Source organism: Barbus barbus (genome assembly GCF_936440315.1).
Source record: "Barbus barbus genome assembly, chromosome: 47".
In the NCBI taxonomy this organism is placed as follows: domain Eukaryota; kingdom Metazoa; phylum Chordata; class Actinopteri; order Cypriniformes; family Cyprinidae; genus Barbus; species Barbus barbus.
Window position 1 is genome coordinate 20076431 of NC_136725.1, and position 51317 is coordinate 20127747.

A 51317-nucleotide genomic window follows, 5' to 3' on the forward strand; every position below is an offset into this window, starting at 1 on the left:
TGTGCGCAATGCATTCATAATAAAGTTAGTAAGAGAAACAGCTCATTTTTTATTACTTATAACCCAACCTACACGTTCAAGCTAGCTGATCAGTGATTCAAGATCCAGTTTGCACCAACTCGAAGAGCGCAGAACATCCCCTTTCCTCTTCAGCAGGATGGATCAGATTCATTTTGGGTGGGCACTTTCTGCCCCTCCTCTGGAAACTGACGAAATCATGGGTGGACATGGAATTTGAACTTGCTGCCGGCGCATGTCTCCAGTCTTTTCGTGGGCACCAGGGAAAGAAAGAGCACTGAGGTCTACAGCTCACTATTGGGGCATCAGAGATATTTGCACTTTTTTTTGTGAAGGATTGCATTTGGAGAATCAGGAATAGCCAAGACTGCCTACAGGAAAAAGTAAGTTCTATTCTATTCTATAAAACAATGATGTCCTAATTGATAAGTGATGAATATTACTATTATTTCACATGAATAAGTCATTTGCTGCGGTTAATGTCCATTGCATCTAATCTGACCATGTTCTGCTCTCCGTCTTTTGATATTAGAGCAGATTTACATTGTTTCTCATTTGATTGTGTTGTCAGACCTGAAGCTTTGTTTGCGTTTGGCATCTTCTCAGTGGAGATCCACTGATCATTGTCTCATCACTATCACTGAAACAGCAGCTCTGCTTTAATGCTGATCACTGAGAATGCGAGCTTTGGGTTGATTTCAGATGTTTGATCTGTGTCCATTAGCGCTGGAGATTTTCACGGTGATGTTAATTGTTGCGTGAAGGTGCTTTATATATCACTCTCTAGTGTTTGATAGTGTGTACTATATAGGGCGTGTGTGACTGTCACCACAGCTGTCGCAAAATGATCTTTGTGTTTCCGAGGAATGAGTAAAGTAGGACTGTCCAGTATATTAAGATGGAACATATGCATCCTTTTTTAACCGCTAATTATGAATGAAGCTTTCATAAACACGTTCTGTATCTGATGGCAAAGCCATATATTGCATTGATAAAGGGAGACAGGAAAGCAAACAGACAGTGGGTGTCTAAAGACCCAGTTGGATCTGGAACAAAGACATAGACGGACATTAAACACCCGCAGTTTGACAACCAACCCACGTTTAGGAGTAAACTGGAGCTGCCAATGCAAAACGAACTAAACTCATGACTGGCTTTTACCAAATGAAAAGCTTTTATTGATTTATTTACAGAACTGAGATGTTATTGGACGTTAAGCACATCCTCTGGTTGGTCTGTGCCTGCAGCGCTGCTGTAACCAAAGATGGTGAGTTTTGGAGTGTTTTAAGGCGTTTTTTTATTCTTTATTCTCATTAAAGTGATAATCTTCTTTCTTTTAAAAAATTTTGCCTGTCCAAACCTAGGTAAACGCTATAGGGATGCAGTCATGTTAATATTCTGGCTGATAAGCCAGTTATCATTTTCATTTGATGGACGATGTTATCACCGATAATCACTTGTATGTCATGACTCGTGGCCGATAACAGTTAAATGGCAGATATTAAAAATTGATACTATTTTTCATTTATATGATAAAAGTGAATTTAGGCATCACAGCATTGTCTATGATATGAAAAATATTAATATTGTTTACATTTATGCATTTAATGCTGTTATCTAAAAGCAGAGGAACAAATATGCAACAATTTGTAAAAGAATCAACAATTGATTAAATATATAAATATAGTGTATTGAGTACTAAAAAAAAATCATATAATCAATATTTTTTATAATAGTTGTAAATATTATAATTAAATATGTTCTAATATTAGCCTAAATATTTTTAATTTGTTAAAGCTTAGATTTATTGGTGTTATTAAAATGTTTAGTGTTTTTACAGATTGACTGAGTAAGTGCTGCATGATGAGAAAAGTAACTGAACTTAAATTGAAGAGAAATGAGCATGTACATTTTGTCAAATCAACTAATGCAATTATATATTTTTTAAAATTATATGAAACTGATGGAGGTACTGTATGAAAGATGAACTGCAATGTTTTTGGTTTATGAAACTGTTTGGTTAAAATTTTGTTAAAATATTCAGTCTCAATGGAAGCAGAATATTTGAGTGTTGTTTCAAAGCTTCCAGCAGATGATATTCAGACGTTCCTCTCCTCCATCTGTTTCTTGTTTGCAGACGCCGCTCGTAGGATGAGGGTGGAGAGGAGTTCTCCGGTGAGGGGCTCGCTGGCGGAGCAGGTGGTCCTGCCCTGCTATTTCTCCATCCTCCCTCCTCCTACCGGCAGCTCCAGCTCCAGCACCTCCACCACTGCAGCCACAGCCACAGTCTCCAGCGCCCACCAGGACCATCTCCGCATCAAGTGGACTAAACTTGTGGGCGATGAGGAAATCACAGTGATCGTGACCCAGAATGGGTTCCTCAAGATCGGGCCGGAGTTTAAAGGCAGGGTATCGGTTCCTAAACACTCTGAGGATGTGGGCGACGCGTCTCTGACCATAGAGAGGCTCAGGGCCAGTGATGCAGGCGCTTACCGCTGCGAGGTCATGCACGGCATTGAAGACACTCAAAAGTCCGTCTCCCTGGACGTCAGCGGTCAGTCATTCTCTATGCAAATTATGAAAACAATACATCTTCCTGGTCGAACTGTATTCATATGATTCTCCAACCGACAGTCCATTTTGTTACAGAACAGCTACTTTTCAGGAGTTTCAGGAGCTAAAATTGGTTTAAAAAGTTCATTATTTGTTAAATGTATAAATACAGTGTACTGAGTATAAAAATTATCACAATTAATATATAATATTAAAATAATGTTTAAAATTATTAATATAAAATATTAATTTTGAGATTTGCTAAAGATTTGATTTATTTTATATACTTATAATTACTATATATTTTTAGAATTATAGATGTTATTAAATTATTAGTGTTATAAAAAAAACCTAATAAAGGTAATCTAAATGTAAAAATAGCAAAAATAAATTTATAAATAATAATAAAATTGCATGTTAAATTAAATATTTGAATTATAATATTATAATTAAATATTCATTAATACCTATCACATATTATAATGAAATATTCCCTATTTTTTAATATTATTTTAATGTTTTATTTGTTAAGTGATCTCACTTTTTATGATCCAGTTAAGTCTGGCCTTACATTTGTCTCACATTTCATCCGGAAATATAATATATAGCTGTTTTAGACAAAGGGAGTTTATATTTAAAAATCTAATGAGCATGCAAAATTTATTTTTTTTGACTATAATAATATTATAATTATATATTAATTAATACTTATTAAATACGTTAATTAAATGTTAATTAATAATAATATTATTTTAAGATAATAACTTTAAGTGGGGCCAGTTTCGATAGTATGATCCAGTTAAATTCTGGCCTAGATTTTTCATATTATTAAAGTAAAATGGGTTGCGAATTGATATGTGAATATGATATGAAAATATGAATACTATTTAAGTGAAATTGCTCTTATTATTGCTTAAATAATATATTAATTTATATTTTTCGTTTAAATTTTTATTTTAATTGATATTTGCAAAATATTAGATTGATAATTTTAGACACAGAAAATTACGTTTTTAGATTTATCAGTGTTATTAAATTATTATTGTTTTTAAAGATAAGACTACAGTGGTGATCTAAACTTAAAAATAGGGGAAATAAGCATGCAAAAGATATTTTTTCTCTTTACAATAATATATATTTTCTCATGTTTCATGCGGAAATATGTCACGTTGCAAAGTAAAATGGTGTTTCTTTAACTTCCTTCAGCAGGATTCCCATTGGCAAAGTTGTTCAGCAATGGCTCTCAGATGTGCTGCACTTTTTTACTCTCGTAAGCACATGTGATGATGTAATTAGTCATCGCTAGCCAAAATGGAACAGCGTTCCTGTCAGGAGACAACGATTATTTTGCTTTAGAGTCTGGAAAAATTACTTTCAGAGTTTGGATTTCCCTCAAATCTTGACAAGGCCCTATTGTGTTTCTAAGTAATAGAAAGGCAGGGTGAATGATTTTGTGTTTTAATCAATACAAGAAAATGTTAAAGCTTTTTGTTTGTTTGTTTCCTTGAATGACTGCATTATGTCTGAAAAATCATTCAAGAAACAGTTTTCTTGCAAGCCAGTGCCATGCAAAGATTGAAAGTATACAGAGTATTCAAATACACACTTGGGTATGTTTATACACAACACGCAAACATTATACATGCAAGAAATGAACTTGTATTAAACCTGAAACATCATCCAACAGAAAACGTGAAAGAAACGGTGACAAACAGCAGTGTATTTGTTTACGGCGTTGTGTTGTGCAGTTGTGCACATCTGGCTCAGGTGAGACGGTGCTGTTGGAGTGTTTGTAGGCCCGTAGAGAGCCATGTGCATTCCTGCCAAATATACTCAATGCCCTCTTTTAAGCCCCGGGCAGCGCTGATTGCCACTCAAGGGTAGCGCCTACCCAAACACACTGCCATCCCTCTGAGGAAAGAGCATTCAGAACCTGGCCCGTCAGCCAGCAGCTCTGCTAATGTACCCAAAAAAGACTAGAAAAGCCCATAAAAGGGCAAAAAACAGAGGCAGACTACATGACTTGTTCTGAGCCTTATTAGTAGTGTTTGCTAAAGCAACGATCACTGTACTGTTACTCATTTGTGCTACAGTATTAAATTCAACATGTAACTATAATTTCAACAGCAGCTATGAAACTCAACTTATGTTGTTTGTCTGAGTGAAAAACAGTGAACAGATACCTGTGATTTGGGAACCTGCAGAAGTGGGTGTTTGTTTTAGTTTTTTTGCTGTTGTTAAACTTATTTCTGACTTTTGTTTTGCCCCATACAGCTGCAGTCTGTAAGTTTTGCCTCTTTGTCGCCATCTCTGTTTGAAATCCTGAAATTGCAGCTGTGTGTGTAATTATCTTGTTCGCATGGGTTGTGCTCCGGCACGGCTCCAGCGCGGATTAATCTAATGTTTTGAGGTGAATGTGTGGCAATCAGTCACCGCACCGGTGAGGATATTGTACTTAGAAATCACAGATTCTAGCCTATGCCTTGGAATATATGACCCAAGTAAGAATTTTCACCATATATTGCCATCTGAACAAGCAACAAGTCTGCCACGTTTGTTCTGACCAACTGAGGAAAAAAGCATTACAATAAATCATGCTACCAATGGTGATTAAATCTAAAGATCGGTTAGCTCATATCACATCAAACCGTGCAAAGTATTATTATTGTTGTACTTTATTCTCAAATTATTAATGTTAATAAATGATCAAATTATTAATCAGCATTGCGTGGGTATAGTGTGTATTGGCGTGTAGATTTCAATTTCTGTACAGTCTAATATCTAATTGTCATACCATTCGAATTTCATATTAAAAAATGTTTTTACCCAAACAGCAAACTATGCTCACTTCAAACTGTTTTTTTTTTTTAAACACAAATCTTGTGTAATCCCAGGCTATCTGTAATCAGAAGCACATTTAAAACTGGAATATAATTTAATTTCATTCACATGTGTTTCACATCATTTTTAACCAAAACAAAGTTACATACTGCAGCTTTAATTTTACCTTCTTTTAAAAGCTGTATGCATAAATTCATCCAATTTCTTTAGTAATTAGTAGGGTAGTCAGTTTAACATGTTAAATAAAAAAAAAACGCGATTAAAATATTTTAACGCCGTTACTGCGCTGGCCCCGCCCCCAGACCTGTACATCATCTTACATTTCATACAGTTGACTGTTGACAAATATAATGCAGGGTAACCACTCCTTAAATGCAGTTATGACCTAAAATTCAATATAGTGGTGCAAAAATGTCCCTGTATGAGGTTTTGTCTCGTATTTATATCATATGATAAGCTATATCACATGAGCAGCGAGAGCAGTATTACACGAGTGCTGTTTTTGTCACACAGAGTGCAAATGTGACTTTATACAATAGTTCAGTAAATAAGATGTTATTATTGTGCTATATTTTAAACACAATATTGTGTTTTTGTTCAATTTTGCAAATGAAAATTTTACCTAAAAAGTCACAGCATAATTCTTGTGCGTCTCCGAGAAACACATCGGTGTTTAGTTTCTGAATGAATGCTCATTTTGAAATTAATTAGATTAAACATTGTAATTGACTGACAGCCCTAGTAATTAGTAATTAATTATTTTTTGTAATTTTGTTACAGTATATACACTGAACAAAATTCTAAATGCAACACTTTTGTTTTTGCCCACATTTTTCATGAGCTGAACTCAAAGATCTAAGACTTTTTCTATGTACACAAAAGGCCTATTTCTCTCAAATATTGTTCACAAATCTGTCTAAATCTGTGTTAGTGAGCACTTCTCCTTTGCCGAGATAATTCATCCACCTCACAGGTGTAGCATACCAAGATGCTGATTAGATAGCGTGATTATTGCACAGGTGTGCCTTAGGCTGGCCACAATAAAAGGCCACTCTAAAATGTGCAGTTTTACTGTATTTGGGGGGTCTGAAAACCAGTCACTATCTGGTGTGACCACCATTTTCCTCACGCAGTGCAACACATCTCCTTCACATAGAGTTGATCAAGTTGTCCACTCCTCTTCAATGGATGTGCGAAGTTGCTGGATATTGGCAGGAACTGGAACACCAGAGCATCCCAAACATGCTCAATGGGTGACATGTCCGGAGAGTATGCTGGCCATGCAAGAACTGGGATGTTTTCAGCTTCCAGGAATTGTGTACAGAATAGATCCTTGCAACATGGGGCCATGCATTATCATGCTGCTACATGAGGTGATGGTCGTGGATGAATGGCACAACAATGGGCCTCAGGATCTCGTCACGGTATCTCTGTGCATTCAAAATGCCATCAATAAAATGCACCTGTGTTCGTTGTCCATAACATACGCCTGCCCATACCATAACCCCACCGCCACCATGGGCCATTCGATCCACAACGTTGACATCAGCAAACCGCTCACCCACACGACGCCATACACGCTGTCTGCCATCTGCCCTGTACAGAGAAAACCGGGATTCATCCGTGAAGAAAACACATCTCCAAAGAGCCAGAATGTAAGCATTTGCCCACTCAAGTCGGGTACGATGATGAACTGCAGTCAGGTCGAGACCCCGATGAGGACGACGAGCATGCAGATGAGCTTCCCTGAGACTGTTTCTGACAGTTTGTGCAGAAATATGGTTATGCAAACCGATTGTTGCAGAAGCTGTCTGGGTGGCTGGTCTCAGACGATCTTGGAGGTGAAGATGCTGGATGTGGAGGTCCGGGGCTGGTGTGCTTACACGTGGTCTTCGGTTGTGAGGCCGGTTGGATGTACTGCCAATGCCTTTGGAGACGGTATGGTAGAGAAATGAACATTCAATTCACGGGCAACAGCTCTGGTGGACATTCCTGCAGTCAGCATGCCAATTGCACACTCCCTCAATACTTGCGACATCTGTAGCATTGTGCTGTGTGATAAAACTGCACATTTTAGAGTGGCCTTTTATTGTGGCCAGCCTAAGGCACACCTGTGCAATAATCATGCGGTCTAATCAGCATCTTGATATGCCACACCTGTGAGGTGGATGGATTATCTCGGCAAAGGAGAAGTGCTCACTAACACAGATTTAGACAGATTTGTGAACAATATTTGAGAGAAATAGGCCTTTTGTGTACATAGAAAAAGTCTTAGATCTTTGAGTTCAGCTCATGAAAAATGTGGGCAAAAACAAAAGTGTTGCGTTTAGAATTTTGTTCAGTGTATATATAATTACAAAAACTAAATTAACAATAAATATTATATTTTCTTTTTTGTTATTTTATTTTGTTTCATGATTTATCTGTTAGACAGTTAGCACAGTAAAATTCTCTTAGAATATGTATTTTTCATATTCATTTTATTTTCCATTTTAATTAATTAATTTATTTTATTTTATTAATTTGCATGCTTTATCCTTCTTGAAGATGTGCATCTGTAAATTAATTCTTTTTAATTCATACACATGCAGATGGATATCTTTGGCCATTGCACTGCATCATGCACCATTTTTTCCCTTTCTTTATTTTCGAGCAGTCTGCCATAATTATCTTGTTTTCAAGATATTTAATCTAGTTCAAAATATTTCAGCTTTTAAAATCTTGTGTTAAGATCTGTCTGCCTGTTTTTGAGCACTAACAGATAATATAAAAACCTATTTTGAAGACTGTTATGTCAGATAATTGCCTTGTGTAAGTTCAGAGCACCATTTAGGGATACTGTACAGGAAAATAGTTCAAATAAGTGTATAAAGAGTGGAGTGATAAAGCCAGTTTTGCTATTTTGATGCTGTGTAATGCTGTGAGAGCGATTACTATTCAGATCACGTTCAGGATTTGACACGGCAGGTTCCTAAATAGCTGAACAATACAATGATTCTTCATTTTTGCCAGACAACAGCTTCTTGTTGTGGCTGAAACTTTCAGTGTTCAGCACAAACCCTCTTGCCCATTTGATCCCATTTGTTGTTAGATGAAGTTAAATATGCATATCATGTGATCACATTACCACCTGACTGGAGGAAAAATCTAATTGTTGAATAAATACATTACCACTCAAAAGTTTGCAGTCGGGAGGACTTTTTAAATGTTTTTGAAAGATGCCTCTTAAGCTCACCAAGGCTGCGCTTATTTATCAAAAAATACAGTAAAAACAGTTTATTACAGTATTATTACAATTTAAAATAACTGTTTCCCATTTAAATGTATTTTAAATTATAATTTATTCCTGTGATCCAAATTTTCAGCATCATTACTCCAGATCCTTCAGTAATCATTGTAATATATGACCCTGGAGCACAAAAGCAGTCTTAAGTCGCTGGGGTATATTTGTAGCAATAGCCAAAAATACATTGTATGGGTCAAAATGATTGAGTTTTCTTTTATGCCAAAAATTATTAGGATATTAAGTGAAGATCATGTTCCATGAAGATATTTTGTAAATTTCCTACCGTAAATATATCAAAACTTAATTTTTGATTAGTAATATGCATTGCTAAGAACTTCATTTGAACAACTTTAAAGGTGATTTTCTCAATATTTTAGATTTTTTTGCACCCTCAGATTCCAGATTTTCAAATAGTTGTATCTCAGCCTAATATTGTCCTATCATAACAAACCATACATCAATGGAAAGATTATTAATTCAGCTTTCAGATGGTGTAAATCTGAAAATTGACCCTTATGACTGGTTTTGTGGTTAATGGTCACCAATGTTGATTTGCTGCTTAAGAAGCATTTATTATTATCAGCATTGAAAAAAAAAGTTGTGCTGCTTCATATTTTCATGAAAACAGTGATACATTTTTTTCAGGATTCTTTGGGAAACAGAACAGAAGAACAGTGTTTATTTGAAATCGAAAGCTTTTGGCATGAATATCTTTAGTGTCACTTTAGATCAATTAAATACATCCTTACTGAATAAAAGTATTAATTTCTCTCTAAAACCCCACATTTTTGAACTGTAGATGGTGGTCTTGTCAGGTATACAAAAATATTAGTGTGTCACGAACAAAAACATCAGGATTGCTGTGTAAGATTCGATCAAATGAGTTTACTTTGGTTCATGAGCTTGATTTCTGTTTCATCACAGGTGTCGTGTTTCATTACCGCTCCAGCACCAGTCGCTACACGCTAGATTTTGAGCGTGCCAAGCAGGCCTGCATTGATGTGGACGCCACCATTGCCACCGCCGAGCAGCTTTATTCAGCCTACGAGGACGGATTTGACCAGTGCGACGCCGGATGGCTGGCCGACCAAACCGTCAGGTGATTTCTCCAGCTCCAGACTCAAAGCTATGAAATCTTGCTATCTAGATTTGAATATGACTGATATGAGAAGCGCATCTGGGGTTGTTCTCCACAGATACCCCATAACGAGGCCACGTGAAGGCTGTCATGGCGATATGACTCTGAAGCCCGGAGTCAGGTCATACGGACTCAGAAATGCCTCTGAAATGTATGATGTGTACTGCTATGTAGGAAAACTGCAGGGTAAGTTTAGAAATCAGCGGGTTTCTCCTCACTTGAAACACACGAGAGACTCACGCTGTGTTCACATTGTGTCAGAATTACTGTAATTACGAGATGATATTTTGGAAAGTCTGCTCTGAGCTGTTCACGTCCTCATGCAGAAATCACTTGTTTCTATGGCAACATTGAAATGTTTTTTTTTTTTTTATTGCAGTAATGAGAATTTGAAGGGAAAAATGTCTCTGTGTGAAAAATCTTAATGGTGCACATATAGTACATTTATTAATTATTGATTTATTTTTTATTTATTTTTCAATCAATCAATCCATGTTTGGCTTTTTTGTGAGTGGTAATTTACTATATTCTCTTGAAATATTTAATCACATTTTTCACTATAAAAAAATATCTAAATTTTTCATTACAGTAATGAGAATTCGGAAGGGAAATTTGACATGAAAACAAAAATCATAAATGTCCACAAATATTTATTTATTAAATTTTTTAAAGAATTTTTAAAGAAATAAATAGAAATAGATCCATGTGTTGCTTTATTGGTGATTATAGAAATCTAATTTAATCACATCGGTAATTCACTTCTATATTGTTTTGCAAAATGTCTTGATCAAGCTATTCCTAAAATGTACTGGGTCACCCCAACATTGAAAAAAAAAAAAAATATTACCAAAATGTATGCATGTACACATATATATATATATATATATATATATATATATATATATATATATATATATTACGTTATATTACCGATATATATGTCATTTTAAAAAATAATAAAATGTATTTTTATTTCAATTTATTATTTATTTTAATGAATAAATAATAATTGCTTATATTTAAAGTTTGCAGAAGTGCATTCTGGGGTTGCCTTATTTGTCATGAATGTGCACTGGACTAAAGGTGATGTGTTATTGTGTGTGATCTCAGGTGAGGTGTTTTTCACTGCTGCTCAGATGACTCTAGCTGAGGCCAGGGAGGAGTGCAAGAGCCAGGATGCAGTTTTAGCGTCTCCAGGTCACCTGCATGCGGCCTGGAGGGCCGGCATGGACCGCTGTGACTTCGCCTGGCTCTCTGACGGCAGCGCCCGCTACCCCATCTCTATACCCAGACAGCAGTGCGGCAAAGGACAGCTGGGCGTGAGGACTATGTACCGCTTCCTCAACCAGACCGGATTTCCCTTACCGAGCGAGAAGCTGGGAGCTTTCTGTTTCAAAGGTATGTCTTCAAGAAACACTCATGACTAAAAACAAAAACAAATCCTTAAAACTTACTCGGTGAATCTCACAGAAACTTCACAATCCAAAGAAGAAAAGAAGAAATTATTCATTCACATTATTACTATAGCACATTTTACAAAAAACTCATATTGACTGATGTGTTTTCAAATATATATTAGAAAGATTTTTAAAATAAGCTAATTTTTATAAAGTAAAGTAAACCAGTTTCAAGGTGCATTAGGCAAGAAATGTTACCAATACATTTATTATATGTGTGTGTGTGTATATGTGTGTGTGTGTGTGTGTATATGTGTGTGTGTGTGTGTGTGTGTGTGCGTATATGTGTGTGTGTATATGTGTGTGTGTGTGTGTATATGTGTGTGTGTATATGTATATGTGTGTGTGTATGTGTATATATATATATATATATATATATACTGTATATATATTTATCTATATACCCACAATATTATTTATTAATTTATCATTGAATTAAGGAGCATTTGGAGGGAAAATCTTAAATCTAGCCCTAAAAATAATACATTTATAAATCTTTAAATGAATAAATAAATCAATAATCTTTTATGGAAGTATCTTTCAATTTTGAGATGAAATATAACAGACATGTCCTTTGACATGTTTTATGAGATTCACACAGCTCTGTTAGTTATGTTCCTCATGATATTGTTTTGTAGATTGGGAGGTGTCTGTTTTGCTGTGATATCATAACAGCTGTGACTCCGAGCGGACCTTTCCTCTCTCTCTGCTAGCTGGGTGGAAGCAGAATAATTCGTTCTCTCCAGGGTGTCCTCAAATTTCATCTGTTAAACCTCTGTCCTACGTCTAGCTCAAATATGTGCCTTAAAACGGCAAACTAACTGACCTGTTTTCAGGTCAATTCCTCTGCCCAGAACGACTACGACCTTTGAACCCCATAACTGTCCTGCTGGGGGTTGTTTAAACTCTCCGTCTGTGCAACCTCAGTCGTCACTCGAGAGGGAAAATGGAAACAGGCCACACAAAAGCAGCGCTTAACATGCATTTAATCCGATTTTACATCGGGTATCTCCTTTTCGCCCCCTACCTCCAGGGATTTTGTGGCTTTCCTGTTAGCCGCGGCTTGTTTCATGTAACCGGTCTTGAAGCACTTCTCTTAAATGGGCTTCTACCGCAGAGTACCGCAAAACAAACAAAAGCACTCTGTGTAGGCCAAAAAAGAGCACGGAGGGCAAGAGCGCCCCACTATAATATATAAACAAGCGCTAGTGGGGGGACGTGGCTTCCTCTTGTGCTGTTTCAAGATCACTGGGGTTTTATAAGGGAAAAGATGCCTGATGTTTTACATCAGAGGCCCTGCATAGAAAAGAGGACACATCCCTAACGTCTAACAGCTGGCCTTGTGTGTCCACACACTGAGCCAGAGACAAAAAGCACTGACATACCCTTGTCATTAGCAAAAGTGGGAGGCATTTGTCATCATTCAATCATTTATTCACCCTTATGTTTATTTTCTTGAATCCTGATTATGTTGTTTTGTCACAGTATTCGGGTATTTTATATTCTCCTAGCCTGGTCATGACGTGTGCAGGCTTACACACTGTACAAAAAAAAAAGTTTAGCGAACTTAAAAGTTTAAGGCAACCAGCTTCAGCAGCATTTTGTTGGAGATTTTGAGATGACGACAGATCTACAGATGAAGAGACTGAAGGAAGCAGAAATGGGTGTGGGCTTTTGTCTGCTCACAACACTCTGCATAACTTTAGCATTATGCATCTGAAATGCTGCTGATGTAAAAACGGATTCAAAAGAACATAAATTATGAAATGCAGTAAATGCCAAAAGAACAACAATTGGTGGTTAGTACTGAACGCAAGCGTCTTGTCACATAAGTCAGACAAAACTGTCAGTGAAATGCTTCTAAGAGCATGCAATAGATAGAAATCAGTTTTTTTTTCTTTTTAATAGGTTGTACATTCAACAAATTTAACAGACATTGTTTAAAAGTTTGACGATTTTGTAAGGTTTTTGGAAAAAGTCTCTTGTGCTAACCAAGGCTGCATTTAATTTAAAAATATTATAAATGTTTTAAAATATTATTACCATTTCAAATTACTTTTTTCTATTTAAATATATTTTTAAATGTAATTTATTTCTGTCATGACAAAGCTGAATTTTCAGCACCATTACTCCAGTTTTCAGTGTCACTTGATCCTTTAGAAATCATTCTAATATGCAGATTTGCTGAAACAATTCTTATTATTATCAATCCTGCTTACTTTTTTTTTTTTGCAGAAACCATGATGCATATTTTTCAGGATTCTCTGAATAGAAAGTTCCAAAGAACTGAATTTATTTAAAGTAGAATCTTTTGTCACTTTTCTTGCTGAATAGAAGTATCAATTTATTTAAAAATACAAAATGCTAACCCCATAGTTTTGAACAGTAGTGTACAGTATCTCTCCCAGCCTCTTTTTTTATTTATGAAAAAATAAATATTGCATCTAGCCTGGTCTTATAAGGTCTATAAGGACCTCATGTGACGTTGTGTCACTGTCAATAAAGGAAAAGAAGACATACCACATGCTAAGACATTTTGAAGTCCATGTATATTTGTAAATTCAGACAAAAAATAGAGGCCTTTTCACTTGTTCTTTCAGACTTTTGGACCCCCACTCTATTCCCCTGCATGCAGCCAGATAATCATGAATGGTTTTACTGTGGTGTTGAAACGTCTTGCTAAGCATGAAACTCTTACCGTCTGAGTCAAACCTTTGGAAGCCTGCCAACACGTCATAAGCACAGCAGCTATATGTGTACGAACAGACAAGAGTGAACATTATAGTGTCGTTAACTTGGCCATTTCGAGTTTTTATATAGGTCCATGAAAGTGTGTCAGAGCTAGCATGCATGTAGACAGCAGTGTAGGGTTTGATTTATTGATTGTGAGAATGAGATGACGTTGGCACTTACATTATGAAACATTCCAAGTGCACTTATTCAAGACTATTTACCTACTGGTCGGGGTCAAAATATGTGGTTAGGCAAAATGCAACCTAGCCAAAAATGTTCTGGAAAGGAAGCTAAAGTTTCAAAATAAATTTAAACTGTCAGGTTCTACCCAATTATAGTGCGTCATTTCCCCAGAATAACTAGTTACCAGCCCAAAAATCCCTAAATACTTAGACGATTCTGTTGTTATTGGCATTTTGTAGAAATATCTTGACTTTGTTGCCAGCAATTGCACTTACTTGGTCAATATTAATAAACTGAGGGCTGTGTCTTATTTGGGATAAAACGGCAAACGTATTCTACAGTGCTCACCTTAATAACACCTCATAAAAGTGACCGTTTCATCTATCACAATTTAGTGCATAGCGACATATGGGTTGACAATGTGGCACTTTCAGAATTTCAATTTCTCTGTTTGTTTGGGCAGTCTGACTTGTCAGCTCTTGTCAGTAAATTGTATAAATATGACTCAGACAAACTGAACAATTGAAGCTATTCACAATTGAAAACCATAATTTTGTAATTCAATCTGATACCTTGAAAAGTATTTGCAAAATGCTTGGTCAAAATTACATTTTTCCTTTTCTCTCTGTTCTCAGGATGGGATCCCACAGCTGGACCCACAACAACTCAAGTTCTCTTTGACAGCCATCTAATCTCTTCCCTTAAAGCAGTCTCCTCTATGCCAGCCCATGGCACCACAGACGACCCACCATCCATGTTCACAACATTTAGTGACTATGAAGAAACAGACAGCTCCTTGGTGCAAGGGGTACCCCATGGTGTAGATAATTACTTTCCTGTCCAGCTACCCTCAGCTACCCCTACCACTCCTGAAATGCCACATTATTCAGTTTCAGTCTCCTCTATGCCAGCCCATGGAACCAGAGAAGAGCCACCATCCATGTTCTCTGCAAGCATGGCTCCACGCGACAGAGGCGCTCCTGAAGTGAATCCCTCTGCTGAAGCCATTGCTGTTGTACCAACTAAAGCTGAGACAGTTTCAGATATGGAAACCACAACCACATTTACTGACTCTGACAGCTCCTTGGACAAAGGCAAAGACAGCTCCTTGGTGCAAGGGGTACCCCATGGTGTAGATAATTCCTTTCCTCCCCAGCGACCCTCAGTCCCTACCACACCTGAAATGGCCAATAATGCAGATTCCTTCTCTATCCAGCTTCCCCACCAGCCCACCACAGGTATCATGCATCCTGGGTTGGAAACTCCGCATGGGGGAGACAGTGATGAGGAGAGTAGCAGCAGTGGTGACATGGATACTCAAGACAGTGTGATTCCTACTTCACCTGAGTTTACTACATACTTGCAAGGAGATCCAGACAAGCCAAAAATTGTTTACAAAGAGAATGAAACCACAGCAAATGTGACTGAAGGAAGTCTGGACTTGGCTGAGTCAACTTTGCTAACCCCAGATTTAAGTAAAGTGAATTTGCACAGCCAACAGATTGATGCCAAGAAGGACAATGACTTTCCAATGGGCATCAACGTGTTCTTTTACAACATTACGCAGAGAAATCAATCAGGTAGGTCAGATGAAGGTTCAGAAAATTTGGTCTATGCAACAAAAAAAAAGTTAATATAGAAGCTAATTTTACCAGAGCAAGACAGTATACAAGTATACAATGCATTGACTTCTTGAACCAGTTTTGCTTGTCCTTTCGTATTTTAGTGTGGCAGTGTTTTTCTGATTGTTGCATATCCAAAGCAGCATGTTTTAAATGAGTGACTTGGTTTAGGAAACACTGAGATGCAAAATGAATGTAGATCTTGACTAAAGAGAGGCCACATTTGGCTCTATTGATACGCCTATTGCTGTCTTGCAAACAAAAGGTTTGGACTTGGTCCTTTGATTTCATGCAATTACTTTAATATTTGGTTTGGTGCCAAATCTTTACCTCATCCAGAAGTATAGCTAAACTAGAGGTGCTGCCTATATGCATAAAGAAGAGAAACAGATCTTCCATGCCTTCCCATGACCTTAATTGACTTCCCGTGTTGCTGGAAAGAGTGTTGACTGAGGTTGATAAACATTTGTAAATAGACTGCAGCCAGTGTTCCTGTCTTTTAGGTCCTGTGGGTCAACATTAATCAGCTGACCCATTTTCTGTGATCCTGTTAAAGGGACAACTACTCTAATAAATTATCAGGGAGAGACAGGGGTTTTGGTTGTGAGAAAGAGTTGCTCTCAAAGCAACAGACAAATGCCTCCCGGGTCAAATGGCAAAGCCTTTTAAAACAATCAGCGAGGTAATCACTGCAGGCTAATTACTTTTCCTTACCTCGTCCAGTCTACAGACCATGTTACCATGTGTGGCTGCTAGTGAATCCACCAAATAAAAAATAATATTTTGTTATGTATTTTATTAAGGACTTGAGGAAGTAGTAACATTTCTGGCTATATTTTACACATTTTAACGGCTTAATGTAACAGTAGCTGGAATGACTTTGTTTAATTTTGAGCTATGTAAAAATGAAAAGGGTCTTGTAATTTTGCAGTATAGTGACTTTAGGGTCTCACAGGGACATATCACCGAATAGAATTAATAATAAGCTTTTCTCTGTGTATAAGTAGGGCCATTACTTATGTGGAAAAAATCAGTAATATCTTGACTGCCAAAATCATAACTGACATGAGCGTTTTATTTGCGTCAAGTGAGACTCTAGCCATTAAGTGGAATATATATGCAGTGCTAGTGTCTAAGATGTCTATAAAGTAATTTGAAAAATTTACAACATGAGGTCGTAACTGAATATGGAAGCAGGATTTACAGTAGATTATCTTTGATAAGCTTTTGGCTTACTCAATATAAACTAACTCACTTAGGTGTGTGTAATGTCTTTTCATTTTTTGTTTGCAGTTAATACTGAAGCAGTTGAAGCTATTCTAAAATTCCTTGGAGAACCAGGGCTTTTTACTCCACTTATAACGGCTGATGAAAGTGTGCCACCTTTAGGTAGTGGAGACCTTATAGGTGAAACATCAGCTTCTGTCACCATCACCCCAAAAGTGAGTTTCATTAACGGAAAGCACGAGTTGACTCTGAAACCAGACACTGACCAAACTCAGGAGGCTAGAGGAGACCAGTTTGACACTGCTATCCCATCAACAGAAAAAACCATCCCCGATGATGAGATACTTGCTATGTATGAAATAATTACAGCGGATGCTGAAGGCACCATATCTTCCCCTGAAACAGACGAATCTGGATCAACGGCCAGAAGCCTAACCACGACAGAGCTGCCCACATTTTCAACCATATCTCCAAGCCAGGAAATGACCTCACAAGCCATATCATTTAGCATGCACAAAGAAGGTTCGGGGATGCGCACAACAGATGATGAAGAGGAACTGACCACCTTGGAAGGTTCTGCGGATGACACACTGGCAACAAGTAATGACCCATATGTGGTGACTACCGACGAGACTGAAATAGCTGAAACAGAGAAGACTATACCGGCATTTGGAGTGGACTGCAATACCAAAGGACCAATTGTTACAACTGCAGAATCCAATACTGTAGAAATAAAGAGAACAGAAAACAAAGAAATGAAACCAGAAACAGAAGATTTTGAGGGCTCAACCTCCACTGAAGACGAGGGCTCGGGAAAAGATATATATGCAGCAGAAGAATCAAAACACACAACTTTATCTCCATCTTTCAATGTTTCATCTCATAGCTTTACAAGTTCCTTAACAAGTACTCATGCCAAAGAGCCAAAGCAAACTGTTAGTTTGTCTTTTCCCAGTACAGAGCCTATGATTCAGGTAGTTTCAACATTTCAAACAGAGGCAATACCCGAAGAAAGCACTCTTTATATTACACACTCTGAGAAAGACCAAGACACAAGTACAACTAAGAGTCCTTTATTGGTGCCTGAGATTGAAAGAGATGTAAGTACAATCTTCACCATCTCTGAGGATATAAGCTCTGGTGATCAGCCAACTGAGGCATTCTCAAAACAACCTTTCTCTGCAACTACTGTTCCATCCCTTCTCATTCAACAAACTGAAGAAATGAGCGTTGGTGCATATGATGAAGCAACTAAAATATTTGAAGGTTCTGCAGAAGATACAGCACCATTGATATTCACTAGTGTCCAAACCCAAACAAAATTCACAACCCAAAGTTCAGAAACCACCATTCTGCCCACAGATAGTCTTAGAGCAGTAATGTCTTCCTCCCAAGAAACTGTTCTAATCCAAAAAACACCTTCAGAAGAGACAACCACCTCAGTCCAGTCATCAGGGACTTCTGGCTCCCAAGAAACTGCTCTAATCCAAGGATCACCTTCAGAAGAGACAACCACCTCAGTCCAGTCATCAGGGACTTCAGGCTCCCAAGAAACTGCTCTAATCCAAGGATCACCTTCAGAAGAGACAACCACCTCAGTCCAGTCATCAGGGACTTCAGGCTCCCAAGAAACTGATCTAATCCAAGGATCACCTTCAGAAGAGACAACCATCTCAGTCCAGTCATCAGGGACTTCAGGCTCCCAAGAAACTGATCTAATTCAAAAATCACATTCAGAAGAGACAACCACCTCAGTCCAGTCATCAGGGACTTCTGGCTCCCAAGAAACTGCTCTAATCCAAGGATCACCTTCAGAAGAGACAACCATCTCAGTCCAGTCATCAGGGACTTCAGGCTCCCAAGAAACTGATCTAATTCAAAAATCACCTTCAGAAGAGACAGCCACCTCAGTGCAATCATCAGAGACTTCAGAAGAGATAACACAAGAAATATCACTTTCTACATTTGGATTCCCAACGGAGAAGCCTCTCACTTCATTTACCCAAGTTTCCAGTTCTCCCACCACCAGTGTCGCTACAGACTTAAATGCGAAAGAGCCAGTTCAGGTCTTGGATAGGGCAACTACTTCTGCTACAGAAGACGTTTTCACCACATCCAAAGACACAAGTACTGTGGCATTTGAAGATAATGCTGTAGATTATGAAGATGTGGCGGGTCCCTCAATTGTTGAAGGACAACCACCATCCAGGGAAGAGTTCACCACAAGAAAGCCAGAAGTCTGGACAGATTCCAGCTACACTGTTGAGACCCATATGGTGGATTTGCAAGGTACAGTTCCACATAATATTTTTGTAACTCACATTGTATATTGCTTATCTACTGCAGTGCTGTATTGGTAATTTCGATAGTTTCATTCTTGAGGTTTACAAAATAATTGAATTACTCTGCTTTGTAGTCCACTTATCCATAATGGACTTGCCCATCCACTAATGGATGTTACTTTTCTATTTTAGGTCTCACGCTTTGCTCTGTCAGTGTGTGTGAAAATGGTGGAACTTGCTATTCTAATGGAAAAGGAAACATATGTGTCTGCATGCCTGGATACAGTGGGGAACATTGTGAAAATGGTTTGAAGCCTTTAATATTTGCAGTTTTATTCACTTTTGATTAACGAGTTTCTAAGTAAAGTAAGACATTTTCATATTGTAATTCCTCTAGACATTGACGAATGCCAGTCAAACCCTTGTCGCAATGGAGGAACATGCATTGATGGGTTAAACACTTTCAGTTGTGTCTGTCTGCCCAGCTATTCAGGACCCCTCTGTGAGCAAGGTATGAAATCAACACTAACATGATGCTATACAGTTGCTTTAATTGGGTTTACATATTAAATTCTTGAAGGAATGTTTTTTGGGGGGCAACTAATTGTGGAGTGTTGCATGATAGCAAGTTGCTAAACGATTTTATCACGTCACTTTCATGCCAAGGCATAATGTCTATTGTATCTTCTGAAATTTTGCAATGATTGCATATTTTAAACATTTATCTGCCTGATTGCCTGATAGAGTTCCATTGAAGTGGAAGAAAATATAACTCTTAAATTATTGGTAGGAGCTGTTGGTTGGAATATGTTTCTAAATAGGGAGCTATGGCTGTTTAATAAATCCACTGAAGCAAATTTTATACATTATAGCGGTCAGTCCAAACTGTTAGAATGGGCAAACCAAACCACAATGTTCACCACATCTGGCAGGCTTCACCCTCCAGAGGGTGTGCGGTATGGTGTCCAGAGGAATGAAAGCAAGTTTGTGCCAACAATAGGGTTCAGAGAAAAGGTCATGGAGTCAGTGACAGTACTGCCTCTTCCCTTACACCCACCACACTTCTCACAAATGCTGAGCAATTCGATGAGCCGTTGCAGAGCCAACTGACTTACTTGGCATGTTCCCAGGAACATTAGTGTGAGTACGTAAACGATGAGTACATTTTCCTTTAGTCGTCTCGTCATATTTATCCAGGCATGACTTGAGTACGTCCCACATTTAGGATGTGACTTTTAGAAGGCTTCGGAAACTAATTAAAGCCAGCTTGAAATGACATTTGCAAAACACTGAACTTCTGTAATGTGCGTATTTTAGTGGAATATTCAGCAGAAAATAATTTGATTGGGCTTGCTATGATATTATTAACAGTGCTTGCTAGGGCAATAGCAATAGACCGGCTTAGATCTACATCTAAGCTGCATACATAGACTATTATATTAAAGGTTTAGTTCACCCAAAATTGAAAATTCTGTCATTAACTCACCCTCATGTCGTTCCAAACCCACAAGACCTTCATTCATCTTCAGAACACAAATTTAGATATTTTTGATGAAATCTGAGAGCTTTCTGGCCCTCCATAGAGAGCAATGTAACTGAAATGTTCCCAGACCCAGAAACATAGTCAAGAACATCATTCAAATTATCCATGTGACATGTTCGTGTGTATTTTTTGGTTTCTTTGCACGCATAAAAGTATTTTTGTAGCGTCATAAAAATTACAGTTGAACCACTGATGTCTCATGGACTATTTTCACAATGTTCTTAGTATGTTTCTGGGTCTGGGAACTTTTCAGTTACATTGCTGGCTATGGAGAAAGCTCTTGGATTTCAGCAAAAATATCTTAATTAGTGTTCCGAAGATGAACAAAGGTTTTATGGGTTTGGAACGACATGAGGGTGCGTTATTAATGACAGATAGCTCTGGGTGAACTATCCATTTAATAGTAATGTAAAAAATTATTTTTTATTAAGTCAGTTACATAACAGGCAGATTCGTATAATTTAAATCCCAACAGTAAGACTGATTACCATTTGGTTAACTGCTAGATGTTCAGACTAGTGGTTCTTGAAAGATAGTCTTAACATAGTGGCTATGTTTATGCAACTGGAATATCTTAAAGACATGGGAGTGGATCTAATAAGTAACCGCTTATAATACCCTAGCAACCACCTAAAATACCCGAGCAACCACAGAGCAATGTGCTTAAACACCACTCTGAAGACATTAGCAATCATATAGCAACTGAACTGTGTACAGTAAAACCAAGGACATCATTTTTGGTTGGTTTGTTGGATATCATGATCTAACAATAAACTATTTTTAACAACGTTTAATAATCCAGCGTGATATTAATTTGTTAAATATGTATTAGTACACTGTATGCAGAAGGTAAGCTTAAAAGATGCTTTAAAAGTGTCCTTCGTTGTTCTTTTGTGTTAGCTGTTGATGTACATAACTAATGTTAGCGTATAGAACCTTATTAAAATATGATACCAGGTCTTCATATTTTCTTTAAACTATTACATGAGGCTTGAATGGGGAACAAAGTAGGTGCCATTGCCATTGTTCTATGTAGGCTTTGATATGCATGAAATGGAAATACAAATTATAATGTGAGGGTTCAAATCACATTTACATACAGAGAGTGTCTTCTTGGCATTCAGGTTGAGCCTTGTTTCACACTTAGTTTTCATTACTCATCAAAATGCTCAGTGAAGCCCCTTAGGATTCTGGGAAGGCGACTGGAATTGGCACATGGGTCTTTACAACGAAAGCAGCTGGAATCAATTAATGCATCACAATTTGTCCAAGAGGCTCGTGGAGACTCCTCTAAGTCACACAGTATAGAAACTCCCAAACACCTGACTCCATCTCACGTAGGACTTTCCCCGCTATGAAAATAATCAGTTGACATATGAATGAGTGCCACATTTTAACTTTGAAGAGAGCTATTAACCCTCTCAGGACTTGACATTTACGTGCACTCACACAGGCTTGACGGTCGTGTTGGGCGTTGGTCCCCCAATGGATTGGTTCCAGATTCATACAAAATATTGCTGCCATTATTTAGCAGAGCTAATCCTCTCCATGCATAAACATCACCTCTGAGGACATCTGTTTTCTCAGGCTTTTTAGCCAAAGATCAGGGGAAAACCATAAAAAATTGAACTCGCGGTCCACGCAATGTAAAAAAAAGAACCTTATTTCACATTTAACAGTTGTGTTTAATCAGTGAAGCTGAATTTGGACCTTTGGTGACAGTTGAAAACGTTGCATTCAAAGCTGCTGCATTAAACTTTGTGATACTGTGAAAAATACAATATTTTAGTCAAACCAGAATCTTGTCAAGATGCCTAGCAGGGAAAAAAAGTACAAAAATGTTCGATTTATTTCCAACAAAGAGCCACAGTTGCATGCAACACGCAGTTGCTAGACACTGACTAGTGGTTAAAGTACTTTTCTTGATTTGATCCATTGTCTATATTGCTTCTAGGTCTTTCAAAATAAGTAGGCAATTTAAAAACCACCGAAGTCATGGATATGTTGTTAATATTTGCTCTGACCACAATTTGACTACCATTTTTTTGTACTAAATTGCGCTATGCATCTTGACATATTTCACTTGGTCAATTCAGTTGAACTATTTCTTGTGATTTAACATTACTTTTAAAAAAATATGCAACTTAAGACAACTGAAATTGGTGGGACAATTTACATTTTCAAGTAGATTGAAGATTTGGATATTATTGTAGCAATTATAATAGATTTTCAGTGGCGCTTGCTAATGTACGTGCACTATGCTTCGAAAGCAGTCCTGATAATCTACTGGACATTCAGGGCAAAGGATGAAGCGAGCACATAATAGTACGTAATCAGTTAAAGAAAACAGCACTATGGGCCGTGTGTCTGAGATGATTTACTTGGCCTCATTTACTGGTGTTTTCTTTCCAGCCTCATTAGATGTCATTGTTTGCATTTAGCTTTCACACTGAGCGCTGCGGTCATTGGTGGGTTTCACTCCAAGCTAAATGTTGATGATCCTCATTGTATGGCATGGAATAAAAAGTGCTTTGCACTAGGTTAACCCAGTTAACTCGAACTCAAAACAGACGCGGTTCTGTGTGTCTGTTCTGCACCATAACCGATTATACTTGATCTGAAAGACAGGCTTGTTTATGATTAATTCTGAAGAAAATGGCTACAGATTCAATCATGAGACGTCTTTTCTTTGATAAACTATGGACACTGTGATGCTGCCTGTAGCTGCATCATGAATTACAAAAGCATCTGTCATTTGAATTTGGATGCACTGATATGGCTAACATTATGGATGCTATCCAGTGTTTTGCCTGTTTTCCTCATTTGTAGGCTTCTAATCTTTCAGATACGGAGGTTTGTGACTTTGGCTGGCACAAGTTTCAGAGCCACTGCTATAAGTACTTCACACAACGGCGGACATGGGAAGCAGCGGAAAGAGAGTGTCGTCTGCAGGGCGGTCACCTCACCAGCGTCCTATCCCATGAAGAGCAGCTCTTTGTTAATCGTGAGTTTATGATTTTATAGAGTTTATGAATGGTATTGCCAAAGCAGACATCAGTCATTTTATTGCTCACTCTTGATAGGGCCTGAACAAACCATTAAGTCTTTTACTTCGTAATTCTTTCAGTATTGTCTAGAGTGCTGTAGATGACGTATTTTTGTAGGCCAAACCAGAAGTGAAAATCACCTTGGATCTCTCTCAAAAAAAACAAAAAAACTCTCGGACACCAACAAACGTTTTAAATTGTTCTGCATGATAATCTTCACAATTGAACGCAACATTTATGAATTCTAAAGCCTAAATGCCATTGGTAGAAGTACAAAGCTAAACGTAGGCAATATAAACAAGCTACACGTTTGCAAGACTTTAACGTCACCATATTAAGCTTCTGACAACTCTCACAGTCTTTAAACATTTCCCCTGTCAATCTGACTTAGAATAGTTTGCAAAAGCACAATTAGCAACACAATGAGACTATAAAAGCGCCAAGTTCAGCGTGATGTTTAATGTCCTGACCCATTTAGACACTTGTTAGAAACTGCCATTTTCAAGGCAAGCTTTAAAAGCTAGCATTACTGATGTATTTTATGTCATAGAATAAAACATGAAAATATTCTCCGTTATTATTTGGTTATTTCAGATGTTTAACCAAAAAACCCATAAAACAAAAGCCCATTGATGTCAGGACGATGGTTCAAAAGTGCTAAAATGCTAGCTTGCCAGCATTTCGTAGCACTTTATTGCAATGCTCTAAAAACTGCATAGCAATGCTTTTGACAAATGCCCACATGTGTGGTGTTGAGTTTTGCACAGGCACATTTCAATTAAATCTAGTTTCAAATAAGGCAAAAAACAGATACTCAGGCCTAACTGAATTCTAGCACTGAATAAACAAAGCATAAGTCAAATTAAAAGTGCTGTTGACTCTAAACTAAACACATGTCTTATTGGCTCTTTGGGGCACAGGAACGATTTGTTCTACATTTGTTTGTGTCATGTGATGTGTGGTTTGGTTTAACTGATTTCCTGCTATTTCTACTTTGGCCAGGAGTCTATTAAAGATGTCAAAGAAGTTTGCAAAGGTCCTCACGCCAAAAAGATTAATTAATTTCTTCCATTTCTTTAGACTTCCATATAGACTTATCTATAAAAAAAAGCACATCCACTAGCTTAAAGCTGTCATTTTCTGTGTTATAAAATGCTTTCTCTTTCCCAGTTTAATATACAGAGACAACTACATTTAGATTGATTATCCCAAAGAGTATAAATAACGTGGTGCTATCAAAACATTCCTCTGTTTGTTTGAGTTTCCCGACCAGTCTGACACAGCAGTTTGAGTTTGGAGAGGGAACTTTCCATTTTTCCCACCAATAAGCAGATATAAATAGTAGAAGTTAGTCAACCACACAACTTGTCCACTTCATCCCAAGTCATATGACTAGTTTGGCAGAGATATAGACTGAAATCTGTGTAATTGTCTTGTAGGTTTGGGACATGACTATCAGTGGATCGGACTGAACGATAAAATGTTTGACAATGATTTCCGATGGACTGATGGACACCCTATGGTAAGATGGGATTCATTATTTTGATCCTAAAATGTCTGTTTATTAGATGAACATCTGTGTTCCAGGTGACCATGAATTCAGATATTAACATTCAGATATGAGTCATTCTTGGAGTGTTGTTTTTTCTCCGCCCTGAATAAATGAGGTTGTTTGATCCTAAAATTAGTGCGAAGCAATTGTGCACACAGTTATTAAAATCACAATATAAAAATGTGTTACTCTGCCATAAACCATAAGCTTAGATGATGCTAATCCTAATGGAAAAGTCCTCACTTTAACATTTTTATAATTCTGTGTGGTATCACATAGAAGCACATCACATCAACTTTATTTATTTATTTGCTTTTTTAAATTTAGTTATTAGCTGTTTTATGTATTTATTTAACTGTTTTAATTTAATTTCTGATCATTTGTTTATTTAGCTGTTTGAGTCATGGTTTATTTATTTATTTGATTGATTTTATTCATGCATTTTTATGTATGCACGCATTTATTTATTTCCTAAAATAGCTTAAATCAGAATGCAAAACTGCTAATTTTGCAAACATTAAATTTTTGCAAAAACATTCAATTGATTTTGACGATCTTGCATCATCATGCATATTTGATATTTATTTGATTTGTTTTATGCCTTTCTACATATGAAATGGGGCTTTTGTGTTTGTGTTCAACCCATGCAAATTGCGTGCAGCAGTACATTTTATTAGAATAACGTATCATCGCTTTTCCCCCATTTTATCAAGGAAAGTCCCATGTAACCCTGCCAGATGTGTATATAGAGCACAGTCTGCTATGATTCTTGCATGGGATCTTTGCGCCCTCATGTGGGCACATGCAGTGGTGCACAAGCAGTTGGACTAACCTTCTAACCCCCCCTGTGTACTTTTGCACTAGCAATTTGAGAACTGGAGAGTGGGTCAGCCGGACAGCTTCTTCTCCACAGGCGAGGACTGCGTGGTGATGATCTGGCATGAAAGCGGCCAGTGGAACGACGTGCCGTGCAATTACCACCTGACCTTCACCTGCAAGAAGGGCACAGGTGAGACCTCCTCTTCCCCCTCATCTAATCTACAGTGTCGCTCACTGTCAGCTCACTGTCTTTGTCCTTCTTTTGTCTCAGTGTCCTGCGGTCAGCCTCCTGTCATAAAAGACGCCCATATCTATGGCAGCATGAAGGCGCGCTATGAGATCAACTCTCTGGTCAGGTACCACTGCAAGGATGGCTTCATCCAAAGACACGTTCCTACTATCAGATGCCGAGAAGACGGCCATTGGGACAAGCCCAAAATCACATGCTTGAATTGTAAGTCTCTGAATAAATTGATGTTTAGTGAAATCCAGTCATGAAATGCACTAATGTTATTTTAGTATTAATTATAATAACATTTTGAATTAGTCTTTATTTATATATTTAGATTTTGTTATGCTTTTGTCATTTTTATAATTTTTTTAAATATATCTATACATTTATTTCTATATCTGTTTTACTGTAAGCAATTTTAGTAACTTATTTCAGTTAGTTGCCAGACTAATGTCTTACTCAAGACATACTGAAATACATTTTCTTTTAAGTTCCACTTTAAGGAGTAGTTCACTTCCCGAAAAAAAATTTCCTGATAATTTACTTAAACCCATGTCCTCCAAGATATTCATGTCTTTCTTTCTTCAGTCGAAAGAAATGAATGTTTTTAAGGAATTCAATCCAGTATTTTTCTCCATGACTTCAATGGCGGCCAACGGGCTGAAGGTCCGAACTGCAGTTTCAATTTATTTTATTTATTTGTTTAGTTAACAGGGACATTGTACATTAATAAAACATTTCTGTAAATGTACCAGAATTAGCCAAAGGCTATTTTTCATCTGTAGTCCCTGGACAGATGTTACAAGTCACCCTAAAAAGATGTGATTAGAATACATAACAATTGAGGGGGCCCGAGTAAATATGCTGTTCAGGGTGCCCACAAACCATAGCGGCTCCCCTGACCATGTGTGACCTTTCCAATGTGATTACGTAATGCGTGAAGTCATTGCAGAGCTAGTGCAAGATGAGCATTTGTGGTTAAAAAGTATACATATTTTTATTTTAGAAAATGAACAATCATTTCAGTAGATAAGACCCTTATTCCTCGGCTGGGATCGTGTAGAGCCCTTTGAAGCTGCATTAAAACTCATTTGGGCCTTCAACCCATTGGCCGCCATTGAAGTCCACTATATGGAGAAAAATACTGGAATGCTTTCCTCAAAAAACTTAATTTCTTTGTGACTGAAGAAAGACAGACACAAACATCTTGGATGACATGGGGGTAAGTAAATTATCAGGAAGTTTTTATTCTGGAAGTGAACTAATCCAAGAAAGAATGTCATTTGGTTTTGGAAGTAAGGACGAGTAAATAATGACAGAATTTTAATTTTGGGGTAAACTGTCCTTTTAAATTAACATCTCTTTTCCTTTTATTCTGCAGCATCTACCTACCAGAAGATGTATGCACAGAAATATCAAAACAATAACTATTACAACAACAGTAAGAGACGCTATAGCGAGTCGACGCAGTACCGCCATGTCTGGTCAAAAACAGCAGATGATTCCAGACACTGATCTCCATCCAGAGCTACAGATGCTTTACATCAGAGAAAGTCTAACGGGGCGAAACCAAACCATGTGCCTGATGAATGTTTTAGAGCCGAGAAGTGAATTACCCTGAGGGACTGCAAAAAAAAACACCATCACCCACCCACTGAGAGTGTACTTTGACTATGCAACAGTCAACATTGCATATTGTAATAATGTCTTAATGTTTTAACATGGGGAGGGGGGTTTCTGGTTAGAATGTATATAGTAGAGATAATGAACAAGTAAAACAGCTGTGAATGGTGATTGTTATTTTGTTTAATTCATCCGTAACTTTTGCTTACGAAGAACTGGATTTCCTGTTCTCTCCAGCACAATAAGAGAGCACTATGGTACGAGTATAAACAGAACAATTACAGTACGCAAGAGTAAAAGAACAATAGGCCTTATATTGTTTCACATTGTGGTGAGGGGGGTTCAAAAGAGATGTCACGGGGCTGGAGGACAAACAATGCTGAAAGGACTGCAAATCATGACTGGAAAACAATCATCTTCCCCAGCAGCATCCTCAAACCATTGTACACTCTCATAATCATATTCTCATATGGCATCAAAATATATTTCCGGTGTTTGTTTTTTTTATATGTGGGTTTGTAATATAACCATTTTTACTTTTTTTAAATGAATGTCATGGTAAAATATGAAAATATGAATACTGTATGTGTGGTTGAAAGAACTAGCATTTTTGTCAAACATTATTACAAATGTTACATGAAGCCATAGAAGTTTAATTTATTGCTGAAGATACATATAATGATGTGTATTTTGAATAATAAAGCGCTATTAGAATATTGTGAACACGTTTAAACCGTGTGTGTTCTTGTTTGTTGCATTTCACAAAAATCCCGCGCTAATTCTTCAGACAGAAACCGCCGCTACCTTGGTGCTGTGGATCAATGTTCATTTCAAGATTACGTCTTTTAACTCTGGCCAGCTTCTGGTGTGTTTTCAGAGAGTTTTGGCAAACAAAATATCATTTAGACCAGAGGAGGCTACGATTGTTACATTTTACCTGACCTCAATAACTTGTACAGTGGCCATGGCCATCTCAACACTCATGAAATTGTAGTTTTGTGGCATTAGTCCATGTCTGTGGGCTAACTTTCTGCTAGTCAGCTTGTGTATTACTAAAACTGACCAAACTTTTAGTTGCTCCATTTCATCCAAGAAAACGGACCAAAGGGATTAGTGACTCTTCTAGGTTGATTATTTTTGCACGTTAGATTTTGTCCAATAAAATGGTCATTAGAAATATGTCTCCCCCTAATACCATGGAGTATCTTTGGAGAAAACTATATGCTAGATTTTGAGAGACAGTGAATGAGAAAAATCATAACGATTAATATGAACGCTGTTTAAAAGGTCCAATTGCCTGTTTATTTACAGTAAACACACAGTTGAATAAGGTGGACAAGCTTTTCTGTTAAGGGGTTGCAGTGAAAGAAGCAATGATTGTGATACCATCATTGAAAGATATTAAAACGTCTCGGGTTACTTACGTAACCCATGTTCTCTGACGCTGCGTAGCTTACGCAATGGGAACACCCCCAGGTGTGACGATTGTCTGAAGCCCTTATAGAATCACGCCAATTCATTGGCTGATGGCGCGAGATGCCGCCCCTACGTCATACGTGATTGACATAGACCCGCGATCACGCCATCTTACTCCTCAGATTTTCCTGTCGTAGAAGCAGGTCGACAGCAAGAGGAGCTTGGCAGCAGACGCAACGTCTCGTTCCCTACTCAGAGAACATGGGTTACGTAAGTAACCCGAGACGTTCTCTTTCATAGGTTCACTCAACGCTGCGTAGCTTACGCAATGGGAACGATATACCACACACGCCAAGCTAACGCGCTGCCAGACCTGGCCCATTACAGACCAGAACACTACAAACCTAGCTGGCTCAAACAGAGAGAACCTGGGAACCAGGAGCTGTATTCGCATCAAGGTTGTAGAACCTCACAAAAGTATGCGGAGAGGACCAACCTGCCGCCATACAAATGTCCTCCAGGGGAACCCCTCTAAACAAAGCTTGGGAGGAGGCCACCCCTCTGGTGGAATGAGCTCTGATGTCCAGAGGTGAAGGCAGACTGCGCACCTCATAGGCCAACGAAATAGCATCCCTAGCCTAGTGGGATATTGTGTGTTTAGACGCGGCTAGCCCTTTGCGGCCTGCACCAAAACACACCAACAGTTGTAGGGACTTACGCCACTGGCTGGAACGGTCCACATACATCTTCAGGGCTCTAACAGGGCAGAGCAGATGAAGCCTATCATCGCCCTCACTCGAGGAGGAGGGAGAGAAAGCCTGCCGCACTACCACCTGTGAACGAAAAGACGTAGAGAGAACTTTGGGGACATAACCAGGCCTAGGTCTCAGAAATGCCTTGACCAGACCAGGAGCAAACTCAGTGCAGGACTCGCTGACCGACAGAGCCTGCAGATCTCCCACACGCTTAAACGAGGCCAACGCCAACAAAAGAGTAACCTTTAATGTCAGAATCCTCACGGGAGCTGACTCTAGAGGTTCAAAAGGAGACTCTATCAACCCCTTCAGGACAACAGAAAGGTCCCAAGAAGGGAAACTAGGAGGACGAACCGGCCTCAAGCGCTTAACCCCACGCATAAAGGAGGATACTAGACGATGTCTACCCAGCGGGACATCGTCTGAGTCCCTTCGAGCAGCAATAGCCGCAACGTAGACCCTCAAGGTGGTAGCGGCCGCTCCAGCCGAAAACTTATCCTGCAGGAACTCCAGCACTGAACCAACCGGGCAGTTAACTGGGTCTACAACATGAGCCAAGCACCAGGATTCAAAAACCCTCCATTTGGAGGAGTAGAGCTTCCTAGTGGAAAGGGCCCTGGCACTATTAATGGTCTCACGGACTCCATCTGAGAGACCAAAAGCTAAGGGCGACCTATGATCGGCCATACCCACAACTTTCAGATCTCCGGATGTGGGTGCCAAATTCTGCCCTGAAGCTGACACAGCAGGTCTTTCCTGACTGGAATTTCCCACGGCTCGCCCTCCAGAAGGGAGACCAACTCCGAGAACCATGTCTGGGAAGGCCAGAACGGGGCTACTAGGAGAAGACGGACTCCGTATGTCCTCACCCTGCACAATACTGCCGGGATGAGCTTGACCGGAGGGAAAGCATACAGACTCATGTCTGGCCAGGGGTGCGCTAGCGCATCTATCCCCAGAGAGGCAGGATGAGAGAGGGAGAACCAAAGGGGGCATTGGGTCGACTCCTGAGACGCAAAAAGGTACACCTCTGCTGCGCCGAAACGTTCCCAAATCTGATCCACCATCCGGTGGTTCAGCATCCAAAAATGTGGTCTGTTGGGTTGGAGTGAGCACGCTCTTCTGGCCATTCAGCCGGAGGCCAAGCGCACGAAGGTGGAGAAGGAGACAATCCCTGTGACGAATCACCTGCTCCCTGGAACTGGCTAGAACGAGCCAGTCGTCCAGGTAGTTGAGGATGCGGATGCCCTGGAGCCTCAGCGGGGCTAGAGCCGCATCCATACACTTGGTGAACGTCCTTGGGGCCAGAGCTAGCCCAAAGGGAAGAACCCTGTGTTGGTAAGCCTTTCCCCCGAAGGCGAACCTGAGGAACTTCCTGTGTCTCTGAACCACCTGGATGTGGAAGTAGGCATCCTTCAAGTCGACAGTGACGAACCAGTCCCCCTCTCGGACTTGGGAAAGAATGCTCTTGAGCGTCAGCATCCTGAATTTCCCTCTGTAGAGAGAGTAATTCAGCCTGCGCAGATCTAGTATAGGACGCAAACCCCCATCCTTCTTCGGGACTAGAAAGTAACGGCTGAAGAAGCCGTGCTTTAGGTCCGAAGAGGGGACCTCCTCTATTGCCCCTTTGAGCAGAAGCGAGGAGACTTCCTGCTGTAGAACAGAGGCCTCGTTGGCGCTGTTCACAGCAGTAAGAAGAACCCCGTTGAAACGGGGGGGGGTTGCGTGCAAATTGGAGTGTGTAACCAAACTGGATCGTACGAAGAATCCAGGGCGACACTCCCGGCAGGTCCCTCCAGGCGTGGAGGAAGGCCGACAGAGGTAGCGGAGTGGAACATATCAAGGGGAATACCAACACGGGGTCCCTGCTTTGAACGTCCCCCTGAAGGGAGGGGCATGTATCTAGCCGAAGCAGAGGAGAGCTCACAGCGTCCTCGTGCACGGAGGCATGACCTAATGAGACCATAAAGGCAAGGGCAGGAGGTACTGGCGCGGGGGGAAAGCGCTGGGCGTCCCTTACCGCGTGTACAATGTCTGCAGCCTGCAGCAACTCTGAGGGGAGAAAACCTGAAGTGTCTCTTACCTTCAATGGTCGCCGAAGAGGGGAAGTGGCCTGCGCTCCTCGAGACGTCACTACCGGCGAGGATGGCGCAGTTGGCGGAGGAGAGCATCTCAGAGACGGACAGAAATGTTTTAACGGTCCGTCGCGATCCAACGAGGCGGGGGAAGCTCTCCTCTTCCTGATACTCATATCAGGAGCGACCCGAAGAAGCCGCTGCGGGGGGCTTGTTCGGGCGTTTCAAATCTATCCGCTTGCGGGGGCGCTGGCGAGTAGCGGAACGACCACGGGCTCCCCAGACCGTGTACAGTGGGGGATGCACCGGATCGCGATCGCTCACTCTACCGACTGGCTCCCTTCTGGGGGCCAGGCGCTCCCTAGAAGATGAGGCAGAGGCAGAGGCAGAGGCCGGTTCGCGTGCACGACGTGGCATGAACTGCTTAAACGCAGCTGACTGCGTTTTAGCAGCCCTGAACTTATCGACTACAGTGTTAACCGCGTCACCGAATAAGCCAGAGCTGGAGATCGGGGCGTCAAGGAGGAAAGCCTTCTCCTTTTCCCTGATCTCCGTCAGATTCAGCCACAGGTGGCGTTCAGCCGCCACCAATCCTGCCATACTGCGCCCAACCGCCCGCTCTGTATGCTTAGTAGCACGAAGGGCCAAGTCGGTAGCCCTGCGAAGCTCCTTAACAGCCTCGGGGGTCACACCATCCCCCTCATCCATCTCCTTCAGTACCTCCGCTTGGTAGGCCTGAAGGATGGCCATAGTGTGGAGAGCCGCACCTGCCTGTCCCGCTGCCATGTAGGACTTACCGACCAAAGCAGAGGTGGTTCTACACGGCTTGGACGGAAGGAGAGGGCGGGACTTCCACGAGGGGGCGGAAGTCGACGAGAGGTGTGCAGCGAGCGTGTCCTCGATCGCCGGGACTGCGGCGTACCCCTGCTCCACAGAACCAACGAGGTTGGTGAAGTCAGCGGCCGCCGCATTAGTGAGGCGGGAGGAGAAAGGCTGCTTCCAAGACCTGGAAATCTCGTGATGCAGGTCAGGGAAGAAAGGCAACTTTCTCCTCGCCGGGCGCGAACCAGAGCCACTGAGGAAACGCTCGTCGAGCTTAGATGACTGGGACTCGCGAGGCTCGTCCGGCCAATCTAAGCTCAACTTCTCAGTGGCGCGCGCCAAAACGTCCACGAGTTCAGTATAGGCCGGAGAAGGCCGCGCCTCCTGGCCGCTAGGCGGGAGAACGTCGAATGACGCGGCTCCGAAGTCCTCCGAGTCGGAGGCCGCAGTATATAAAATATCCTCCAACCGAAGGAAACGGTTTCCCGTGCCTCCGGGCTGGGTGCAAGACAGCCGCGAGAAAACTGGACCGGAGAAATCGCGCGGTAACGCCCAGGCGATGGAGGGAGAGAAAGTGAAAACTGCTCACTCTCCATAGCCTCGAGCTCCGCATCCGAACCCCAAGCCCCGGCTTCGCGGAGGGAGGAGGCCTCCGGAGCAGCGCGGCGGGGGAGAACGGCAGATTCTCGATCAAAAACCGCGAGTCTAGCGCGCAAGGTTTTAAGAGTAAAATTCTCGCAGTACTTGCAGTTAGAAATGCCAAAGATAGCGTCTCGCGCGTGGGCCAGGCCCACACATCTGACGCACTTACCGTGCTGGTCATCACTCGCGATGAGGAGAGAGCACGGCGGTTGGCACTGACTAAAATCCATTCCACACACCACTAGGAGAATACAATTCCACAGATGCGGTCGCTGAAGTGGAAAGAATCCCAGACTAAACGTCTTCGAGAAATGGGCCATGCAAAACCGCGAGAAGCGAACGCTTCTGAAGAGAGAAAAATCTGAGGAGTAAGATGGCGCGATCGCGGGTCTATGTCAATCACGTATGACGTAGGGGCGGCATCTCGCGCCATCAGCCAATGAATTGGCGTGATTCTATAAGGGCTTCAGACAATTGTCACACCTGGGGGTGTTCCCATTGCGTAAGCTACGCAGCGTTGAGTGAACCTATGAAAGAGAACAAGAGTTTTAACCGTTTTTGAGATATGCAACCTTTTTCCTGCCGTAATACTCTTGGGCTTTTTAATTCTGAGGATATTTTTTGTTAAGCCACTCACCTGAAATCTATTTTCCTTGCAATTTCTGTGTGTGAGAAATGTCACAGACTGTGAAAACTAGACCTCTGTCATTTTTCCATAATTTCTCAGTGTGCTATTCTAAAAACAACCAAACCAAATATGTTTTTGACTGATCGTTTATTTTTTGGGGTCAAGGGGTTTTTCCACATTATTACAGTCAAATTATCCCTTTAATTATACTTTATGTACACGAAACAAGAGTGAAAAATGTTAACATTGTCTATAAAGACGTCTAAACATTCAGTTCTAAAATTGATTTTGAAGTTTTGTAAACAAGGCACATGTACAGTTGCCAGAGTCAAAACAGCATGAATAATGAAATGAATGTGAATACAGTATTTTGAAACCACCGATATTTAGAACTTTATTTTTATTTTTTCATGGAGCTGGTCATTTAGTGTAGCGGCTAAAACACATGACCTTGACTTCTAAAGTGGCTGTGTTGACCCTAATGGTGATAAGAAGAATAAAACATCAAGTTGTTTTTGTCTTAGCTTGGCAGTCTGTTTTAATGGTTTATTTCCAAATGCCATGGCTTTGACATGTTTTTCTTAAGATCCACTGCTTGACTAATACGACTGAATGCAGCATGCTAACTGTGCACTTTTTTTTGTTGTGCCGTTATTTTTTGCATCATCTTTGAGTAAACCTTTTCCTGCAAGGTCTTTTTTTTTCAACAATAGAAAATTAAGTTCATTGTGCTGTTTTTCTTTTACTAAGTAACATTGATCATTAGCACTGTTGTCTTTTTAACCACTTCAGTCTTGCTATTTGTAAACAGTAACATGCATAGACTAAAACTACTCATCTCATGTGCTAGAAACTGGGCCGTGTGCTTTCTTTCGCACAACTTTCTAGTAAACTAATTTGTACTACCATTTGTTTTAACCTTTGGCACCATTGCTATTGGCTATGTTTGAGGATAGGTTTTCTGTGGTTTCATGAATTGATCAGAAATACTAAAAACAAGTTCTAGAAACCAATCCAAGATTTACTTTTGAAACACTGGTTTTGTTATTATGTCTGTGGTATGGACCACAGATTTCTTCATCGTCCTGAACACAAATAACGTTTGACAGTGATGAGGTCGATACAGTGGAGCTCTTAATTTCTTAGATTGCGTCGTGGGGTAGACATTATATAAACACATAGTTTCAAGAAAAAGATAATTAACATACATTTATAAACACTCTACTTGTATATTTCAATAGTTAAAAAAATCACAGAACAATGTTTTGTTTCTTAACAATGTGACATGACTCGACATGGTTTGGTCCACACATAAAACTAAATTTAAAAAGATATGCGTATAGAAAATAATACAATATAGCACCCTGTAAGGATGGCAAAATAAAAAAATGTGTTCATTGTATGGTGTTTAGCACTTTCGTTGAATTTGTTTTCCTGTTAACAGAAAATGTATTTTTCACATGCTATTTATATGGGATATGATGTTCTTGAATGATAAACTAAGTGCCCAAAGGTATCAGTTCAAAGTATTTAAGCTTTGCTGTCATTCTGTTCTAGAACATCCCTCAAGCTACTGCATGCTAAATGGAAGAGCACAGTGCAATCTCACCAAATATCTCTTCCTTCAGCCTGCTGTACTGTATAAGATCATTCAGACCTGGAACCAATAGCTATAATTTCTGTGGCACCCAATGAATATTATTCCTGTCCTGTTGCCGTCTTGCAGCGAAGTCCTGATTTTGAGGGAAGAGGGCGCCTGAGGTGCCTAATCCTACAGAATCTTTGCTTCAAACAAACACCAATCACTTATTTTATATTCAAATCCTTCCGTATTACAGTATCTAGAGACTTTGTCACAGTTTTAATGCACTCGAACTAACTCCTTACATTATTACGCTTAGTTCGCAAGTTATACAGTTGGAACTCTCAGTTGTCGTTCTTGAAGCAGTAGACGCCGTAGAGTTTGTGTTTCTTGTCTGGGAAACCAGAGAAGCGGATGGCAGCCTCCGTGGGACTGCAGTGTCTGCGTGGTCTTGAGATTGGGTAGCGTACACTGCCGTCCGCCAGCCAGCCTGCGTCACAGCGGTCATATCCCAGCAGCTTCCACGCTGCGTACATCTGCCCGACTTTGGCGATCTGAGCGTCGTCCTTTTGACACGCCTGCACTGCCTCGTCATACGTAAGTTTGAACGGGTGTATCAAATAATAGAAACGTCCTGTAAGGGTATTTATCATGAGGAAGAGAATTTTCATTAGAGATTCTTTGCATGGCTGAAATTCATACATTATGTATCACATCAATTGCTTTACTTATTTTTTGGAGACGCTAGCCTATATCAAATGCCTTTCAAACAGTGGGGAGGACAAACCTTTGTAGTTAGAGGTGAAACAGAAGACATCATATCTTTCCTTTTGCTTGTCACGCATCCCATAATTCCTCACACCAGGAATGGTGTTTTTACCTCCACATGGCTCTCTGGGTTTGGTGATGGGGTATTGCACCGATCCGTCACTGAGCCACCCTGCATTGCACCAATCCAACCCGTCTCTCCATGCATCGTACAGCTGGTCGAAAGATGCCACAATGGCATCCTGGTCTCGGCAAGCTTTCTCAGCATCAGCGAAGTTCAGGTTGTAACGACCCAGTCGAGGAAAATATGGGAAAACAATGCCTGTAGAAACCCGAAGAGCAAAAAATTTATTAAAATTGCATATTTTTTGCATATAGGAATCTTTAAAAGTGCTCCCTGATTAGATCTGTGTAATCTGGCGATAATCAAATTCTTGATTGATAAATTGATGTTTTCTCCAATGCATCAGCTAAAGTAAATTAAAATTTAGATTTATTGTATGCAACTGAAATGATGCCAAGAATGCAGAGAGCAAGGACCAAATAAATGTCCCATTATTTGGCAATGATAGCTCTTATGTCAGGATCTTGCTGATGGTCTAGATTTATAAGTTGTTCTACACTGCATTATAAGACTATTGAATAGCGTTTACATGGCACACAGTGTGAAGAGAGTCAGCACAATGCTATCTCATAGCTGATTGCCTTGAGGAACAGCCAAGGATGCATAAACTGTGTATAGTACTGTATTATGTGTATTATTCTGGAAAGAAAACAGCCAGTCATATGATGGCATTGTCGCTGTTTTTTCATCTTACCTAGCTTAAGTTATGTTTAAAGGAAGCAGGATATGTACACAAAATATTAATATAACCAAATGACAACTGTCAAAGACATTATTTTTGTAGAGATTATTGTTAGGTGTTGGTCTACATGGTAGATGTGCCTAGTCATGTTGTTCACTAACAAAACTTAGCTGATTAAACTGCTTGACCCAAGAAATCTTGCTAGTCAATCTAGTTTTAAAGCATGGTAGTTACATTACCACACCAGCATCTAAATCCTCAGGAACAAAATTAAAACAATCTGTGAGACATTGTGTAGTGCATGGCTAAATGTCGCTAGAGAGACCAGGAAAACCCAGGTATATTAGCAACATAAATCTATGCTTTACCTTGCAGGTCAAGTGAGACAACTGCTGTATCATCCTCCAAGCCATCGATGATTTCACACTTGTATTTCCCATAATCCTCCAGAGTGATGTCAGTGATAACTAGTGAAGCATCATTCTTGCCGGCATCCTGCAGGCGTACGCGGCCGTGGAATCGACCGTAGCTCTTTTTGTGGAAACCCATAGCTACGAACACATCGATTTCCTTCAGATAGTCTGAAGTCAGTTTAGTCCATTTAATCCTCAGTTTGGGATTTGGGGGAGATGAGGGATCCCGGTTGAACTTGCATTGCAGTGTGGCATTGCCACCACGTTGCGAGATTACTTTGGGTTGTGCTGTGTCAACTGACAGTCTGGGGCCATTTTCTGAAAGTCAAAGAAAGAGATATTCAGATTGTCAGTCAAAGAAATAAACAAAAAAAATGCAGATAGCAACTGAGTTAATAGCCTTTGCTCTGTTTTTTTTTTTTTTCGTCCCAAGGCCTGTTGCTTTGGTTAGTGTTCAATAACTTAAGGCGTTTCGCAAATATGATAGCTTGAATTCATGCTTGTCTATTGCTACAGGCCTCTGTGGTTATGCAAACACATAAATCATTTTGTTTTTTAGATTTCAGAGAAATGGAAACTCCCCTACATGTTTATGATAGAAACTTAAGAGTGACTGTGTATGAAGGCACTCCAGGAGGTGTTGCAACCATTTTAGTGCACAAATAATTAGAGAAATCTGTGGCAGTTTTTTTTCTTTTTTTTTTTCTTAAATCCATCATCGAAAAACTACATTATTGCACTTTTGTACCTATTGTAACTATAAATAGTTTAGGGTAGGGTTGTAGGCTATGATAAGCTTTCCTCATTTTGATGGGTAACATTTTACAAAATGGGATATGAAGAAAATAGGCTGGCAAATTTCCCAGATGTGTTGTGGGATCAGTAATCACAGAGAGAAGAAAGGTAAATCTAGAAGAGTTGAAGAGGGCTTTTAATATGGTCCATATTTACATGGTTGGTTTTGTTTTTCTGGTTCTCATAACGACGTATTCGGGACCCAATGGAGACATGATTGGAGTATATCGTCCGAGGTAAAACCAGTGTTTTCATTTATAATTACATGTTAGAGGAATTTGTATGTCTAGATACAACTCTCCCATGCTCTTCTTCATTACCAGGCTAAAGGATAAAGACTCTCAATGTCAAATAACCTGAGTTAAGAGTTCTCAACAACAATTGGATCTGTGGATCTGGTGAAACCTGCAAGTTATCCAGTCAACCAAGACGCACTGCAGTTTAAACTCAATTTATGCTACAGGAATACTTCTTTATCAAAACTTCAACCAAAAATGTATTACAGGCACTGGCACAGTGTCCTAACCAGGTGCGATGCAACACGTTTCCACCTATAATGTGCAAGAAAGCATGTGATTTCACTGGGGGCTACTTAGCATGGCCCTAAAAAGAAATAGAAGATTGAATCCAAGCTACCAAGTCTTGTTGTGCATTAGATGTGGTTGATTGGGCAAAAACAGATTAGCATTGCGGAGATAGCTGTTATCATTTGTCATTGAATCATTCCTTGCCCCAGGGCACAAAGTGTTGTTTTTATACGAATTAATACTTATTATATTGTTGTTCACACAAACCAAAAACTTGTTTATTTTGCAGATGCGGTTGGAGGAGGCTGATTACTACTATAATCAGATATCAGCATGAATAAATACTGAACCCCAATAGCTTATCAAATATTTAACACTTGTAGTAAGTAATTCCGTCCACTTTGCGTCCTGTGACGTGAGCCAGAGGGTTTCGAATCACCTAATCTGACACCCGATGAGATAATTACAGTAAGTGTCCCTGTTAAGAAATGCTGGAGGGGGAACACCATTTTAGGGGATGGGCAGTACAACCCCCTCTCTGTCTCTCTCTCACTTTCTGTCTCACTTTCTCCCTCTCTTCTTCACCCTTTCTACTATTTTCTCTCACACACAATCATAAACGCACCTTTCTCATCTCTTACCTGAGATGTATATAGTCCTGTAGTGTTCCAGGTCACTGTATGCCTCTTCAAAGCTGTCAGCTCGGCTCTCGGAGAGGACCAAGAGGATGAAAAGAAGGAAGGTCATCTTGATTTATAGCACCGGGGGGGTGGGGGGTACTTCACTACATGAGAGAATGCAAAAATAAGGGACAGTCAGACAATATGCATTTTACAAAAACATTGATCTACTGTATACCCAATCCAAGAAGGAGACGTTCTTTAGAGTTGTATTATTAGGCTTTACTAAAACAATCTCAATTCATTTTCTGTGGAGTTCGAGAGAGAGCTCAGTTTTGTGAGACTTGCACCAGATCCCCTGCACGTTTCCATCTGCAGTAACTGTGCAGTACTGTCACGCACACACCAGCGCACGCTGTGTCCTTTTCACCACATCTCCCAGAAAGACACTTACACAAATAGGGCAAGGTACATAAATAAATGACTAGGACTGTTAAACTTTTCACGCATGCATAAATCCCAATTAACACCAGTGCTGCAGGACTGCTTCCTGTACCCTTCACCTTAAGAGGCACTGAAGTGTGAGAAAAGTGCAGTCAAGATGGCACAAACTAGCACAAAACTTCGCTGGCATACTTTTAAAGCACAGACCGTCTCCCTACAGACTCAGAGCTCAGAAGACTTACCATCTTACGGAGCGTGTGCTCCCGGCCACTAGCGCATGTAAGGACAGCTACGCAAAAGATCAGGATTAGAAAGTATGTAGAGTCTTCTCTCCCTCTCTGCAGTCACTCTGATTGATTCGTTTTTTCTTCATTCATTTCAGAGTGCTGACGCACTGAGGTAGTTCCTCTCTACTGCAGTCAGCAGAACTGCTCTGCAGAGTAGCCAACCCCCCCAGACCCAGCCTGCAAACAGTCATTACGCATACCAGGAAGCCACTGCTGATAACAGTGAGGACTCACAGATGCAGTGCCCTCTCCTGTGACAGATAAGTTACCACAGTACAGTGAGCTTGCTCAACTGTGACAAGGTAAAATCATATCCTGCAGGAGACGGATACAAAAGGATACGAAAAAGACGAAATACAATCCAAAGGATCTCCAGGAACTGGAGGGTCTGCTATGCTGAATTGCCCTATGAGGACACTTTATAGCACAATTGTTACAGCTGAAAGAATTTGTTCCCGCCCAAATGACCCTAAGGCCTTTTTAGTATAACGACTATCAAACATGCTCTGTTTTGCAGGCTGATGGTTAACCAAACACACTAACTGTGCTGTTGACAGATAACACTGTTACGAATCACATTCCTTTGTGACACTCCATTGTGTACAGTGAGGTCAAGCACAGGGAAAACAGTCCATGCCTTTAGTTTTCAAATGTGGGTAAACGTCTTAAACGCATAGACTGCAGTTGATCAGAAAACAGCAATGGTTTAGAAACAGTGCCAGACCACCAGCTAATTCACATAAGCATCACAAGAATCTTAGTCTTGCACAACTAGAGAACTTATCTTCTGGGAAGAGGCACCAATTCTGCAATCGGGAGAAAACTCACTCGTTGCTGCCAGGAAACGGTTACAGATTTGATGGTTGAATTTGCTTTAATACTCTGATGCTTCTTAACCTTGTACTCCTCTTGTTTTTGGACATTTAAGCCAGGTTGCTGTTGCCGCCTTGACTTTAAATCCCATTCTTTGCAATAAACAACAAATGAAGCTGCCAATGCCTAACAATGGTCTTTAAGCAGTATAATAGTTGCCTGATCAGACCTCTTGCAGACTCGTTGTGCAGTGAAATATGAGTGAATAAGCATGGCATAATTTGAGAAGAAAATAAATGACTTGTCAACGATCTGAAGTCTGGGACAGGTCCTGATTAAACATGCTTGTTTAACTCGAGCACAGATTGTCCCAGCAGTTCTGCAGACTTTCCAATCCTCATATGGAAATCTCTTTTGCAAGACCCAAACCTTTCATTTGTTACACTTTTTTATGATGTAAAGTGTTTAGTTAACTTTTTAGCAAGGGTCTATTAGTGTCCTTTTAAAGTGATGATTTGATAGTGGATCTGAAATGAACTTCCCTGATGTAAATAGTACTTTTTAATGAATTGGTGTTGGCTCATAAATGACCTATTTCAAAGATAGGAAAGCATTTGTGTTTTTGCATATAACTAAATATTTACAGTCTTCCCTTTTGTTAGAAGAAGAAAAGATATTGCTTGACACAGTGGAGGTCATATACGCACAATTTGACAATATAAACAGTTTGACTACACAATGTTCATTGGAAATGGAGTCAGCACAGCCTGGGGGGGTCATTTTATGATGTCACTTCCCAAGAACTCACTCCTTCTCGTTCCCGAGCAGCTGTGAAGCTCAAAGACATTATAGATCTGATTTGGCCAGAACCTCATTTCCCTTTAAACCCCATTCCGTAATGTGCCAAAACATAATCCCTTAAGTGGTTGATTTGAGTAGTCATTGCTGATCACTTTGCATTACTATGAGGGATATTCCTTTCCTTGTTTGGCAGTAGATCTCCAGATGTGATAGCGGTTGTGTTTCTCTCTTGTTCATTCACTAAGTGCCAAACAAATATATAGCTTCCACTGATCATGCATTCCGCTCGTCAACTTGATTTCAACAAATGTTTTCTTTCAGAAAACTTGAAGTGGCAGTTGGTTATAATAAATGCATTTTTGCAATTGATAGACCAGCATATGCTGTATAAGCCAGACTGATTAACCTGTCAATATTTAACCATTTTAATCTAACTTATACTTACAGAACAGAGATGTTCTTTAAAGATTCTGATAACACCTGATAGCAGTATCAGAGAGTAAGCTCTAATTTAAACTTGAGATGAATGTATGTGTGTGTTAAATGAGGATTTGTTAAATGGGTTCATTATTCTTGTCATGAAATGCAGACATAATTGAATGGCTTAAGGCGGCAAACCTGCTGAGTCAACAGTAGACCTTTGCAGATGGCAGTGGTGATTTCCAGGTAAATGCAAAAACAGTTCAACACAAATAGATGTAGTGTAAACCTGTGATTTCAATGACTCATGTTTAAAGATTACGTTTGATTCTACAAAGCACACAGTAACCCTTAATCTCCATAACATCAGTAAGAGGACTGTTTCCACCCTTCAAACGATTCGCTGTCTTTGAAGGCCACAGCATCTCTCTTCACTATGCATTAGACCGATGACAGTGTATGAATGGGATCCTAAAATCTCCCATTTATAGTGAGATCAGATTTCCGATTTCTGTCACACACAGGTTCTGCTAAAAGAGTCCTGTTTAAGTTATTGAGGACAGTTTTAATTGAGGAAACAGCATAATTCCAGCATTAGCATTGTAAATGTTTGTGGATGAAACATTTATTGTAATCACCACCATGTCCTACAGTCTGCTGGTATAAGATACATGTAGTTATAGAAAGATATGTCTTAGATTTATAAGTATATACTAATTTTAAAAATATTCATATAGCACAATTATTCAGACCTTGAAATTACCTAAAACATAAATTTAATTTAAAATTCAAATGTAATGAAATACTTATAGATTTGATGGTACTATATAGACTGGATAGATTTGTTTCAGGCAACACTGATTGAATTTTCACAGCGCCGAAAGACCCACTGACACTTGTGGAGATTTAGGCACTAACATGCCTAAGACTGGCCCCATTGACAGAGTAATTGGATGGGCCATTACACAGTCTTCGATATCCAAAAACCACTCCCAAAAACAAAAAAGATCCATGTCACAACATCTAAAAGCTTTCCATGTGTTTTCTCTAGGGGTCAGGCGTGTGTTCGACCCCCACTCTATAAAGTGAGTTCAATTCATGGACTCATAAGACTCATAAGTTTTTTTTTTTTTAAAGAACACTGAATAATTTGTGCACAATGTAGGAAGTTATCCAGTTCAACATATGTTCACTTCTGTACATTGTCAGATGAACATACATACTAATCGTGACCCTGGAGCACAAAAGCAGTCATAAGTAGTATGGGTATATTTGTAGCAGTAGCCAAAAATATGGGTCAAAATGATTGATTTTTCTTTTATGCCAAAAATCATTAGGATATTAAAGGTGCCATAGAATGCATTGATAGTATTTTAAATTGTACTCTATCTACATAGAAGGTATGTGGCTTAGGTAAGGGCAAAAAATATCCAGAAACTATTTTACATGTCCATTTACAACCCTACGATTTCTCCCTAGAATGAAACGGTCTGTTATTGGCTTACTTGGCAGGGTCATGAATAATAATGAGCTCTGCTCTGATTGGCTGTTTCACAGTGCTGCTCAATGTTGAGCTCAGCTCTGATTGGCTGTTTCACAGTGCTGCTCAATGTTGAGCTCTGCTCTGATTGGCTGTTTCACAGTGCTGCTCAATGTTGAGCTCTGCTCTGATTGGCTGTTTAACAGTGCGGCTCAATGTTGAGCTCTGCTCTGATTGGCTGTTTCACAGTGCTGCTCAATGTTGAGCTCTGCTCTGATTGGCTGTTTAACAGTGCGGCTCAATGTTGAGCTCTGCTCTGATTGGCTGTTTCACAGTGCTGCTCAATGTTGAGCTCTGCTCTGATTGGCTGTTTAACAGTGCGGCTCAATGTTGAGCTCTGCTCTGATTGGCTGTTTCACAGTGCAGCTCATCAGCAAGAAGGAAACACAGGAAGGAAAATATATATTTAAATACTTTCTCTCGCAGTTATATCATCGGGTAATTATACTGTATATAAAATGTGGGCATCAGAGAGCCGTTATTAATACACGAGGCATTGAAACTGCTTTTGAACAATCGATCGTGTTATAGTTTCACTTTCAAGATACGCGATCGCACAAACTATGTTTATATTATGGAGCGGCAGTACTTACCACACATTTTACAAGATCAGATGCTTGTCAGTGGTGCTCAGGATCTGTAAATCATTCGCCATCATCCTCATCTCTCCTTACTCTGTTTATGTGGTAAGTGAAATCTTATGTACTGTAATGTAACAGAATACCGCTAGCAAGGAGCTAACAGTGTCCCTTTAGTGGCTCGCATTAATTTAGTAGAATGCGTTATTTGCTTTCCGTGCCTTTCTGAATAAAAATACCAACCCATCCCTGCACTTCACATCCCCTGCACAGCCTGGAACATAACATTTATTTCCATGGTCTGACATTTTCGCTGTTGTTCTCGCTTGTTTCTTCACAATACCTGCAGAGCTTCTGATGGTTCTGCTGGCGGGTGGCCTCGAACATGGGGGATTTATGTGAATGTTGGGGGCGTAGTGATCCCGACTGTTGCGTAACAGTCAGTGTTATGTTCTGATTCGCCTGTTTTTCAGTGGTCTTTTTTTAAATCACGAGATTTACATATGAAGGAGGAAACTATGCTGTTTGAGGCTCACTGTATTCATTTCCATGTACAGAACTGTTATTATTTAACTATGCCAAGGTAAAGACAGTTTTTCATTCTATGGCACCTTTAAGTAAACGCTCTGTGAAGATATTTAGTAAATTTCCTACTGTGAATATATCACAACTTAATTTTTGATTAGTAATATGCATTGCTAAGAACTTTAATTTTGACAGCTTTAAAGGTGATTTTCTCAATTATTAGGTTTTTTTGAACCCTCAGATTCCAGATTTTCAAACAGTAGTATCTCTGCCAAATATTGTCCGATCCTAATAAACCATACATCAATGGAAAGCTTACTTATTCAGCTTTCAGATGATGTATAAATCTCAATTTTGAAAAATTTACCCTTATGACTGGTTTTGTGGTCCAGGGTCACAACTATAAGGTGATCTTTAAAGATCCCTTTTATTGCTGTTTGATAGAGTAGCGGTCTTGGACTTTTCACGCAAACCTTTTTTGGTTACTAATGGCAGTTTAGAAATATACTATTTACAGATGTATTTAGATGGTCATGTGGTCTCAACATGGCAGCCAATTTAACATCTCATCTAGGGCACTGATACGACCGCAATCCTCATCGCATGTGAAGGGACATCATTGGGGGTCAAACAACGATGACAGTTTTTCAAGCATGTTCTATGGCATTCATCGATGTCTTCCACAATTTGTGTTTCCCACTGGTCAGAACATTGTTGTGAATTATATTTTTATTTATCAAACTGTTTGCTTGCACCTATGTAACAATGGAATTGATGCCAGGGACACAAACCATAATCATTATCCTAAAATTTGTATGTTTGCTGTACTGTGGCCACTGTATTTACTTGAATATTTGCTGCCTGCAGCTATATTTTTGGCAAGTATTAAATGCAGTATTTTAAGTGGAAAAACTTACTGCGTCTTTAAAGCTACATTAGTTTCATTTACGCACCATTAATTTAATGGTGGGAGGAAACGCCAGTTGTGTAAATATAACCTTTTCATTCAGCTTGCACATGCTCCTTACTGTTCTGTAAGTATGTTCCATGTTCATTTAAGGCAATGTACCTCCTATTCATAGACTCCAGCATGAGGAAGGGTTCTGTGCTGAGTGCATAAAGAGCCTTTGACTTGGCAGCACTACCTGGGTGTGTTAACAAAGGTGCTCAAAATGTGGACTCATAAAGCGAGGCTGATGGACAGAAGATGGACATACACTCTTAGTTTGAGAGAATATTTCTTCTAGCGTTTCACGGGGTGGGTTAGTGGTGGTCCACCCACCCGGCTTCTCATTAGAGTTCTGTGGGTTTTGATGTCACCCTCGCACCACCTTAACACACACAAAGAGTCTTCAGTGCTTATCCATAAACTAAAACCGTCTCTCTGCCGCATCTCCAACCAATCCACACACTGCCTCGACAAGCCGGATACTCTTCCACATAATGAATGAAAACTTCTGTAAAGAATGGTGCAAAATATTTAAGCATATGCTATTTAAAGCATCCTCAACAAAGGTCAGCCTGCAACGGTCTCAGTCTTATACAGTATAGCTTGATGCCATAGGAGAACCTTTGTAAGTTTCATCAAAGCTTTTATATAGTGTTAAAAAAACTATAACTTGATATCCTGATACAATGAAAAATGGCTCTTCAAAAGATGATCTTTACTAAAACTGAAGTACACGAAAGAACCATTAAAGAACATTCGGATCTGCAGAATTAATCTCTTTTTTAATTTTACTCAAATCCACTTAACAGCACCGGTCTAAGCATGAAATGAACGTTTAATGAGATAAAACAGACTCTCTGAATGATGCAACATATTAACCTAGAGGAGACCAGGGGTGAAATGAATTGCATCGCCCCAGGCCAACCTTTACATCACAGCACTGTGGAGAATAAGGATGAAAGGTCACTTGGAAAATCGGCTGGTTTAATGTGTTCTGCCAACCATGTGAGGAAAAAGTCAGAGTTCAACCATGGTCATCACAGACCACCAGACACATCTTTGAGAAAGCTGGCGATGTGACCTTGAGATCAGCAGCCAAACAGCTGCCAGACAGATCCAATTAACCACCGCTAAATGGCAAACAAGGCAACATGGATTAAGTTAACCAGCTTTACATAAAGAAACACAGTGTCTGCTGAAACAATGGTGCTACCAACTTAAAGACCAGGCAGATGGAAAAGAAACTATGTACTTGCAGTTGTACATACATTTGTAAACTTTTAGCGTGTCATAAATGACATAAATATATGAAAGTGCATTGTTTCAGCTCCAGGTCTGTCTATTTTTAACTTGGGTAAAAAAGTTGGGCAAGTTTCACCATAGTAGTTCACTGAAGCTCCAAACCGATAGATGGCAAACTCAGCCCTCCATGCAATACTGAGTGCTTCATTCATGTCAAATAAAGCCATGCATTATTAATTTATACTTTTACACACTCTTGGCCCCCAATATTTGTTTAACCAGATGTTTCTTCTCAGCACTTTTGCCTGTATTGAAGTGGACCCTCTGTATGTGCCTATTTTGCCCTGTAAGAACATTCTGTCATTGCATCGACTCAACAAGCAGGCTTTTCACTCTGCAGAATGTGGGCTACACTTGTTGGTCTCTTTGGAGCCAGGCTGTCTCATAATTCATTGAGAAATAACAAGGGGAAGTTGTTTGTGTTAATGTTAATGGGAGTATTCATGAATTGACTCAACTGCTGGTAAACCACTAAACAGCCATAAAGATAAAACAAATTGAGAGATTGAGACCAAGATGTGGCCAACATGAATGCAATTACAGTTCTTACTAAACCTCAAAAGATTGCCAAATCATAATACTGAGAATCAATACTGTTAATATGTAAATAATACTGGAAATCAAGTTTACATGGCCTGCTTTAAAAAAAGAAAAACATTTTATACCATTATAAGCACAACTGATTTACTTAAAAAATAATTGGTTTAACAATCTGAAGAACACTAAATATTTTCTTTGCAATACTTGATTATGATTTGTTGTCACATGACAACTAAATAGGTTAAGGTATGTTGGTTATACCACACTGACACGTTTTTAAATATTCATATTTTAATATTTAAAACAAAATTTCTTTACTGTTTTTTTTTTAAAGAAATAAAAATAAAAGTTTATTCCAAAGTAGGCTACTATACCTAAACTTTTATAAATATATAAATATATATATAAGCCATCATAACATATCAAAAGAAGTCACTGTATAAAATGCATTTGAATGTTTTCTGAGCGTCACATCATCTATCATATTTCCAACATATTTAAGAACTTTTTACGTAAAAGTTATAGTGTATTTCCAAATTCACGTATGCTAAAATCATGCAAGAGTTGAATATGTTTCTGAATGTGAAGAATATGGTCACTAATAGCATCGGTTGTTCTCCAGGTGTGTTATTAAACAGCCTGTATTGTGTTATGATCATTAATAAACGGTGTGTGTAATGACAGGCTCTTACCTTGTGAAGCAGAGCTCTGCGTCCTGCTGAATGATCTCTGGTGGGCTCCAGCATCAGAAATGCTCGCAGATGTTCACACACGTCACAGAATGAGGCAGACCCCGCGGGAAACACACGCACGCGCGCGCGCGCACTGACAGAGAGATGCTGTGCGTCATCGAGAATGTTACAAAGTTACAGTAACACGTTACAATGTATTTTTACGAAAAGGAAGTTTATTCCAGTGTGCTATTAGTATTATGTATTAGTTTTATGTACTTCTCAGAAATATACTTAAAATGACATTTAAGTATACTTGACTTAGAAAAAGTCTAAATATATCTGAGCTATACTTGTGCTCCAATAAAATAAAATAATGCTTTCATTGTTATACGGAAGGGGGTAATACACATCTTCTGTACAGAATGTCCAAAAAACAACAACAACAACACAAACAAGTGAAGCAGAAACCAAAACTGTCGAGTTTCTGACTCCATCTATGTTTTTATTATCATTCTGAATCCAATTCATGGTCTTTTTTCAGCTTTTTATTCAAAATGTTGTTTATTTCTTTATTTATGAAACTTAACCACATTCAAGTGTTTAAAAAAAGAATGCAAGAAGCTAGAATAAAATGTTAACCTGTTCTTTCTTTTGATGTTTTGTATGTTCAGATATTCATATAACAAAATATATACAAATTAATACCTAAATATGATATAAAAGTATGATGTAAAGTTCACTTAAAGAAAACTTATGAGTATAACACTACTAAACTAGTAGTTTACTGAGACAAAGTGTACTAAAAATGCTACTGCAAGTATTTAATTAGTAAAAATCAGTATACCTATAAGTTCACTTTTAGTATAGTTGCAGTACAAGCTAAAAACATTGATATAAACTAATTTTGTACTCAGAGTTTACTACTGTTATAGTATACTTAAAAGAATACATTTATATACTAGAAAGTGGGCCAATATAGTCCCAAGGAGTAATGAAATAGTACACTTACAAGTATACTAATAGTACACTTACTAGATAAAGTATACTTAAAAATATACTTGAACTTTACTTAAGTATACTTGATGAAATTAACTTGAAGTATACTACTTTTTGGCGCGCTAAGTTGTTTTTCCACATATATCTCATGATTATTTATATATGGTGAGTTCAGGTTAATTGGTACATTTTTCTCTATCAACTCAATGGCAAAACTGACCTGAATTTAACTGTGTGAAAATATAAAGACATGATTATTACACTTTTCTTGTCAAGTAGGATAGAAATCATAACATGCTTTTGATGCTTTTTATTAAAATATAATTTTAATGCTCCACAGAAGACAGAAATGCATAATGAATACAGCTTTGCATGGACATGAGGGTGAGTAAATGATGACAGAATTGTCATTGCTTTGTAAACTATGACTTTAAATATCACGTTTTACTTCATTGTTAATATCCTTCACAAACACGCTCTATAAGGACACTTTGCTCAGTGTGTCTAGATGGTTTCAAAGGTTTTTAATCATCTGAAATCAAATATCCTCTCTGCAGGTTACTAGATATGGTCAGAATGAAAAATGATGGTTGACATAATGTACTTTTTTGGATAGAATTTGGAAAGCATGCAGTTTTAATTCCAGCCTAATTTGGTAAAAGAAATCTTAAAACATCATTTGTAATACGCCATTGCTTCACTTAGAGAAAGCAGTCTTGGATACCTTCATTGCAGAAAGATAAGGTTACAACTCTATTTTTGGTGATTTCATTCAACACAGTTTCTTGGAGAGTTTTGGCAGCATTAGGGCATTCGCTTTTCCACCTGAAGACATTTTCAGAAGGAAACTTTCACCCAGCTGGTTTCAACATGACAAAGCATTCTTTCAGTTTAAGAGGTAACTACAAAACTACACATAAACATTGCTCAAGGATTAATGCAGGATATTTCCACTCTGAACGTGCAATAGCATTGTATGAAGAAGAGATTTGTCATTCATAATTCATAATGTAGCAGGATGCCCAGTGTAACCGTGATCACAGATCTGTTTAATTGTTGCAACATAGTCTCAGCTTTACACCTGTGTTTGAAATAATCAGTATTTATTTCTTTTGGACAGAAAAAAAAAACATTTTTATTAAGTCTACTCATCTTCCACATATTTCTGTTGTGTTTTTCTCAGGGTGTTTTCAGACTTTCCTGCTCTTGAATGGCATGTAAAACAATTGTAAAACATTCATTGTTTTTCTATATTGTTATTTTATTCCAATATTTATGAAAATGTATATGCATGCATAAGGGAAAGTGTATGAATCAACTGTAAACTGGAAGTGGGTGGTTTTTGGCCAGAATACACTATGTGGACTACATTTGATGTCAAATATCTGGCTGTGCGATACTAGATCCAACACACTGGTCTTATGTCATCAAGACAGCTAATTC

General features: G+C 39.2%; 2 protein-coding genes across 3 annotated transcripts; one reads left to right on the forward strand and one right to left on the reverse strand.

The window, feature by feature from the left end:
* Positions 1-261: 261 nt before the first annotated feature.
* LOC306865505 (neurocan core protein-like) lies at positions 262-28887 on the forward strand. The gene is made up of 15 exons (XM_079410137.1): positions 262-401; positions 1212-1285; positions 2156-2572; positions 9623-9797; positions 9895-10022; positions 10947-11234; positions 14845-15789; positions 17125-19347; positions 19533-19646; positions 19738-19851; positions 23729-23887; positions 25370-25452; positions 26347-26491; positions 26573-26755; positions 27915-28887. Exons 2-15 carry the CDS (start codon positions 1219-1221, stop codon positions 28046-28048), a joined length of 5175 nt encoding a protein of 1724 aa, XP_079266263.1. The 5' UTR covers positions 262-401; positions 1212-1218; the 3' UTR covers positions 28049-28887.
* Positions 28888-34631: 5744 nt separating this feature from the next.
* Positions 34632-48987, reverse strand: LOC306865794 (hyaluronan and proteoglycan link protein 1-like). Of its 2 annotated transcripts, none has more exons than XM_079410597.1 (5): positions 48897-48987; positions 40027-40169; positions 38019-38381; positions 36864-37166; positions 34632-36710 (listed from the first exon to the last, which is right to left on the reverse strand). In XM_079410597.1, exons 2-5 carry the CDS (start codon positions 40130-40132, stop codon positions 36421-36423), a joined length of 1062 nt encoding a protein of 353 aa, XP_079266723.1. In that variant the 5' UTR covers positions 40133-40169; positions 48897-48987; the 3' UTR covers positions 34632-36420. The 2 variants fall into 2 exon arrangements, with proteins under 2 accessions (XP_079266723.1, XP_079266722.1); XM_079410596.1 differs by lacking the exon at positions 48897-48987 and adding an exon at positions 40692-41244.
* Positions 48988-51317: the final 2330 nt, after the last annotated feature.

Coding starts and splice junctions, on each gene's coding strand:
- LOC306865794 (XM_079410597.1), bottom strand. CDS start 40,132: ATGACCTTCCTTCTTTTCATCCTCTTGGTCCTCTCCGAGAGCCGAGCT. Junction 38,382..40,026: donor CAGGACTATATACATCTCAG/GTAAGAGATGAG, acceptor TTTGACTTTCAG/AAAATGGCCCCAGACTGTCA. Junction 36,711..36,863: donor TTTCACCTCTAACTACAAAG/GTTTGTCCTCCC, acceptor ATACCCTTACAG/GACGTTTCTATTATTTGATA.
- LOC306865505 (XM_079410137.1), top strand. CDS start 1,219: ATGTTATTGGACGTTAAGCACATCCTCTGGTTGGTCTGTGCCTGCAGC. Junction 1,286..2,155: donor CGCTGCTGTAACCAAAGATG/GTGAGTTTTGGA, acceptor TCTTGTTTGCAG/ACGCCGCTCGTAGGATGAGG. Junction 19,348..19,532: donor CCATATGGTGGATTTGCAAG/GTACAGTTCCAC, acceptor TTTCTATTTTAG/GTCTCACGCTTTGCTCTGTC.